We start from the raw sequence: 63,448 nt of genomic DNA on the forward strand, positions 1-63,448 counted from the left end.
TAAAATATGTAGAAAAGTCTTTCTCATCACAGCATCACTTTCTGTAAGAATTTTCAGTCATTAGTTATGTCTTTTTTCATTACTGCTGTGACTCAAACCCTAACCCTAATCCACTGGGCACTCCAGTTATCAGTTATCAATGATCAAAACTGCTGGCTGCTGCAGTTTCTCGTGACACATGGTTAGTGCTCTGTATTTCTAGCAAAGAATCAGACAGATGGGAGGTGGGAGCACTGGTCTTAACTGCTCCCCTCCACAATATCACCTTAGGTCAAGAACGTATGACTGGTAAACCAGGAAGAATTCTGGAGTCCTTACATTGGCAGTAGAGTTGCCTCGCATGTTGGATCATTGTATGGAGAAAGTCTAAAGACATAGTTCCTAGTTGTGGTCTGGGGGTTGCACAGATATATCTGCTGAGCAGAATATGTGACCCAGTCGAGCCACTTCCTGTTCCTGTCAACAAACCCTGTTTCAACAGGTCCTTCACGTCCTGACTGTTGCATTTCTGTTCCAAAAAGCAAAAGTGATATGCTATGACAGGATGCTTAATGTCAATCTCGAGTTCAATATGTTGGAATACATCAAAATGTACTTCTGAGCACTGGTCACTCCCCAGGTCACTCTACTCCCCAGCTTCATCTCCAGCGATGAAGAGTAGGCAGCAATTCCCATTTCTTGCTCAAAGTCCAGTGCACTCACCTAATTCAGCTGGGTGTGGTTGGTTTCTTCACTGGTTTGAGACAAGCGGTTCCATCCCTCTTGAGAGACGACAGGCTCAATTCGTGGCAGCAGGAGCAAATAGTGGAATCTGCACCTGCAGGTGCCACTGCTGATGCCAGGCATTTAAAGAGGTGCCACGGGTTGGTGCACCTGTTGGTCTTTGGAGAGTCATGGGGGAATCTCAAAACAGTGAAAGAGTAAAATGGTACATTATAAACATAAGGAACAGAAGTGATACAGAGGTCAGAGGGGGCCTTGACACGCACAAGACTTGAACCTGCAAAAACAAGTACCTGCAATGTAAAAAAAAAAAAAGTAATTTATTCGATCAGGAGATAAAAAGGGGTTGGGGAGGTGCCTGAGCTGACAATAGTTTAAATGTTTGTATGTCTGTGTGTCAGCTCTGATGCCACTCCATTTGTCTGTACATAACACTAAAAGAGCTACTGCTGTAATTATGGTCCCAGCCCAGTAGACATGTATGTGGCCATTGAGCTGCCACTGAAGCTGCCTGTATATTGTCTTTACAGCACCAACAGCTTCACTGGTGTGGTGGGTTCAGCATTGGGAAACTTTCATGCTTGCATGAATTTGACTAGGAACACGGCGCATCACTGATCTTCATGGGATTGCATTTGACCGGTAAAAGCTTGTCTGAATGACTTAAGTCACTGTCACGCACATCTAACTCTTAAGTCCATTCAGAAAAACTGAACCCAATGAAAGAGGATTTTTTAAAAGTGCCCTTTTCTGCCCAGACATGCAAATTGAGTGTTTTTTGTTTTTGTTTTTTTGTTACTTGTAAAGTCAGGGTTTTCCAAAGTGGGGTGAGGTTAGACGGTATGGAATTTGTGATTTAGTGATATTTTCACCAGGCTGTCAAAACTGCATTAATAGTGATGGATTTCCTGAGAAATGGGAGGTCCAAATGTATAGGTCTTTACAGAGTGCTCACCTCACTCAGACATCATACAGTTAGATAACTGAGTGTGGTGAATCTATTTGCATATGTATTGAAGTTTGTCTGCCAGTGAGTAACGGTAGAAATGTGGGGCTTCTAATCCTCCTAGAGATTTGGGTTTGTGTAAAGTGGCCAAATATATCCTTGGTGCTTTTTTCCAGTAGAATGGTGACGATTGAGTCTAAAAATGTAAAAGAGGCAAGAGTGGGATAGGTTGGAATCATTGAAAATAAGTAGTTTATTTAGGTAGAACTGTTATTTGATTATTGCTATTCTGCCCTGGATGGAGTGGTAAGTTGAGCCACCGGTCTATATTTTTTCAGTAAAGGAGTGAAGTTAAGTCCAGTCAGCTCAGACAGCCTAGGGGAAACCTTAATACCTACAGTGCCCTCCACAATTATTGGCACCCCTGATTATGATTGGATTTGAACCTTCTAATAAATTCATTTTCTTTTTAAAAATAGAACCAAAATTCAAAAAAAGGAGAGAAAAATCCAACCTTTAATTGAAGTACAATTATTCAGCAACAAACAAAAATAACATTAACAAATAATTGACTTTATATGAAATCATGTGTGCCACAATTATCGGCTCCCTTGATCTTAATACTTCGTACAACCCCCTTTTGCCAACAAGACAGCACTTAATCTGTTCTAACATCTCAGGTTGGAGAATACAGAGAGAGGGATCTTTAACCATTCCTCTTTGCACAATCTTTCCAGATCATTCAAGGTCCGGGGTCCTCTCTTATGCACTCTCCTTTTCAGTTCACCCCATAGATTTTCAATCAGGTTGAGGTCTGGGGACTGAGATAGCCATTGGAGGAGCTTGATTTTGTGTCTGCTGAACCATTTTTTTAGTAGATTTTGACATATGTTTTGGGTCATTATCCTGCTGAAAGACCCAATAACAACCAATTTTACCACATCTTAATCAGGGGTGCCAATAATGGTGGAGGGCACTGTAGAAGGTATATAAGTGATGTGACTTGTACTAGAAACCTTAATACCTAAATTAGTGATGTGACTTGTAAAAATAAAGATGGGTGGTGGTTTTGTTAGAGTTTTTGAAATTTTAGAGTCTGATTCATTTGATTTCATAATTTCTTGTAGAGATGATTGAGGGGTTTGTAGAGAGCTGCATCATATGTAAACTAATCTTGTGCTGCGTTTGAATCCCGTTCATGAGTGGATTCTGGTGTTGGTGGTGTTGGCTGCTGCTAAGTGTTCGATGAAAATGAGCCCATGCTGAACTACATATGCTCCACAGAAAAATAGAGAAGTCATTTGGAGGATAAACAGATTGTTTACAGTCTTAGTTTAGATTGATGAACTATGAAGTGAGTAATGTTCCTTCTACCATTAGTCACCTACCTCCTGACACCAGATCTACCAGTGGTTTACAGATGCACAGCTCAACCAACCAGCACATGGTATGACTGACAAACAACTTACTGATTGTGTGAGACTGTGGTGCAAGACTGTAAGATTATGTGGCGTCTTCAACTATAAACCTAACTACAGTGTATTAATGGATAGATGGATAGGCTGAAAAAAAATATATGTGTAGGCATGAACTAGTGACAGCAGGCAAAACGTGACAATACATATTTTTCAAAAGGCAATCTTCTTCTTCTTTTCCTTTGGGCTGCTCCCTTCAGGGGTCTCCACAGCGAATCATCTGCCTCCATTTAACCCTATCCTCTGTATCCTCCTCACCCACACCAACTATCCTCATGGCCTCCTTCACTACATCCAAGAACCTCCTCTTTGGTCTTCCTCTAGGCCTCCTTCCTGGCAGCTCTAACCTCAGCATCCTTTTACCAATGTATTCACTGTCCCTCCTCTGAACATGTCCAAACCATCTCAATCTGGCTTCTTCTCCAAAACATCTAACATGAGCTGTCACTCTGATGTCCTCATTCCTGATCCTATCCATCCTCGTCACTCCCAGAGAGAACCTCAACATCTTCAGCTCTGCTACCTCCAGCTCTGCTTCCTGTCTTTTTCTCAGTGCCACTGTCTCTAAACCAGACAACATTGCTGGTCTCACCACTGTCTTGTCCACCTTTCCTTTCATGCCCCCTTGTGGTTGCATTTTGCAACAATTGCATTTTTAAAAAAGCAATCAAAATGATAAAAACTAAATGACAAGAACAACCATCAATCATGCACTGATCATGCAGTCACTCCCACAATGTTTGTCTATTCAGAGATGAATTGTTTTTCAATGTTTTGGTATGTCATTCTTTCTCCCCTTTTTCAATACTGTGGGCTATATTTGTACAGCAGCTGTGGTCCAAATGTTTTGCTGGTAAGAAGGTAAAGCATTCTTCCACAATTGATCTATGAAAACATGATTTTCACTCTTCTCTGATTCAGACATTTTTATCAGATGTTCAGCAGATAATTCTGCTTAATTCTGAGAATCCATTTTGCCCTAAAGTTAAATTGAAATTACACCACCTTTAGATGGCCAGTCACTGCATGTTTAGCTTGATGAGAGTTTCAGAGTTGTGTCACTGGAAAAAAAGTTCAACAGTTGCAAATCAAGTTAAAATAATTGGATTGTATTTTAAAATGATGAGATGAGATGTAAAAAAAAAACATTAAAAAGATTTAATTGCAGCAGAGCTGCAGTACATTCAGGACGGGTCCTGACTAGAACTAGGAAGTACAACCACATTACTCCTGTTCTCAGATCTCTGCACTGGCTTCCTGTCGTTCAGAGAATAGACTTTAAAACAGCACTGCTTGTGTATAGGTCTCTTCATGGCTCAGCACCACATTACATCTCTGACATGCTGATGCCATATGAACCATCTCGAACTCTGAGAACATAAGGGACAGGCCTTCTGCTCGTGCCCAGAGTCAGGACTAAACAGGGAGAAGTAGCGTTTCAGTTTTATGCAGCTAAAACCTGGAATAGTCTTCCTGATGATGTTAGACAATGTTTAAGTCCAAGCTGAAAACCTTTCTTTTTAGCGTGGCATATGACAACTGACAGTGTTTTATCCAATGTGATTTATCTGCACTCAGTCTCCTTTAATTTTATTTTAAGTTCATCTCCCTCTATTTGCTGTTTCTTATTTAGATTCTTGCCTATGTATTTTTAACCTGTCTTTTATTTCTGTGAAGCACTTTGAATTACTCTGTGTATAAATTGTGCTATACAAATAAACTTGCCTTGCCTTAACAAGGTAGTGTTTTAAGGAAATCATTTCAATTAGAGCTACCCTGAGATAGACACCAACTCAAGGACTGTGGTGTGTGTGTGTGATTGTGTGTGCACGCAGGAAGCAGTAATCAGGGTTGCTTAAACTCCCCAGATGTCTTTTCTGGGTGAGTTAGGTAACACTGCTGCTGCTGCCCCATTTCTGATCACACACACGCAGCTTCAAACTGGACCAGCCAAGATGTACGAGATGTAAGCGTCCACGGCAAGTATCCACAGCAAGGACTGCTGACCTTCTCATTTACACATTATATAACCAATCAAGTTGGCAGGAGTCCGAATGTAGAAGCGAGGGGGAGCATGGGGGTATTAATGTCAACCTAGAGCTCCACAAAGATTACACATTTGAAGACAGATCTGCATAAACAAAAAATGCTAATAAACCTGCTCCAAAAAATAATATTGTCAGCAGCATTTGCAGTTGTCATAATTCTATGTTGAAAATTATTGAACTACTCTCATATTTTGTAATGTTTTGTATTGGACATTCAGCATAATTTACTAATTTTCTAAAGCTCAACCATTTTCCAACACATAAATGTCGATAGACACAGTGGAATCAATTTACACATTTATTTTTTGGTAAAGCTCAACAGAGTAATTGTTAAATAACAATTTACCAATTATGAGTGACAGCATCAATGTCCCATAAAAATGTCGGGATTCAAATAACAGTAATTTAGGATGTCTGTCAAACTGCAGGTTTCTCTGCCAAAGACTTATAGTGTCAACATAATGTTTTTGCCAGAGGGAAAAAGGTATATGCTCTGTGTCTGTGTCTTAGATCTAAAAGTCATATAATACATTGTTCACCTGTAGGAGACGCTAACATTTCTGTTATTCTAATAAAAGTATGTGAAATGTTAGCATTAAAGATCCTACCCTTTTTTCTTTTCCTAAAAATTGTATACCTAGTAAATCTGAATGTTACCTTGTCCTAAAAAGAACTGGTTAAATTAACTTTGGTGTAAGAAAAGGAAGGACCTGAGGACCTTAGAGTGAAGTACTGAGGATACAGGTAACCATTTTCACTACTGCTTTGTTTGGCAGAGCTGCCTCACATTACTGACCTCCATATACAAACTAGAGCAGCATGAGACTGGGTGAGGCTGGATTCTCACACCGTCATAGTTTATAGCTGATCATCACTATGACGAGTATTTAATTAGCACAACAATGACATTGGCTGGTATCTTTCCACTTGATTACCAGTCCTCACCAAATTCAGTCTTTATGAGTGTTTTTTTCTCCTCCTTTTATCACACACACAAGACTAGCAGCTTCCCTGTCACATCACCATTTTGAACAGACTTTATAAATTGTCCTGTCCTGTATAAGATATATCTCTGTCAGCTATTCAGCTCAACATTTACATGTGTGCAGCTCAAACACATTAGATATATTTGTGTGAAAATAAACTTGTTTAAAATCCAAAAGCTTGAACCTCACTCTTGTTCTCTTCACATCTTACTGTATTGCAAACTTGTTTTCTTCACCAGTCTTTTCTTGGCTACATCACACTTGTTTATTTTGCTGTGTCTGTCACCACGGATCCACACTCAAACCACAATCCTCCACCCTACCCGCCCCTTTGGCCTCAGGCTTCTTTGACTTGAATCTGTGTCTACCTCCAGGGAGAGGAGTCTTGACCCAGTTTAGTTTCATGTGCATCAACTGATGGTTTAGGCTGTTAACTATACTTTGTTTGATTTAGCAAACCTTAGTCTGTTAACGTAATGTACTACACACTGTTGGGGGGAAAAAAAACTCCCTTCAAAACTACTTTATCTGAAGTAACTGAAAAAGGTCTTACTTATCCAAGAACTCTGGCCACTTTGCCAAAATGAGTGAGCCAATTTTGCTGTCAGTCAGCCTCGTTTAACCCCTGCTTTCATTCCTTTAATTACAATTTCACAGCAAGCAGAGAGAAACTCACCTGAAGATTAGGTTACTTCTGAGTAAAACTAAGCCACCCTACATTGACCAGAATTATCAAATACAATGTGAAAAAATCTGATGTTCATATTCAATTAACTAGCCACATTAAGAAAAGTATGACGTTATGAGAAATCTTCCTTTTCATTTAAGTAAGCTTAAGCTTTGTCTCATTGACTAAACAAAATGTTAAATTAAAAATGATGACTCGTCTCACGCCACACACATCATACTAATGACATGCGGTAACGGAGCTGATTCATATTCTGACTCATTGATCTATAACATAAACAACGGAGGTCCTCCAGTCCAGTGTGTTTGAGGTCCCATGCAGGATCAAGAACACAGCCTTTTTTGGTTTATTCGTAAGCAGTAACTTTAGACTGTACTTTGCAAACATAATCCATACTAAAGTTTTACTATCAAAAACAGATATGTACAGAAAACATCAGCGATATCAAGAGATACATACATTCATCTTGGATGAATTTACCCTGACACAGTCAGCGGAATCATATTCTAAAGGAGCTTAACAACCTTTTAAGATGGACCAGGTGATGTAGAAACTAAAGTCAGTGCAAATATTTGAAAATACCAGAACCCAGTGTTTTTTTTTAACATTTTTAGAGGCTCAACATGTCAACACAGATGAAACAAAAGCAGTACAACAAGAAAAATTAGGAAGCATTGTTTCCTTTCAACCTTTGTTGAAGTGCTGAAGAGGAAGATACCAGAGGTAGTTACACATATTCAAAAGGTCAAAGGTTGAATTCTAAAGGATCAAGATGTCAGTGGTTAACAGAGACTAACCCTAATACTGTTGCATATCTGGATGAAAATGATAAAACTTATACATGCTACTATAACGTGAAGTCACACAACAAACTGGAAGACATTCCCCACAGCGTAAAGGAAGTGTTCTTGTGGACAAATGTGGTACGTGTCCATCACAAAAGGGCACAGAGGAAGTGACTATGTCGGTGCCGGTTTGTTACCATGCCAGCACAGTTTTCAAGAGGCTGAACATCAGAATTATGCTGTCAGCTGTAAAACCACCTTAAACTCATCTTGACCTTTAAGGATTTAGCAGCTGACACAAAAGCAAACAGTACGACTGGGTCGTCACTTCTAACCTTCTGAAATAATCTGTGATCATCCAAGCTGTGGACACTCCCTGATGATAAAAAGGCTCTACTACTTCTTTACGCTTAAAAAGCCCCAAAATTAGCAGTCCTTAGAGTTGCTGTAGGAAACGTTAATACTGCAGGTCAACCAGGAGTGCAGAAGCACTCTGTATGCCAGTGTTTATTAAATTTCAATGTAGGCCTACTTTTAAGAAATCTATGGTGAGAGCATTTTAGCTTAGAGATCAGCAATACGACAAGCACAATACTATTTAATCCTACACATCCAATATTAGAACAGATAGTAGCACTTATTTGTCTTCTTACAGGGAGAATATTGATACCACTCTCTCTTCTGTATGCTAAATATGAAGCTATAGACACGTTAGTTAGCATAAAGAATGGAGGCAGGGATAAGATCACAAGGTTAAAAAAATTGACTTAATTTGTTAAAAGTGAAATAGTAAGTGTGAAAACACCAAATTGTTGTTTCAAGGACATTTAAAAGAAAGAAACTTAGCAAATCAGTTGCTGGTTCTAACGCTGTATTTAGTTTATATAGTCTTTAACTCTGCAAAAAAGTTGATCAACTGAATGATTTTAACCCTTGTGCACTGTTCGAAAACACTACCCTTTTGTTATTTTCGGGATGATAACATCCACTAAAATAAATTTCTATATAAATATTCTTTTCAACTTTTTTTGCATAAATCTGTTAATCAACTTCAGTTCTGGTCAAAACTACTACTCACTGAGAAAGTATTACTACAACACACAGTATATTACTGACCTATGGAAAATTTCTAAATCATATTTCCAAAATTTATGTCAAATTAAGGTTTGTCACAGAAAATCATTCCATTTGGGTCATTACACATTACACTTTATACAGTATTGCTATATTGTATCCAGCATCATACTACAAATGTGATGGTGGTGAAAAAAAAATTCCTTATTACATGGCTTTGGCCCTTTTAATACAAAATAAATGTAATGATTTGACATTACACTCCACGTACTATCACACATAAAATAAGGACAAATACACAATTAAGTGAATAAACTTATAAAATACAAAGAACCTGTTTGACATAGAAACATGTAAAATCAAACACATAATGATAAAATGAAAAGATTTTGAAGGCAAACCTAAACTGTTTCTTGTGCTTTTCAGAGATGAGCTTTTGCCATGTCACAGACATCAGCAAGGCCTCAATAGTTTTGAAACAACATATTTTCTAAAAAATATGCTTATGGGTATTCTCAACTTTCCATGTAAAGACTAAAATGAACCTCCTGTTTATATAATTTAGTTCCACACACTATGTTTTCAGTGGATTGAAGGCACTGGCCTTTACTATGAGCATGGCATCAGTCAGTCAAGTGAATGGAGATCTTTAGCAGATGGCTAACAAGTAGGGACTGTTTACCAATTTAAGACCCAAAAGATCTCCATGGTAAATAAGCTATTCCTGCCATGGTGGAAATAAATACACTGAGGCCTGTCTGCATGTTTTTTCCCTTACTTAAAGAGGAAGTGCAAAATAAATCTGAATAAATACTAGGAGCTAGGAGATGACGCTATTAGAAATCCAGATGTTGGTTAAGATGAGTCCACCTCTTGTGAGTATTACAAGTGTCTCAGCTGCTGACAGCAAGGGAATCCAAGTATGATTTAAGTCAACATAGATCAGATTATAACAGGTCAATAAAAATACGGGTGGCCCAGGACAGAATTGTTTCCAGCGTTTGTCCTGTGCAGTTTTTCGTAGCAGCCACATCGGCTGCACTCCTCTTGATATAGATGGTGTTTTGTGAATGAACTTTAAACTTTAGCGGATAATTATTGCTGAAGTTGGGGTCCAAGGATAAGCTTAAAAAAAAAAACCTTTGGAAACTAAGCAGCTCAGCATCTCTTTCTGTGAAATGTAAACAATGTCACCGCATGCATAAATAATGAAAAAAATAAATAATAGAAATGGAAAAAAAAAATCATAAAAAATGATAAATAAAACACAAGAACAAGAGCCCTAAATCATGCCAATGCAAAGGGTCAGTCCATTGTTATTCAGTTGGATGAGAGAGAGAGACAGAGACACACACAAATGGAGGCAAGGAAGGAAACAGTCAAAAACTGATAACTATTTAAATTACAGTAAAGGTGGCAAAATGTTAAACACAGGCTTATTTGTAAATGTCTACACTTTATACTGGACACACCACTTTCAGAGATGTCAGTCAGTGAATGAGTGATTTTTCCAGATGATCAATCATATGCAATAATTATTAAATTTATCCACTTAACTGTAGTGAGTGTATTTACAGAGAAAGTCAATTTTTTAGTTTGGTGTCTTTCAGAAATAATATGTACATTTAAAGTCATAAAGTATGAGGACAGTGATTCATTGAATTAAAAGGTAGTTGCAGCTGATTTGTTTGATTCTGGACTGGAGAATTTGCATAAAGCGTGTTTGGACAGACAGCTCAATTATTTGGAAAACTATTTTTTTGAAAACGCACCAAGATCTGATGATATTTTCGTTTGCAAGCAGAGGAGCAGTGAACTACAAACATGGAGCAGGTCTAAAAGGCAACAGTGGAACATTGACAAATGAAGACATTTCAGCACAACAGCTTATTGCTGCACACTAGGAGATAGACAAAAACACCTTAGTTTGTGTTGTTAAAAATTATATAATGGAAGGTGGTTATCCTGTTTAAACCCAAGTCTAGCTACTTTTCAGATTTCCTCCTGCCTGAATGCGGGGTAACAACCCTGCAGACTTACATTTTTAAGTTTGCCGGGTTCTGTTGTTGGTTTTATCTACACTGTGCAGAGAATATTGAAGACATCTAGATATCTATCCATTGAAAATACGTAGTTATTCAGATCTATATTATCTTCGCATGCTGTTGAGGTGTAGATGAAATCCAGAGCTGCTTTCTGTAAGATTCAGAACCCCAAACAGGTAAGGGGCAAAAACATCAATCAATGTGCATCAAAAGGAAGAACAACAGGTCAACTGCTGCTCTGAGGCAGGGTATGTGTGGGGCAGGCAGTTACTGCGCTTCCAGACAGGTGAATTGTTTGTGGAGAGCATGTCACCGGTGCCTAGTCTGGGCCATAAAGAGCAGCACTTTGCGGATGCCACTGAGACGATCTTTCAGGGAAGTGAGGGCCAGGAACGGCAGCTGGGCTCGACCCTCTAATGGAAGAACAGCTAGTAACCACCAACACCAGGACGGACCGTTGGGATTGGCCTACATGGTGTAAAATTTAAAAGACAAACCAGCTCTGGCATAATAGCAAAAATGCAAATTTCAAAGAAATCCTACTTGAAAGAAGGATAAATAATTACAGCAAAGTGTGTTATTTTGCTTTGTATGTATGTGTTGTACCTGAAGTTCAGAGTTTTTCTCAGGCATGGGCCCAAAGTGACCTTCAATGCGTTCTTTCTGCTCAGCCTTCAGGGAGTTGACCCACACTAGGGCCTGGTCATATACTGCATCATGCAGAGACTGCAGCTCACGCTCTGCCACACCTTCCACCTATACAAACACACAAACCTTTGAGTTATAATGTCCTCTAGTAATTCTCCTTGAATTACATTTTTTCCATTACATCCTCCTCTGACTAACTCTGTCTCCCAGGTATTCGTCCTGACTTTTGCTGCTTCTGTCCAGTCTTCCCTCCACCCACACCCTACACTCCATCATACCCTAACATCCTCCAGGTACTCTATGTCAGCTGTATTGTAGCCATCCCTCTCGCTGTGCTGAATGACTTTAAACCTCCGTCTACCAATGGTGTCCACCACTGAGCGGCCGTCGGAAAAGAACTTCACATCACGGATCTCCAACAGGCAGCCATAGTCAACAAACCTGGAGGCAGTAGACACGACAGTCATTAGAGAGCTAACACAGAATTAGGGGCACACAGTGACCATCCTAGCACTGACCCTTTGAGGTTGTCTCCCAGACACATGCCAAAGGAGTTGGTTCCTGTCTCCATGCAACGGCGGATCATCAGTCTGTAGCAGGGCTCGAAGATATGGAGGGGACACGGCACAGTGGGGAAGGCCATGGTGCACACAAATATAGGCACATTCTTGTTAAGACTGAAGAGAGAATGAGAGAAAAGAATACTTTTAATGTAGCAAACATTTCTCTTATCTTGGCAAAGAATGAACTTTCAATCTCAACTTTTAGGCCAACATAGAATTGAAGGCTACAAAATGATCAGGAAAAATTAATGAAGTTTGTATATCTACAAATCAATTACGGCTGAGGAAAAAAAAAACATGAATCAGAACTAACTACTGTTAGGCTCAGTCAATGTTTTTCTATTTTAAGAGTAGTTATTTTTTATAGACATACATTCGCGTCAGCTCCCAGGAAAGTGATACTTGATGCCTGATATGACGTACGCAAGAAGAGGTCAGTGTGTCAGAAATGTGTGCTATCTACTGTAGGTTAGTAGGTCATAAAGAGAGAAAGATATTCACTTAGAGAGTGTTATGTTGGTCACAAGCCATAATTTATGACAAGGTTTAAAAAAAAAAAAAACTGACAAATAGTGCATAAAGAAGTAAGACCTGAAGTGGGAACATGGAGGTAGTGGAACAGTAGAAGGGGACAGAAACTTACTTGGAGAGCTCAGCCATCTCCTCTTGATGGATTTTCTGTCTTTCCATGAGCTCATAGGGAAGATACTTAGATATCAGGTTCTCCATTAATACTGTCTTGCAGTACTGCCTCTGGACGAGGTACTGGAGAGGAGAGAGATTGAAAGAAATATGTTAATAGGAGCAGAATCACAGAGACGCTGTGCTTGGGTCACACAGTTTTCAGCAACAGTCATGTAAAGGCCTGCTCTATATTTGTCCCATGGCACCACCCTATTTTATGGGTGATTCTGATCTGGATCTGAATTAGCTCCAACAGTGACCTCATTAAGCAATCAGGTATTAACATAACTGATCTAAATTAAACAGTTCCTGTATTAGTGTCAGTGTTAATTCAGTATTTCCCAGTTATATTGATTCAGTCATGGTGAGCCACTGAAAGTTTCAGTTCCATCGAAATCACTAGAGATTTAAGAGAGCACAGACATGATATATTATAAAACTATAGCCCGTGTTACATCATGTACCTCGGATAGCTCTTCTTTACAGAGTGGACACTTTGGGTTATGGTCCAGACATCGCTCCAGACACTGAAGACAGAAGGTGTGACCACACTGCGTTGTCACTGGCTCATAGAACAGTCTGGGTGAGAACACGCAAACACACACTAAACCAACGACGCAAGAATGCAAGGATACACACAATGTTGCTGCCAATAAAACTTTGCTCTTTACATAATAAAGTACATCTGTAGCTATACTGGCAAAAAGTCTTAACTCAGGGTCCACTTACTAGTTTTTTTCCAGTGCCAATACCATCTTTAAGCAGTCTCACTCTTGCCCCACACTCCCATACATCATCCCTTGTTATCATGTGATAGGTTTCCTGGTAAGTCATAAGATGATAATGCTACACTAAAAATTGCACATTATCTTTAAGACTATGAATCTACATTATTGCTACCAAACAGTGTGTTGTGTTACAATTAATCACATATTGACAATATTTTTTTACAACAAATTACTCACTATATCTCTGTACTGGTCAATGTACTGTCCTTAATCGTCTTTGTCTTGTAAACTATCTAATGTACTGTCTGCACTGCTTGTAGTGTGCACTTGTCTATGCTGTGGTATACACAAATACTTGCTGTAGAATTTGTATCACATTATGTAGCGCCGTGGTTCCTGGAGGAACATTGTTTCACTATGCACTATATTCAAAGTATATGGTTGAAAAGACAATAAAAAGCTGTTGAACCTCGAAACTCAACCAGCTAAAGACGACTTTGATATGTGGTGGGAAGCTATGGAAAAAAAAAAAAAAATTATAACTGGACCTTTAATTTGTTTTGTCAAAGACCAGTCTGTTTGTTGTTGTAATCTGGTCACATAAAGGCTGCCAGCCAAAAACAAACTATTTTTTATTCCATCCTTACATGCTATATTTCTCCATTTGGATGTCCTTAAAGCTACTATAAATAGCACAATTTCCTTACAGGCTGTATAACTGTCAGAACAAGTTATGCAACTGCTAATTACTTTATCATCCTATGTATAACTGTGAGCTCTGAATCAAACTGTAAAGTAATTCTCACCTCATACAAAGTGAACACTCCAGATCTGATGGGTCCAAGACGTCACCAATCACAGAATTCAAGGAATCAGTCAACTCTGATTGCTCTAAATGACAAATGATCAGGCAATAAATATGACACAAATGCTGCTAAGACATAGTGTATATGTGTGTACTGTTATGGAAAGCTCACCAGATTTGGATCTCTTGTGATCCTTGCTCATCTCCTGTTCAGACTCCACCACCTCCTCCTCTGTGCTCCTTCGTTTCCGTTTGAGAAGAAAACAGTATTCCAGCCTTCTGACCTTGGGCTTTCCCTGACCTTTGACCTCACTGCTACCTGACCTCTCAGGTGCAGGAGGAGTAGAGTTAAGACAAGACTTTGAAGACAACAGGCTGGGACTAACAGTCTGAGAGAAGGACAGGTATGGAAGGAGAGGATAAGAAAGCCTCATGTTTACTCATTATCATGCTTTATGTGGAGCAAAGAGATTACCAGGGGTGAGGACATCTCTTACCTGGAAGGGAGCACTGATGTTTTTGATGTGTGCTCTGGAAGACAGTATATTGGAGTAGTCTGAGATGTGTTCAGGGACCTGATCTGTGACTGGAGCCAGAAGCTCACTGAGGAGCTGAGAGGAAACACAAAACAACTACGTGATTATTCTGTACATCCACAACTGCGCATGGATTTATAATAATACAACAATTGCCAATACAAGTGCATTGTTTCATGTTTTTAGTAGACAGAACTGGATGAAACAGAAATTACAAATTGATAAATAGGTGATGTGATTAGCTTTTCCTCCTTGTATTTACTTAACTACAATAATAACCCCAGTAAAGATATGACTTAGTTTGTGCACTAAAACCTGTAAATAACAACAGAGGTCTTTTAAGAGGAATATGACTTGATAAATATGTTCAAAATGTGGAGAATTACCTTGTGGGCCTCAGTCTTAGCCAGTCTACAGTCAGGCTCTATGGACAGACAGACCAGGTACTCTCTCAGAGCCTCCTCTGTTCTACCCAGTGACACCAGGGCCTGGGCCTTTCGAACATGACCCTGAACGCAGAGGGAAGATATGTTACTATTCAGACTAGATGGGAGCTTTTTACATCTATTTACTCTTTTTCATATACGTGTTCATTAGTTATTATAAAGCCACATTTTTTGCTATTTTTTGCTATACCTTGGTCCAGTGAGGCATGAGTCTGCACGCCATCTCAGCGTCTCTCAGGGCCTTTTCATAGTGTTTCAAACTGGAGTGGATCTGGGAGCGATTACTGAACAGTATGTGGTCCATGGGCGCTGAGGACAACAGAAAGAACAGTTAGTAAGACAGTTGGAATCTCAAATTTATTGTTTTGTTTTGTTTGCAAAGATGTTTTCATTAATTATTAGTTAGTTTATAAAACTGAAAACTGAAACTGAAAAATGCCCAGGATGATAAAGCGGAAAGACAATGTAAGCCAAAGCAGAATATGAATATAATGCAGCAGGAAAGGCTGCAACAAAAGATTGTTTTCAGTTGTGATTAATGTGAATATATTTGTTTTTGATTGATCATTAATCTATAAAACCCATCTTTCTGGGTTGTTTTGTCTGACAGCAGTCTATACCCAAATATATTACATTTATGATCATGCAACTAAGAAAAATAAAATAACAGATTCTCACATTTGAAGCAACTTATCATCGATCCATTATCTACACCTGATTATTCCTATTTAGCTGCTGGAACAGACAGGATCTTATCATTTTTATTTAATACATTTCTTAATAAATCTTGCAATTATTTATTTTCTATCAATCAGCTATTTAATTATTTAACAAATTGCTATCATCAAAAATTTTTATATACTTGGACTTATGATCCCTATACCGAGGCAGCTTTTTAACAACCTACTGCTGAATTTAAAGAAAATCCATGGCTACCACAGTTTTCTTTCTTAGGTCTTAAAAGGCTGACTTTACTGGTAATATAAAGTTCTGAATTATGTGACTAGGAATGTTTATAATGGATCAGATCCACGTTATAAAACATGTTATGAAAGAACCTTACAAAACAATGAAGCGCTATGAAGCCACCTACATTCTAAGTTTCGTAACTGTAGAAACTGTCACATTCAGTCGTATGGGAATCAGAAGGAAATACTTTATTGGCTTTTGCACAGACATATGTAGTAAATCATTCATTGAAATAAAAACAGCAATGGCAAAAGCAGGATACGCCCCTGGATAAAAGGGATTATGTTACATGATAATTTGAGGTATCAGGTCACCCAGAGGTTATAATGTCAACGCACATACCTGGAAGAATATCTATAAAAGCAGGACAGAAGAACCACTGTTTAACACAGGACCTACTGCACAGTACTTTATTGGAGCAAAGCAGCTTTGTTATAAATGCGTACACTCAAAAACACACAGATCTGTGCAAATTACAGCTCTGTGGACATTGGAATGACTTGTATTAAATCCATGGAGGCTTACCACAGCATTAACCACTAACGGTGCATGCCTAAACACAACCCTCAGTCTAATCTTAACCCATATTCAGCTCTGACATTACCTCTAAAACTATGGCTTTCCTCTAAAATAAGAGTTTAACAACATCATCTAAAGGCCAGTTGTCGTGAAAGTCATAAGAGTTTGAAGCAAGTCCTTTCAAAAATACAACACTTAGGTCATCATTTGTTACTCATTATTTATCTTTACATAAAACTTGTAGTTAACATGCAGAATCACTCTGAATAATATCTTGGCACTCACTCAGACCTGGAAACAACCCAGGACAATCCCTATTTCTGTGGGAGCAACCAAGCACAACAACAGTCAGTTGCTGGTGTCTGAGCAACACCACTGCAGCAACTGGGAGATCAACACTGTGCAGAGCTGTCAGTGTGGCTGATAAATCCACACACAACACAAACTGGTGCCTCTATCAGCTGTTTACCTGATCGACCAGGGAAACTATGGTGCATTTTTCAGAGAATTCAACCATCAATGACACAAGCAACTCTCTACTTACATAACGAGCCAGTAAAATGAAGGAGCTGCTCCAGCACAGCACATTAAAGTCAAATGAGGTCAGTTCTAGTAACCCAGTCCTAAAAGACTTACTGCCTGTGCTAGAGAAGACTTTCCATTTCAGCAGTGCCACACACTGTTAAACACCAGTGCTGAACACAACTCACTTGGATGAACTTTGCATCCAGCACTAAAATAAAACAGCATAGAAATGTATCTTTTAAAAGGTCAACTTTACCCTAGGTAAGTGGGGGATCATAACTGTACGCATATTAGAAGTTTTTCCACTACTGATAATTCGTCTGTCTATATAAAACCTCTGCTACCTGTGGGCATTAGATTACCTAGTGGCGACCTGCAATAATACCCTTGACCCACATTTTCTTAAATTATTGTTCGACGTTACACAATGAGTGAGCTGAGGGAGGCGGGTTACGAGCTTATGCAATGTTTGGTCCACTAGCCCAGCCTACATAACCCTATTATCCAACACATGGCGACAGGGCTCTGAGATGCCAGCAGAGAGGCGGCGAGCTGCTGTCACATCCAGCATGTGGCACACTTCCTAAACTCACTCGTATGTTAGAACTGTGTCTTATCGTTTCATTGTTACTCCTCGACAAGTTATCATGTAGCAAAAACCCTCGCTACACTAGACGACCAGAGAAAACACCAGGTTAAAATGGCAAAGCATGGTTGCCCTGTCACACACACACACTTCATCTTTACAGTAAAATCACCTCTGTGGACCCACTGTGTTAAAGTTTCAAAAATAAATATAGTAAACACTTCAGTGTCCTACCTATCAGTATGGCTTGGTTGTATTTCTCCAGCGCAGCTTCCATCTTTTTCTCCGCGTACAGCCCGTTGCCCTCCCGCCTCAGCCAGCCGGCCTGGTGCAAGGCCGGGAACCACTTGGCCAGCAGGTTGCTCAGGACCACGTTGACCCTGTAACTGTGGATGTCAGCCACCCTGGAGCTGTCCCTGCACTCCCTGCACGTCACCGGCCGCTCCTTCTCCTTCCTCTCCCGCTCCAGACACTTTTTGCAGAAACAGTGTCCGCACGGCAGAGTCACGGGCTCGAACAGAAAGCTCAGGCATATCCGGCAGGACAAGTCTTCATAACCGCAACCTGTAGCACCTACACCGGAACATCCCATCACCACCGCCGCCCCAGCCTCGTCTTGCCTCCTGATACTATCCGACAGGTACTCTACGAGGTTGGCCAGGTGGACAAGTCTCAGTTTCTCTATCTCCGAGGCTTGGCGGTACACATCGAAAGCCTCCGCGAATTTACCCCCGAAGGCGAGCGCGTCAGCCCGCTTTACCATCAGGTCCTGTCGGCTCTCTGGATCTCCGACACCCGCTAGCTGGCACTCGTAGATATCCGCCGCCAGGTCGAAGTTTTTCGAGTGGAAAGCCTCCGCTGCGAGCTGCAGCATACTCTCACTCTCTGTCCCCATGGCCCGCAGGTTGTCTGCAGCCTGTCTCCTCAGCTATCAGGTGCATATCTGGCCAGGATCCTCGCTGCCACTCATGTTTGTGTCCTCCGCTGGGAAGTACTGACTACACTGCACGTTCATGGTCTAGCCCAGGAAGTACTCCCATTATTCTCAATGGAACGGGACAGGAAAAAAAAACAGTTATGTAAAAGTTGCATCATGTGACGCCGGCCAGCTGTTCTCATTGGGTGAGTGTGGAAATGGTTACAAAACAATCTGCCATGTAACAGTTTCAGTGTCGGGCCGGAGGTCAGGAGCCTGTCTGACCTGCATGCAGTTCTGCCGTAAACAGTGACGGTCTGTGGGTGATCATCAGAAGTCACTGGAGGGCGACCTATCACATTATGGATTTTATTGGTGTGACCATTCTAGAGGTTATTAATCTCTATTTATTACTGTTTGTAGTCAAGGTCCCCACTGTTTTCACTCTGGACTGTGACCCCATCATTTGCAGTGGTTACAGATCAGTACAGCACCGTTCAGCCTATGTAACCAATTATATGTAACAACAAAATTATTCTGAAATGAGGCTTCTTACAGTGTGGTGGTCTTATTGTTAACACAGTTCACACTTAATATTAAAACTACTACTACCATAAAGAACACCTGAACACTTCTACAACATCAGATTTAAGGTAGATTTTAAGGCATGGATAATTATTAATTAGGTTATAAATTTGACCTGGGGCAGCTGTTAAAACAAATGTTATAATAATTAACCCATAGGCTATTCAAGCATTCCTTTCTTGTACAGCTCTTTAAATTACACTAGAACAACAACAAATTACATTTCACTTTTTAACACACAGGAGGATGATGCCTCTACGTACTGCCCCTGACATGGAAGTCAGACAAGGCGACATACAGCAATAAAACCTGGCCACATGTCAGGTTATCAAACTGTCACACTGCCACAGAACACAGTGTGTTTGATACAGACAGACACGAATCATTTACCAGAACACTAAAATTCAGTCAGGCGTTGTTGTATAAGTGTTTGCATAATGATAAAAAAAAAAAAAATCAAGAAAATCATGCTAATGATATCAAAAGAGATGGTGTTTTAATATCTTCTATTCACTGTCAGCTACATTTGTAGTCTCACTAATGACAACACTACATTTCTAGTAATGATTTAGTAAAAAAAAAAAAAAGTATTACTTCTTGTGATGCTATATTTTGCTTTTATGTGTATATATTTTTTAGGAGCTTGTGGTGAGTCCAAGGGCATGTCTTGGTACTTGCAGCGTTATTTAAGTTCCACTAGTGGCTGGTGTTCAGAAAAGGCCCTACTGAGTTGCTGTAAGGCTATAATTGGAAGTAGGTTATTGTTAAACCCAGAGGTTAAAGACTGTTTAAGTGATTGTCTTCCAAATAGTTTTGATACGAGACTGTATAGTATCCTTAGCATTACCTGAAGCCTATCAGTAGTATTTCCTACAGTCTCTAAATAGGAAGTTTGCTGAAAGGGTTTGTTGTGTGTGAATGGGGATTATAGGCTACTCAGTCCATCAGTATCCATGTCAGTAGTAATGGTGCTGGTAATATAGGTCGGCTGGTCTAGCCTGTGAACTCAATCCCGCACACAGACAAACGCTGACAGACATATACGCTGTTGCAGACAAGAGACAGACTAGCACACATGTAAGAACAGGCAGATATATGCAAATGAGGACACTTCCAGAGTATTATACAAGCACATAAACACACACAGACAAAACGTTTAGAGATCGTCTTGTCCCTTCACACCTTGAAACTTTGTTTTGCATGTTTTTAACTAGGCCAACAATGCAGTCTAGCCAGCTCTTCTAGCACAGAGTGTCTGGACATTAAATACTGGGTTGGTACCAGCAGTTATCCTCAGGTCACCTCAGAGACTATTATAAAACATGGCCCTGCTTGTCTGGGAAGAAAGCTGGATATTCATGATAGAGTCCAATGCTTGTAGTGTGTGTGTTTTTACAATACCACGCATATTTTAAATCAATGTGTAAATTTCATATTGCAGTGCATTCATTCAGGAAAAACCACACACAATAAGCAACAAAGAATCAAGATTACATGAGTGGAAAAAAAAACAAAACGTTTGTTTCAGAGGCCTCTGACACAATGTTCCGTCTCAAACAGATCAGATCACATGACACTAATCCAAGTGACCACTTAGGAAAAGAGAGTCCAGCAGATCACTTGACTGTATTTGTATTTTGGCACAATAGAGGCTGTGCAGCACAGGAAGACATTATAGATCTGTTTTTAAAGAATTCCTATATTTAAAAGAGAGACAGTCTTCAGACCTGTAGTGCATCCTGCCTTTTCTGAGAATTTTACACTCTGTCAACAGTCAAGTGTGTTTGATGCCAACACCATCAAAGCATAACGTCATGACAGATTGATTAATATGGCTACTGGGTGAGCAATAAATTTACAAAATTCTACTACATTGCAAGGACTAAAGTCCAAGTAGAAATGAGATTTTCATTTATTAGCATTCCTACATCGTACATTAATCTTGAATTTTAAGAATGCTCCTCTTCTCCAGATCATTCATCTCTTTGAGAATCAAAGCCACATTGTAACGAAGTTCCTGGAACTTAGACACTGGCACCTAAGTAGGAGAACAGCAAGACAAATTCTCTGGCAATGTACCATGAACAGGATATTCAGTCTCATGACAGCTATATAGGCACAGTGGAGCTAAAATCTTGATATGGTATAGTATCAGCATAAAGACATACAGAATAGTAACTCAATAGGGTTACGGCAAAACTGAATGTGAAGATTATGTGGTTAAAATTGCAATTAAAACTCCCATTTGGAAAACTCTCCGTACTTCGTTTGGTCTGGTATGTTGCATTTTCAATACACTTCAGTGTGTATAAAATTTAAATTAAAAACTTAATGTACTTAATATTAAATTATCTGACTTGCCCGTCTTCTTGTTGTGCATCTCAGTTGAAAAATGCACAAAATTTAAAAAAAAAAAAAAAGTAAAATCAGTAAAAGAGTTTTTGATAAGGTCCATCAATAGAATCTGCACATTGGACACAGTTGCTACTAATCTTCTAATTCTACTGTAATCTTATTACATAACTGTTGCACTAGGTGAACAGCAGTCCTCGTTCAAGTCCTCCCTTCTGCTTTGTCCACATTAGTAGCCTAGTTTGAAGGTGTAGGTGCCCCTTTTGAGTCAATATCTTATTAATTTGCAGAAAGATTAATTAAATTTTTAGTTATAATAAGTATTTTCTTATACATGTTTTTAAAGTAACATGCAGATAAAGTGTAAATAAAGAAATGACAGAATCAAAACACTTGATCAATATAATAATAAAGGTTACTTCAATTATGCTGCTGTGATCCTATTATGTAACAGCTGAAACAGAGCTACATTAGTTCACTGGCTAATGTCCAACTTCCCTCTACCAGCAGGCTGAAAATAAATGTGGAATACAAACATTAGCTATGTGGAGAAAATGACCATCCATATGTATGGATTTCTGAAGACCAATTTAAACAGGACCAAACTGCTGAGGGGCTAATGTGAACTATTACATTCACCAGCGTCCTTTCCATATGTTGCTATATCCGTTCACAACTGGTGTCAAGATGTCAAGATGGAAGGATTCAACTTATTGGATTTGAATTTATGTACTGGGTGAATAACTTACAATATAAAGAACTGCTTAAGTACCTCAAAGCGGTGAAAACTCCCATTTGATAATTTCATTTGCATCAGCACAGAAGGCTGCAGGGCTCTGGCCAAAGAGCTACAGGGAGAGAGAAACAAGGGAATAGACACCATTATGTTAGTAACTGTTGAACATTTTTCATATTTGTCAACATACAGTATTCTTTATCTGCCTCAGTATAGTACCTTGTAGAAATGGCAACATCCACTCTCCATTTAAAGTCTTCTATTGTTGGCAGGTGAGGATCATTCTGCGAGGTTGCTGACTCAAGCGCTGCACGACTGAACATACAAGAAGTGTGACACAGTAACAAGTTTAGGTTACACTGAAAATAAAGAAGTAAACCTCTGTCTTCTTTATTGGACTAATAGAGCGACGGGAGGTCTGTGTTTCTTTCTAGGCTGTATAAGGCTGTAAATTTAACATACCGATATCCAAATACCACACTGGAGAAATCTGTGATGAACTCTTCAGGTATCCTATTTGAAATAAGAACAAAACTCAAATTCAGCATGCATAAGCAAAATCAATAATGAACCAAAACTGTGACGAAATGAGACTTGCCGTAATTCTCTGAGATCTTCTTTGAAGGCCTACAAATGGACACAAACAAAACATTACATTTTTTTATTGTACAAGATTAGAAATGTTTACAACGTTTAAAATGTGCCTCTGAAAAGAAAATGGTACAGGTGTGGATATCTGAGAATATCTGAGAAGATATTGTGCCCTCTTCTGGTTAAGCAGATAAAGGGGAAACATCATGTGGATGACACACATCTTTATTAGGCTTTTAACTAAACCACTTTACAGCAGCCCTACACTGCCCCAATTCCATATTACATACTAGACCAGACCTTTGACTTGTCATAAGAGGAAAGCACAGGTGTTGCTAACAACATTAACAATGGCTCTGATTTCTTCATGTGTCAAAGTTAAGGTGTGACGCTAAGTCAGCATAGATGGCACAAGGACTCTGAAACTGACAAAACGAAATGGAATTCCGCCAGCTTTTCGTTTCATACCTGTACTATTCTTACAACAACACATCAAATTGTCTGTTACTTCTATCTGTACTCTCCAGCAGGGCTCCAGATTTGGACAAATCAGCTTCCAAGACTGATATGTAAAAGTAATCTGAAAAATGTAATCTGCGTCAGCTTGTTCTGGTATACAATTCTCAGTGTTTACCACCAACACACCTCATGTTTAAGTGATGATGTGGGAATGCGGATGGCCTCAGACAACAGTCTGTACATCCCAGCTATAATGTGGCTAAGCCTCTCCTGTGGGATGCCACTGCCGTCTGCTGTGGACCTCATCACCTCCCTGCAGTCCTTCCCCTCCAGGGCACTGACCACAGCTAGACAACAACAACAGTCAACAACAACAACAGCTTACAAAGGCAGACACACTAAGGTCAACAGTCTCCAGCATATCCCACTATATTTATTTACCTTTCAGTATTTTTCTGAACGTCTCTTGGTCCACATCGTTCAGGTTTTTTGACATTGACTCAATTTCCGGTGGTATCCTAACTCCCAGAAAGCTGAGGTCCTTTACATGGCTAGATGACATGACTAACTGTATATTAACATATAATATGCAGAGATAAAAAACAATAAAGTTATAATAAATTTAAGCGCAGACGTCTCTGCTGTTCTATGCTTGCTCTGTTTATGTGACAACTTCCGCCTTCAGGTCACATGACTCTAGTTTCTGGGAGTCTCGCGATGACGGCTTAGGTTCTTGCTAGAAAAGAAAGGATTTGCAAATGGAGATGGAAGAAGTGGCCAGTTCTTGAACGATAAGAGGTTGGTGTTTTGGTGTAGATAGCATCTTACTAACAACTGTTCTGCCCTATGTACTGCGGGCCAAAAAGATTAGTGTCGTTTTGTTTCTTGGTAGACGCTACGTGGATATATCCACGTAGGTTAGCTAGGCCTGTAAATATATTTCCAGCAATAATAACCAGCTGACCATTTTAGCTTGAACATTAATATTTAAAGTGAAGAGCACTCAAACCTATGAATGTTAGCTGGCCTTCAGTGTTGGATTCTCGTTTTCTCTTTTCGTACGGGACTATATTTAACGCAGCTGTAACGTTATAATGTTAGCATTTCACCTATTTTTGAGAAAAACAGGCAGTTTAATGCGTACGTTGTCGACAGTCAACAGTAAACATCAGCGATAGCAGCTTAACATCATTAACCAGTGGATAAAATAAAACCTGATCAGGATATAGTTTCACTAACTTTGCTCACTGGTGTCACTAATGGTAGGAGCAAAGAGCAAAGGCCGTGATTTGCCTTAAATGTGAATTAGCTCGGCTGTTGTTACCTATTGCTAATATGTGGATGAAAGTTGCTTTGGTGAGTGACTGTGTGAGATTTTTGTGGTATTTTTCTACCTACGTGAGTCCTTACTGCAGAAATAGTACGATAGTAGTAGTTTTTTCAACTGTGTATCACCATAGAGGACTAGTTGTAGAAGACTACTAAGGTTTTGAGTGGTATTGAGGTTAAAAAGTGGCAGACGGTTTGTTTCAGTAGCATATATTACACCGTCTCCTAACACATGAGCCCACTTAGAACTGGTACTCCTGTGCTTCAACAGTAAACAACATTAGTAACTAATATATCTTCGTCCTAGTAACACATGGCTCTCCATGATACAATAAAAAACACTAGTGAATATAGTAACCTTAATAGGGCACAATACCTTTGGAGCTGATACATACCACTTCTGACGCCTTTCTTAAACATGTGTTCATCAGTGGTAATTATGGAAGCTATAGCTGTATTGAAAGGTGCCATATTATTTGTCATATGTTTGCGTTCTGTGTCAGGTATATCGAGCCATGTCTGAATCGCTGTATGAGAAGTTTTTGGCCCCAGAAGAGCCGTTCCCTCTCCTTTCCCAACGAGCCAACCTCAGTGATGTGGGAACCCTGGATGTCAGTGACTTTGGCTGTCAGCTCTCATCTTGTCACAGAACAGATCCTTTACACCGCTTCCACAGTAACAGGCAAGTTCACGCATGTCTCCTGTGTGTGTGAGGTACGGTGGCCGACAAGGGCAAACATGCCGCAACGGCCAAAACACACGCAACGGAGAAAACACATGCAAGAGAGAAAACACAACGGAAGTGCACCAGGCCTGTAGGAGGACCCCGAACTGAGGGATGCTATGAACAAAGTTTGGCTAACTTTTACAGAGGCGACATAAAAAAGATTTATTTGTTTAATACTTTTTAAACACTTGACCATCACCTTTTACAATATTATTAAAGTACAGTATTGTAAAAAATGACGGCCAAGTGTTTAAAAAGTAATAAATGGAAAACCTACCTTCAGATGTCCCACCCTGCAAAAACACCCCCCCCCCCCTGTCTCCCAACGTTGTATGACACTGTTGATCAAGTAAACAAATGTAATAGAACATTGTTAGCACATATTAGCACATGAGAACAATCATCAGAGGACGCTCATTCTGTTACAATTCAAAACTATAAGCTGCGTCTCATTGCACAGCCTCCGAAATGAGACGCGGCTTCTATCACTACGTGTGTTTCTCTTGCCTCTGTAAAACTTATCCAATCTTTGTTCATAACATCCCTCAGTTCGGGTTCCCCCTACAGGCCTGGCACACTTTCGTTGTGGTTTCTCTCTTGCATGTGTTTTCTTTCTTGCGTGTGTTTTCGCTGTTGCGCCGTTTCTCTCTTGCTTTCAGAAGGCATTTTCAAAGCTTATTTGCACTTCTTTTGGAAATTAACTTAAGATTGACACTTTTATGGTAAAGTATCCTATTACACAAAACCTTAAAGGACTGATTGGGTGGTGAAAGCTACAGATTGCAACCTGAAACTTTGAATAACAGAATCTAGATCTAAATGTTATCCTGCATTATTGCATTTTGTATATATTTATTAAGATAAAGTTTGTTGACATTTGTGAGGTTTTGACACAATTGTGTTTGAAAAGCATGCATATCATTGCAATGTGTACCTTTATCTTGTATGTACAGCACTTACTCTTAAGAAAATGTTTGTCAGGAAAATTCAAGAAATTAATCATTGTTTACATTGAAACCCACTCACTGTGTTACCCAGGTGGAACCTTACTTCCTGTGGGACCAGTGTTGCCAGCTCAGAGTGCAGTGAGGAGCTCTTCTCCTCAGTGTCTGTGGGCGACCAGGATGACTGTTACTCCCTTCTGGATGACCAAGAACTAACATCATTGGACTTGTTTCCAGAGGGCAGTGTTTGCAGCGATGTCTCATCTTCTATTAGTACCTATTGGGACTGGTCTGACAGCGAGTTTGAGTGGCAGGTTGGTGTCCATCTTCTCTGTTAGCCAAATTACAAAAAAGGATCAAAGAAAAAGACCAAAGATTTTAACTGCAGATTGAAATATACAGCTGGTCCTTAAAGTGTTACAGGTTAAAGTCATTAGACCATGATTGCGTTGTTTATTTGGGTGAGGATATTAAAGTAATTATTTGATGAAATCAAACGGTATCTGGCAAGCTGTTGTAAACCATCTGTCTATCCTGTCATTGTTGATCTATCTTACTGCTGTCCTCCCAGTTGCCAGGAAGTGACATTGCCAGTGGCAGCGATGTCCTCTCTGATATCATCCCAAGCGTGCCAAGTTCACCGTGTTTGTTTTCTAAGCGGAAGCCAAAGTCCCACCCTCATCGTAACCTGGATGAACTACCTTGGAGTGCCATGACCAATGATGAACAAGTAAACCAAATCCACACAGTTTTCTCTGTTATTACAGAGTTCTCAGAATGAACAGCAATCTCATTTTTTTTGCAGGATACAGCATGAAATTATCTGTGATACAACATAATATGCAGACACTGATGTTTGGACAAAAGAAGCAAAAGTCAAAACTCTTGTGTGCTGCCACTTCCAGGTGGAGTACATTGAGTACCTGAGTCGGAAGGTCAGCACAGAGATGGGCCTGAGAGAGCAGCTGGACATCATCAAAATCATCGACCCGTGTGCTCAGATTTCTCCCACAGATAGCGAGTTCATCATTGAGCTCAACTGTCTCACTGATGAGAAACTCAAACAGGTGAGTAGTAACTCTGAAGCACAGTTATGGGGCTGTTGGATTCAGATTTTGGAGCTTTCCTTGTCATCATTATGATACCATCAGGTGCGCAGCTACATCAGAGAGCACAGTCTTAGGCAACGAGCCAGTAGCACCAGAGAGGGTTGGAAGAGAAGCAGCCACAGCAGTGCTAGCACCGGTGGCATCAGTGGAGCCAGCAGCAGTAACGCCAGCATGGTCAGCTCCGCTAGCTCTTCCACTGGTTCCACAGCCTCCAACTCTGTAGCAGGTAAGATGCAACCAGCCAGCACTGATTTAACAGTGGCAAAACGCGCTTTCATTGTTAAATATGTTATAACAGTGTGAATTATCTTGCATTTCAGGTGGTACAGCCTCAGCCTGTAGTGGCAGCAGTGTTGCCAACATTAGCAGGGCTCATAGTGATGGAAACCTTTCCAGTGCTGCAGAACGTATACGAGATTCTAAAGTAAGACACATATGGAAATGGAGATACATTAGCATGTTAATGAAGGACCACTAATTTCCCAGCAATTGCTGTAAGGCCTTAACAATTAAAGTCTATTTTGATAGTGGGTATGCAGCATGCAAAAACAATTATGTTGGTATAAAAACTTTTTGCTAAGTAATGAGTTAACTCATCTGAGTACCAGCACTAATCAATCTCTCTTGTCCCTTTGTCCTAAGAAACGTTCAAAGCAGCGCAAGCTTCAGCAGAAAGCGCTTCGTAAACGGCAGCTAAAAGAGCAGCGTCAGGCCCGCAAAGAGCGTTTGAGTGGGCTGTTTCTGAACGAGGAGGTACTGTCTCTGCGCGTGACGGAGGAGGACGACCATGGCGACGACCTGGACATACTGATGTGACACCAGTGAATCAATCAGTGCTCCCTCTAGGCCTGCTCTCTCACCACCCGGCTGCTGCCATAGAGCTTAAAGAGCAGATCACTACACGCAATAGCTTTGAACAGGCTAACATATTCATAATGCAGTTTGTATGTGTAATGTCTGGCAGTAATAGCTTTGTGTTGCCTCTAACATAGTTTGATGTATTGCTTGCTAATACTTGTGTAGTACTGCTAGTACTAAAACTGCTGGCTGCTGCAGTTGCTACTCAGCAAGCTATAGTAACATTGCTTAAGTACCGCTAATGCTTTCATTAGATACTGACATCAGTTTAGCCTGGCAATCGTAGGTGCTAGTGCTGCAACAGCTTAGAGGCCTGCAGATACACACATATATCTATATGCGCTGCTAATGACAGTTGTTTTAGCTTATAAATGCTATAATAGTGTACATCCACTGCTACTACTACAAACACTACTGGCAGAAGTACAGATCAGGCAAGACAAGCAGAGTTTGGCCATATTATGTAGATTCTGCTCTGTGATAGCAAGGTGAGGGCAGCAATTTTAGTTTTTCATAACATTAAAGTGTCTGGCTGTGTTCTAGCTAATCTTGTAGTAGTTCACCCACCTGCTGACAAATGTGCCCATATTCTACAGGACTATTACTTGTTCACTGGCCAAACTCTGTTGAAGGTCAAGGAGTAGCAGCAAATATCTTCAGTTATACAGTGAGTATGACATGAGTGTAAAGTAGCTGCATCATCAGTTGTATCATGACAGTAGGTTTGCTGTAAATATGAGGACAGTCACTGATTTCTCCAAATGGGGAAGTTTAGAGTTGAAAACTAACTTCAACGAAATATAATCAGTACTCGTAACAAATGATTCGAAATGATGGGGTTCCTGCACGGAAGCGAGCTGGTCTGTCTTTCTGTGTTGTGATGCCATTTCACTCTTAAGGCTTAGAGGGAGCACTGAAACACTGCATGTTTAAATTGTCCCTGCATTGCTCAGTAACAACTTGCATCATTATTTGCATACACCTGTTAAAAGTGGCTTGTGTGTTGCAAATGAAAGATAAATAACAGCATTACTTAGTACATATTGCTTTCAGGTTTTTCTTTGTGATAAGGGTTTCATTTAATGTTTCTTTTCCTTGTGTCAGTGTATATATATGTCATGTTATGACAAAGCAGTGAACTAATTGGTTAACATAGCTTTGATGCTGTAAATCTCCACTGGTTCTTTGCAACTGAGTCTTATTTTGATGCATTAGTTTTGTTTTGTCATATTTTGTCTTTTTTTTTTCTATTAGCACTCCTACTGTTTTTCGTCTGGGGAAAAATGACTGACTCTCCATTATTTGCTTCTGTGCATGTTTTTGAATGAGGTAATCGCGATGATAAGTTTCAAGTTCAAGCTTTTACAGATAACTGTCTGTATGGTCTGTCCTGTATGGCTGGTTTCTTAAGTATATGCATCCAGTATTTATCCATTTTCTCAGCTTTCAAAAGTGTTTGTTTTGCTCTGTTAAAAGTACAGCAAAGTAATGATGGAGCTGTAACAAAAAAAAAAAAAATCTGTTTCCCTGTTTGTATTTGCTAGAACTAGCAAACTATTAGTTATTTGGGGGTGCTACCAAGAAAATGACATTTTCCCAGCCTGTGTGTCAGCTGTAACATGACAAACCACTGCACTTACTGGCCTAACAGTCTACTGTGCTTTCTAATACTTTGTACTGAGCTTTGGCTCTTCAGTCTCATGTATGAATTTATTAACTACGGCGAGTATGTTAAAAGCAGCTTTGTGTATTATGTAGTAATGAAAAACTCTATTTTGAAAAATAAGATAATTTTGAAAAATATCAACACAAGCCACAGTGTGATGCAGCAAACTTTTGTGTATATAAAGTGCCATGTTACTGCTGAAAATTGTTTTGAACTGATTAAACATGGTTTGAAAGATTTTTGTGTAAATGAAAGATTCTTTTACACTGCACACATGTTGAATTGAAAACATTTTAACTATCTCATACAACAACCAAAAGTGTTTTTACTGACATTAGTTCTTCATTTAAGAAAAAAAGAAACCTGCAGTTGTTTCTTGTTATACCACAGCAGTGTTGCAGGGGAATTCAGTCAAAATAAATAGACGTAATTGTTTTTCTATAACGCATTTCTCTCTCACAGAAAAGATACAACCACAAAATTAATAAAATATAGTGCAGTTTTAGGGGGCATTTGCCTGTTTTACCTGGTTTGTAATCAGACCAGAGATACAATTGTTTGACATATATTTAATAAGTCTTTTAATGATTTTAAATGCACTCTACACTCTCCAAGTGTCTGGAAAACCCTGAGAGAACTTTCTGTTTATTTATGATGACCTCAGTGATGCACATGGGATCGATAAAATATATATGCAGTGCAGTTCAACACCCTTTAAATCCAAATCTACAATCTACATAAAGCCTGCAAGAGTTACTTGGGCCGCGTTGAAGAACTGTGGGCGGCAGCAACTCGCACTTCCGCTAACAGAAAAAGGAAGAGAAGAAGAAGAAGAAGAAGAAGAAGAAGAAGAAGCCCGCGGACGTGACGTCGTTGTGTTTACAATACGCAGTAGACGCTAACGGGTAGGAAAAGCTGAGCTAACGAAGAGGATTTAATATATTTTCTTTTTGTTCACATATTCACCGGTGCCGTTTGGTCGTAGTTGCCATATTACGATGGGTGCTCACGGGGTTTTGGGCAACGAGCCCGAGTCTATCGACTACTCGGTGCACGAAGCCTGGAATGAGGCCACCAATGTGTACCTGCTGGTTATCCTGGTCAGCTTCGGCCTGCTCATGTACGCCAGAAAGTAAGGACAGCTCACATTTACCATCCAGCTCTTGTCTCTGTCACTGGACCCTCCTGTTGTCTTCGGGTCAGTTTGACCTGGGAGGACAAAAGGTGTGTAGTAAATCTGAAGACAATACTACACACCTTTTGTCCTCCCAGGTCAAATCGACCCGTTCTGTTTTGACTGTTTATAAAGCATGAGGTATAAAATGATCACCAATGTTTTAGTTTCACCTTTTTAGTGAACTTGTTCCCAACATATTAACATATATTTTACACTTATAGTAGGGAACCATCCATGTCATGTTTAGTTCATTATAGTTATCACATATTAACTTTTAGAAATGGGTCAAATTGACCCAGAGACAACAGGAGGGTTAACTTGTATAATAGGTAGAGGTGCAGCACGGGCACCTGGTTCAGTGTAGCCGCTTCGCACTCACAGTCTCATCGTACTCCACTGTATCGTTTAGAAACAAGAGGAAGATCTTGCGCATCTTCACTCTGCCTCCCACCGTCGGCAGCAGCCCCGAGCCAAACTTCTACGACAGCTTGCAGAAGGTCCGCCTGCGACAGCAGCTTGAGATGTACTCTCTGGGTGAGTGTCAGTGCATCTCTGCCCATGAACACAGACCGTGTGGCACCAAAGTGCAGACTCTTATCTGTATACGTTTTTATTATCACCACAGTTTTGTTTCAACTAATCAAAACGTATTTTTCATATGTTCCTACTCTAAAGAAAAGGGACATATTAACTCACATTGCAAAATGTTTCCTGCACAGTATATTTTTTTGTTATGTTAGTCATTACTGTCCTATAAATAAGTCTCTGTTAATTTGGTGACCCATGCCTTGTTCACTCTAAATGCAATACCTCTGTTATGTCTTTCAGCCAGGAAATTTGAGCAGCAGCAGCAAGGCCAGACAGACAGTGTGCAGCTCTCCATGGAGTGAAAACTGTCCCGTTCTGTTAGAGAAACACCAATGTGACTTTGGGCCATGTCTGTATATGCTTAGGAAAGGACTTTGATGGGCACTGTGATCAGCACTCATGAAGAGGCCACTTCTGTCCTGACTGTCTCTATTTGGCTCTCTGAATGAAATTTGTCTTCAGTCATTTCCATTGTCTCTTCTTCACCTGTACAGGTGGGACAGATTTGAGCTGAACATATGGATAAGAACCACAAAGACCTTAAAGAGTTTAGACTCTTGCAGGTCTGCTGAATCACATAGATCAGTGACACCAACTTGCTGTCAGGAATGAGTCACCTGTAACAGCAACAGATGTCACAGCTTTCTTTCAGTAGAGCATGGGAAAAATGTACCATGAAGAATTTCTTGCACATCAAATGAGATCCTTCCAGTTTAACAGGATCAGAATCCTTTGCAATTGTTTAAGATGTTTGTGATATGTTTTGTGGTAAATGGTTAGTGAAATTTAAAATTCCTAAATGAAAATAAAGGCACAAGGACCTAAAGTGGTTTACTCTGGAGATTTGTTTCTTTGAGATGAGGTCATAAACATTTTTCCTGAAGTAAAATATAGCCATGTATACACTTTGACTTTTATTTACCCAGATTTGATTGCAAATTCTGCTGCCAACAAAAAGGTTTCTGGATTGTTGACACGTTTTCTCAAAAAAAGGAGCCGCTGTTGAGTTACTAGCAATGGGATGACAATAACTTAAGTCCAAATATTTCATTAACTATCTAATGGATTGCCATGGAATTGAAGGCTACATACCAGGTGACTGGTGACCTGTCTAGGGTGTATCACTGCCTTTCACCCAAAGAGAGCTGGGATAGGCTCCAGCAGATCCCTGTGGCTGCAATTAAGGATAAGCGGGTATAGAAAATGGATGGATAGATACCAGTTAAGTTAAAAAAAAAAAAAAAAAAAGGTAAACAGTTTGATCATTTTGAAGAACTGATCTTTTAAAAAAAATCTGAATCACTACTATTCTTTCCTGAATAAATCAAGTGTTTCAAAAACGTCAAAGATCACAAACAAGCATGTTTTATTTATATTGAAACATCCACTAAACCTCAGTTTTTTCAGAGATCAACAGAAATTCTTTGAGGTGAGTTACTTTCTATGGTGGTGAACATTCAAATTATATTCCTTTCTAAGCCAGCGATTAGTTAAACCATGGAAGTTTGACAATATTTACAAGAATCTAGTAGTGAGAGACTGACTGCCATCAGGTGGGTTCACAACACAAACATGAATAGGCATCAGCAGTGTAAACATAACTGTGTGCACCTCTTTAGAAATGTTTTATCTCCTGTGTTAAGACTGTTGAAGCGTGGCTACACAACTACATTTTTAGGGAAAATACACAAATTGCTCCAAGCATAAAATAAATTGTCCAAACTGTATTCCCACATGCCCTAAATTACTTAAGAAAATAGTCAGAACATCCAGAACAGAGTATAAAAATAAAAAGTTCTGAAATCAAATATAAAAATGCAATTATATACAGAAAAGGCAACTGGGCATGTAACAGCAATAAAATAAACTGTTCATTCACACAGTACGGCAAGCTGATAAGGTTCAAGTGGCAGGAGCAGGCAAGGCACTCATATGCAAAGCAATGTGCTTCATTGAGCAATGACCTCTCAGTGTTAAATGTGAGGACAGACCTGCACACTGTCAAGGGAGACCTCACTAGCATACTGGGACCTCCAGTCTCTGAGGAAGAGCTCCTCTGCTTCACTCTGCAGAGTCTGCTGACCTTTTCCAACTTCTGAGCCTGTCTGGTTTACAACCAAACTCACACCAGCAGTGTGAGTGAAGTAGTTCTCTGACCAGTTGGACGTTCCTGTGGGTACAACACTTAGTTAAACTAAAGGTCCATTGCACAAACTGATGACTAACACCTATCATTGTGGTGCTCTCTTCACGACAAGTTACATTTAGGAAATTATCTCTAAATGCTAAATAGCTGGTTGAAGTCACATTGAGCTGCATGTAACAACAGTTACTGTGAATTTTAAATTATAAAATGGGTAACTTATTTTTGAAACTTTGGTTAAAGTAGCCACACAACATTGTGTAAATACTCAATTACATCACAAAATTCAGGTAGTGAAGTATCAGCAACAAAATGGATGTAAAATGACTCCTGATGCCAGACAACTAACAGAAAAGGCAGCTGGTCAGGAAACAGTAAGCTGATAAATTAATCCTCCGTTATAGTGCTAAGGATTTTTACCTCTGCAGTCTTCTGTCGTTAAATGAGGTGGGGCTGATATCACTAAAATGTCAAGTGTGAATTAAAAAAAAAAAAATACTGAAAACAAGTTGATTTACAATGAATAGGTATAGATTCTTGCTATACCTTTACTACTTTTTTAGTAGTAAAATCTAAGGACTAATGTCAAGATGAAGTGACTTGATTGGAAGGAGAGCTTGTTCTATAAGTTGAATATATGTTTTTACGTTATCAGCCTCTCATAGAACATATTAATGTCTGAAAGGTCTAAGCAGTTCTAAACACACAAGCAGTAATAGCATACCTATATAGACCACCCTGTCTGTAACCATGAATTTGGCGTGATTGACTCGTGCAAAGGGGATCTCCAGCTGCTCTGCTGATGAAGGCACTGTAAATATTTTCTGGACAAAAAACAAAAAACCAACAGGAGTACAGGACACAAGAGCATTCACATGACTACTGCACATTCATAAATACTTGAAATTATTCAACATACCACATTAATATCACATTGCAGTGGAGGCCTGTTGAGAACCAGCAGTGACTGCAGGAAGATGAACATGGGGGCAGGCGAGTGCTTCCAGCAGCTCACCATCAGTCTGACCTGCACCCCTCTGGTGCATGCTGCAGCACGCAGGGCTGTGTCGATGGTAGACCAGAACCTGAGAACAGAACACCAGAACTCAGCAGGGGAAGCTTTCCAGAGGACACATTCAATTGTAAATTTCATAATGTCTGTGGTGCTTGTGGAAGGATTAAGGAAATGCAGCCAAGTAGAAAAAGAAGTGTGGGTACTGTTGCTTTGCTCCCTTTCAGTTTGGCAGGTTTGTAGCACTTTAATTGAAAAGCCTCCGGTCAGCACATATTGATTGGTGACTGTTGATTCAGTAAATGCCCTTTTACTAGTCTACATTATGTTAGTTTTTACTGTAACACGGTAGCAGCTAATCAAGTTACCTGAATATTATTTGTCTGGAAAACCTAATTGTGTCTTGCAGCAAATGTGCTGCACTGAGGTAAATACTAGTAATCTTTCTGAATCATGTGTACCTGAGTGGCTCCTGGAACTCAGACAGAGGAAGGTAGTCCATGACAGAGATGTAAACAAATTTCTGGGCATCGCCGATGACAGACAAGATGGTGGAGAGATCGTCAGAGCGCCCGCGGGCTGAGATTTGTGGAGGGGCACTCTGCAGGACACAAATATATAACAAGTGCTGGGGATCATGGTAACAAGGAAGAGAAATCATTTAGAGCCCTTGTTGAAGTGTGAAAACGATCCACTGATCAGTATGTCTATAATACTCAAAATGCTAAGATGCACAGTTTTACTTAGAGGTTAGAGGACATTTGATAAATTAATGGATAGTTTGCCTTTGGGATAACTACCACTGAGATGTTTTAGGGCATCAGATATTATTAAACACATTAAGGCAGAAAACCCAATCATCGAATATTTTGAGTAGAAACTACCAAAGGCTTTGGCTTCTAATGTGCCTTCACTGCATGGAAAGGAGGTGGTGGTAAAAACCTTCTGAAAACAGGGATGTGGTACTGCACTTTGAAAGGAGCTTTTAGAGCTGTGCTGAACTTACAGACAGGTAGACTTGAGCAGGTACACCGTTGAACTTCACATGTAAGGGATTCTGAGAACTTGACAGGGCAGAGAGGCGAGCAGGCCAGTATGGGGGAAGGGAACCATTGGTCCCACCACCAATGCTCCAATAAACCTCAAAGATACGATAGGCATCCTGAGCCAGGCAGCTGCAGTCCTCCACCAACAGACCCACCTCCTTCACCTGGGTTCAGAAAAACCACGGGATGTGTTAGTTCTATGTCTGTCTACTCCCAATTCAACTCCTGCTTAGATACAACCCACAGTTAGAGTCTGTATGGTAAACTGTTATCATTGTATTTTATATTTTACTTTCATTTTTAACTTTACCTTTGTTCTAGTATTTTTTATTTCTTATTTCTCTTACATCTTTGCTACTTCTGGCACTCTGCTGTGTACTTGTACTTTGCTGTTGCCACAGTGCAATTTCCCCATCATGGGACAAATAAAGGTTTCTTATCTTATATCTTATCTTCATTTTGTAACTTTTATGGTGTAGTATGGAACACAGGAACAAAACAATTTCCAGCAAAGGATTAATAAAATATTTCTGATTCTGAAACCTGCTATGTAAGACTTTTATTGTGTCTATTTATTCACCTTTTGGAACAACAGTGTTTTGAATGCAACCCCCACCTTCCTTTGACAATTACCCCTAACAATAAGCACCTTCATATGCAATTAATCTTCAGTATAAATATAACTCACTTCCAATGTGCACATCTGCAATAATCAAGCAGTCCAAAGTCTAAGGAATCAAATTGACATCAGATAAAGGGTAATCTATGAATAATTGTGCAGGCCTCATTGAAAATTTCCTTTAAAAGCCTGTTACATTGAGTAGACCCCATTAGTCTGAGAATAATCAAGGGTCATTTTAAATCACCAGACAGTAATGTGGCTCTTCCTCCTATTAAGGTCTTGAAGATCATCACTGTACACAGTCCTAAGTTGTGCCCCCTGTAATGCAGCTACATTTGCAAATGAACATTGTCCTTCCTGCTCTACCTGACTTAGAGATCGCCAGTCCATGTTGGCACTACCCAAGTAGAAATGCTTTTGATCGACCACCCACAGCTTGGTGTGGACAATGCCTCCAGTTATAGCGTTGAGGTCTACCTCTCTGACTTTTGCACCTGAAAAACATGTTATGAGAGATTAATCCAAAGAGATTCAGCGTTCCCACACAGAATTTCCAATTCTTCTTCATGGTTTGAATATCAAAATTAACAAATAAATAAATCCCAGAATTATATCCTACTAGCAAAAGCATTGGCTGCATCTGATAGAGACGCTCTTTGCAATAAACAGTTCCCAACAGAAACAGTTGTATTATGGTCTTACATCTTAACGTAACTGTTATAAACAATGAGTGGTTACCCATAAACTGCAACCTGCAGATCAAACTAAAGATTTAAGAAAATTGCACATTCATCTTTCTCTGAATAGAGCAGCCATATGTTTCTGTCTGGGAGTCCAGTTTGTATTCTCTACTACATTGTAAATTCCTGTGGGCAGAAATGCATAACTTCCTGACACCTGGACCGCAGGTGTAAATGTATTTCCATAGTTTCCAAATTGTCAAAAGATGTTGCACCTGCTGCAGCCAGTTCGACCGTATCTTGGGTTGAGCTTTGGGGGCCATTGACAGCAATCTGGAGATTCACACCTTTAGATTCAAGTTGCTTCAGGTGCTCAAAGACATTTCTCCCCTACAAAACAAACGCAACACGGGTTTAAAACAGACCCAGTATGACCACAACACATACAATGCTGCATTGCGATGTTGTGGGTGTGCCACTGAGCTGACCTGAGAGTCATCAGCATCAAGAAATTCCGAATCACTGCTTCTCAGTGTAAAGTAGAAAGCTGCAATGTTAACGGAGCTGTTGGCTTTGTCCAGCAGATGCAGCCAGCTGTCTGCAATACTCTGTTTGGACCAGAGAGAAGACTGGTAGAGGCCCACGGGGATGCTCTCTATCAGATGCACTCTGAACAAGGAGAAGGATATTCAAGCTGTAGCAACCACTTATACACTACATTCAATCAGAAGACTGTTCCACTTTCAAATTTGGCAGTTTCCGAAAGGCTACAGCAAAATGAAAGCTTTGCTTGTTGATTACTGTTTCAATGCTTTCGAAATCTGTGTCACTAAAGGTGATTATATTTACAATCAAAGCAGTTGTGCCATTGTTTTGTGTATTGAGGTATCTGAATTAATGTCAAACCCTAAGATTGGGAATAGTTGGGAATGCCTGGCATATGATTGCAAAGAGATGGTGTAACTTATTTTGTGTATTTTTAAATCATGCTGTCAGAGTGTTTTGTTATGGGCCTTGATAAGGTTAATATATATTTCTTACCGACAATCAGTGCTACAAGGCTGTGGCACTAAAGCAAAGCCCTCGAGCCAGTGTAGCTCCAGTTGAGTTGTGAGCTGAGCTACAGACATGGGAAGCCCGTAGTGCCAAACATGCTGGCCAATCCCTCCAAGAAGCAGCAAGGTTGTGGGCAGTAGGCAGAAGACGATAAAACTGGATCTGCGGTCTCCTGAGCTCTGCACAAAGACAGAAATAGTATAATAAATTATAGATCAATGGATAAAGTTATGAGCATGACACTGATACAAGGCTTAGCTTAGGGGTCTAATGCATCCCAAAGCTGTTACTGCAGGCTGTGTAGAAACCACAAGTAAACCATCAAGTAAACTTTATGACTTGATATAAGTGGCAAAACAACTCACCTTAGCTGACTTGGTTGCTCCCCCTATAATGGGCTTCTGTGTTGCTACTGATGAGGTGGCTTTATCCATACTGGATATTTTCTCTTCAACATCTGGGATATCTGACTTGCTTACATGGGACTTCTGTTGTTCCTTCACCTGCTTCAAATCATGACTTTCAGACTTTTCATCTGATACATCCTTCTCACATTCAACATCTGATGATGATCTACTATCCTTTAATTCAAGTGTTTTCATAGGCTCTGTCTTCCATGGTGGTTCTTCATCCATAATAGCATCCACTTGGCTGGCCCATGCTGTGTTGGTGATCTCTTCAGCTCCTGGTATTTCACCATCTTCAGAGGCACTGAGGGAAATGCTGCTTTCAGTGTTTACTTCATACATGTCAGTTGTGTCTTCCTTTGTCTTCTGGCTGAGAGATCCATGATGTGGAAGGTGACTTACAGGGGCGTCTGGGACAATATCGGCTTCTGTTTCTGTGGTTTTGCTATTTACCAGCTGTGGTAAATTTTGCTGTGATCCTTGCTCTGCTCTGAGAGCAGGTCTGGGGCTTGCAGTCATGACAGGGTGCTGCACAGACTCAGATATGCTAAAACTCTTGGGTGCAGTAGTTGGGGAGATATGGGCTGTTGCAACAATTTCCTCTGTGCTTCTGAGCGGAGAGGGGGCTTCAGAGCTGATTTTGTGCACTCGGGCAGATGGCAGGTGGAGTGCTGTCTCTCTGACATCAGGAGGCTTGGGCTTAACAGCCTCCACAAATCCACTTGCAGCTTTCTCAAGAGGCTCAACCCCAGGGACAGGAGCATCTTTTCTGAGAACTGGCAGCTCTGTGTTCTGGTTGGCACTGGCTGGTCGCTTATGGAATGTAGGGATCCGGGAGACAGGTTTCCCGCCTTTGCGATTCATGTCTTCTTTTTCCTCAAGCTCTTTCTTTGTAGCTCCGAGATGTTGCAGCACAACACTACAATGCTTCAGTTCCTGAGGAAGACAGAATGACATTAAAACAAACAAAAAACACACACACACCTTTTGTGTGACTAAAACATGTCTATAGCATCGCTCTCTCACAGCTTACATTTTAAAACAGTGACTCTCAACAGTCACATGACAATAGCCTGGGTTGTTGGTAACACCTAAAAACTACAGGTAAACAACAACACTAAATCACTGCATACTGAGAGATTTCAGCCACACCTATTCAAATTAGCTCTTCTGACCTCACCTCAGCACAGCTACCACAGACTTAACATATGGATATCAATATTTGTTTGAGTGTCACCATGGCTACAGCATCATGCACCTTTCCATTCTGATGCCAGTCAAAGCTGAACATTCAACATGCTTTAAGCAAAATGTACAATTTTCATTTAAATACACTGATAATCCATGGCAACCTTATATTGCAAAACAGATATGAAGGATGAAGGATCAGGGCATTGACAGAGTACTGGAATATTTTAAATGACCACAAAATATATTGTTATCTTGCCACAAATGTCCTTCTAGATATTGAAGGCTGATGTATTTGGTGCTTGGTTTATGTCTCACTGTCTCACTACAGGTCTTTCAAGGGACATTTTGACCTGTCAAGGAAAGGACACAGTCACGGTTCACCAAAACACTTGCATAGAATGAAGCCATCGTTAATGTTAATGTGCTTTCCTGCTACTGTATGACAAGTCTAATTGCAGCTGACAGGATTTTCAAGGCAAATACAGATGTCAACATTTTGTCAAAATCCATTATCTTTTATTTAGAACTGCACAACATAAACTTATTATAATGATCTTTTAAATTTTATTTACTGTTTTCATAAGTAGGGCATTCTGCCATTAGAAAACTGACTTTAAAACTTTATCTGAACATGGTTACTTAAAGGTGCAACTGTCTGCTCCTAATCCCTAATATACTAATGAATGCTATATTACATTTATGCCAATAGATCGCTCTTTATATTACACTTTGAACCTTCAAGTTACTTAAATCATATTATGGCATTTAAATACTGTAATTTAGCTAGTACTGAACTACTGTCTGTCTACATTTCAGATTCATTGTGTAGCATGACAACATGCCTGAATATATAACCAGAGTCACAAAGAAGAAGTCCTGCAATAAACGCTATGACCTCTCTTAGCCTTGGGTGCTGTTCTATGTGGATGACTGAATTATCCAGATTAGACTGATGACAATTTAACATGAGAATTTTTCAGAGCCAGTTTAAAATGTATCTGGAGTTATCGTCAGAGCACTTATGCTCCAACCTGCAAAGATGCAGGTATACAGACAGGTGAATAAAAACCAAGCTGTTTTAGAGTGAATCCCATACATGGTACCACTTTTCAGATACTGATGCAATTGTGATTTTAAATAAAAGTATGCAGACTACTGAAACATTGTTATGACCTGTTGCTTTAATTATTACAATTTAATCACCTATATTTTAATTAAAGATATCAATCCAGATTTTGAGAAATTGTGAACAAAAAGATATACTGTATATTCAATTTAAGATTCAGTTTGTTAAAAAGACCAATAAAGTCAAAAGTTATGACATTTATTGCAACATTGCTCAAGGCGAGGGTCGTTCATCACCGCTTGCGGCTATATTTTCCATTAGGGCTGTGCAATTAATCAAATTTTGTATGTAATCGTAATCGTATGTAATGTAATCAAGAAAAAAAACGATTATTCCGTTTTTCAAGTTATTTTGACCTGCGTTCTTAATGCACTTGTCACCCGAACTCTCTCAGCCCATACTGTTGGCGAAACAAGTCGCGTATGTGGTATCTTGTGGCAACAGTTGGACACAGTTTGGATTCAAAGAAGCGGACAGGGATCAAAAACATATGTGCAAGATTTGCTATGTGATGGTGTTGGTGTTGCTATTTATACATTTCAATGTATTGTGGCGCGTAGCAGTCTAAAACTGATCACTAGGAGGCACTGGGGAAATTTTCCTTTTACAGACATCCAGGGAGGTTGGCTACAGTCCTTAAATACACTGGACTTCTTAAACCTCTGAATAATATGTGCAACTGTAATCAAAGGAACATCAAGCTGCTTGGAGATGGTCTTACAGCCTTTATGTTTAACATGCTTGTCTAATTTTCTTTCTAATCTTCTGAGTCAACTTTCTCCTTAGCCTTCTGTGGTCCACGTTTATTGTGGTACACACCATGATACCAAACAGCACAGTGACAACACACCTGGCTCATGTTACTTCAATCACATGATCTGCCAATATGAACAAAGATCATCAACACCAAAACACCAATTTAGTTAGATGAGAATGAACAGGATTATTTTACCTGATAACAGCATGTCAGCCTGATTTAATTCACCACATCTGTAGAGTAGGGTCCTGATCTCCACATAGAATCAGTCTGGGATTTCATGATGAGATCAAAGACACTAAGGCATCTCAAATCCATAGAAGAACAGTGACTACTTCACCCAACAAGCTTCCAACAACCTCCCTGCCAAAGATCCTCCAAAACTATCTACAAGTCTGCTGAGAATAATTAATGCTTTTTTTAAAATCAAAGGGTTTTCACAGCAGAAGGTGGATTTTTTTTTTTGTTACTGCACTTTAACTTATAGACAAAAACTATTCATTTAATTTTAGTGCTTAAAGATTCTGTACTGATCTTGTACAGAACTGTATTTTTGCTTAATCCATATTCTTTAAAATAAATGCATTTAAAATTCAATTTGCTTGAAATGGCGTCTAATTTTTTTGCTACTATCATCTTTGATAGATATTGTTTAACTGCAGAATATTATGCAAAATAAAGAGAAAATGTACAAACAGCAAAGGAGATCAGGACACTTCCGCACTAGAGACTCAATATTTCCTGGTGATGATTACATGCTGCACACACACACAGCATTATTTCCCTAACCACAAAGCTGTCTAAATAAAAGCTGTACACCCAAGCATCTAGTTTCCTTTGCCTGCAGAGCTATACAAATCAGAAAGAGGTGTGTTTGTTTAGCTTTACCACAAGGTGATGTATTACCGTTGTATCTATCTCCTCGGCAGCTTCCTCCTCCAGCTCGATCAGGGGATTCTGCTGTGTCTCCATCACTTGGCTCTGGACAAGCTCCGGGTCTGACTCATCAGATTCCTGTCAAGACCACATCGGTTTCTACTTAGTTAATGAGAAAATAAAAACCCTGGCTGTGTATTAAAATAAGACTACTGTTAACAACAGTAGCTGGCGGTTGTACTCATCTAAACTATGCTACTACAGAGGGAGAACAAAAGGAAAATAAAAGACGAATGACTCAACACCGCGCAGTGAAAGCAGACTTACCATGCTGCAGCAACGCGCTGGGTAATAAGTTTTGTCTGGGCGCAGGGGTTCACACTTTCAGCGTAAGTGTTAGCTCTTAACACGCACACTAACCAGCTAAGTGAATATGAGACAAATATGTCGCCGTATTATCGCTATGCGTCCATGAGTATTGTTCTCGGGTTAAGTTAGCCAGTTAACGTCGCTGCCGTTAGCGAGCTAGCTACGTGGCTGACTGAAAGCCCGAGCAGCGGAGGAAGAGGAGGCGGAAAGACTGAGGAATAAAAATACCCACCTCGTACGTAACTCTCCCGTGCGGGCGGGTCGACCTTCTTCTTGTTACCGGTGCTATATCCCCTAACTTGACCTCTGTCTCACTCGCCTGACTGTAGATGACGGATTTTCTGGACCGGAGTATCATCGGCATCTTGAGCCACTTTAATAATGCAGCACCTTAGGAACAGGAGATAAACGGACGCAGCGGAGCAACCAGACACGTTTGTCTGCAGCTGTAATGAGACTCCGCTGTAGAAGACGGCTAATACGAGCGGTGGTGAACAAAACATGCATTAAATATATATAGTTTAGAAACAAACACAACAACGAGATGTGTAGTCTGAATTACCTAAACGCGCTTGTCGAGAGTAACGTAGTAAACAACGAATTGAAGAAACCGCGATTTCCTGCCATCGCTGATTGGCGGTTGGAATCAAAACTGTGGCTCCGCCCACCAAACTCTACGCAGGTCGCACAACACGGAAGCAGGAGATCACCGTCGGTTACTGCTTATCCTGGATCACTCTCCTTGCCAGGTCTGTTATTGTTAAATTACTACTGACAGATTCTATGAGTAATCTAAGTGCAGCTGGGCGACGGCAATAGTTGTCATCCATGTTAGTTAACAAAATTAACTTGAGTTTATGTAACGTTAGCCTGAACGCAACACGGACCGTTGTTTATGTTCCACAGACCAAAGTCGAGAAAATTAGCTTAGTGGGTTTCAAAGGTCACTGAAATACCAAGGGCCATGGACACCAGCACAGTCTAACAACATTCAATTTAAAACAGTAGTCCTAATATTATATTGATGACTTTTTGAAATGTTCTTGTAGCCGAAAGTGACAGGTTTTGTGTTCTGTACTGATAAGTCGTCACTCAATTAAGTGGTGTGACAGCTAGTTTCCACACGGTGACTGTGATTATTATATGATTATGGCACTTTTTTTGCTTTTTCAGATATCTATTTTTGTCAGATATCTCTTAAGTGTTTTTATTTTTTTAATTTAACCTTTAACTAGGAAGTCTAAACAGAGAGATAAAAAATGTGTGTAAATGGGATACTTCAATGCCTGATACAAAGCCAGTGAGCACAAAAGTGAAAATAATAATACTAAAGTTTTAACGTTATAGTCTGGAATGTCAGTTGCCAAACTTTATTTTTGAAATAACTAAATAATATATAATCTTGTTTAAATCAGCAAATGAAATGCCTGACAAATCAAGGTATTTCACTGAGGTGTGCTGACCCTTTTTTGTGTCTTCAGGTAGACCCTGCAAACTGGGAGGAGCATTTGCTCTGTAATGATGGAAAGTTAGATCTAACAGTACTACAATGGAAACTCTAGTCACAGCTGCCCCTCCTCTTAACTCCACCACCATGCCTCTCCCAGTCCCACTCCACCCAGCTGTCGCCCCCTCAGTCGAGCTTGGCTTCACCATCCTCTACACCACTCTGTATGCTGGACTTTTCTTGGTGGTCTACATCCAACTCTGGCTTCTCTTCCTCTACAAACATAAAAGATGGAGCTACCAAAGTGTCTTCCTCTTCCTGTGTCTGCTCTGGGCTGCCCTCCGCACCACCCTGTTCTCCTTTTACTTCTGTAATGCTCTGCAAGCCAATCATCTACCAGTTGCAGTCTATTGGCTGCTCTACTGCTTCCCCGTGTGTCTGCAGTTCTTCACTCTCAGCCTTATTAACCTGTATTTTACTCAGGTAAGACAGTGTCACATGGGAGGGAGATAGTGATATATATAGATGTTATGTCAGTTGTTTAGAAAGTGAAACATTAAAGTTTCCTTAAACGTTTTGAATTACATAGCCTTTAAGGAGGGGATTTCCTTTCAATAGCTGCCCGCCAAACGGTAAAATGAAAACTTAGTTATTGCTTCTGAGAGACTAAAAGCAAAGGGCAAGTGTACAATTCTTTTTGCTTTCAGTTTTATTCCTAATGATTGTTTCTGTTTTCTCCATTGCTTGTTTCTCATATACCACAGGTGTTACTAAAGGTGAGAGGGACTTCCAGCTCAAAAGGGGACAGAAGACTGTAAGTTTCACTGTAAACTAAAATACAGAACAGATCCCCTCTTGCATGTGGTGCAATAGTATGTCTGTTTTGAACCCTGATTATCTCTACCGAGCCTCTGTAACGCCATAACACTGCAAATTCACTCATCACTCTGGCTTTCATGCCTCCCTCAGGTGGTTGTCACGGTGCATGTATGCTGCACTGAACACCGTCTTCCTCAGTGTCAACATTGTGTGTGCAGCTCTTGGGGACCGAGGTCGCGGTGGGTCAGGGGATCGGACTTGGAATCTGGTCCTGGTTCGGGTTCTAGTCAATGACTCGCTCTTCATCTTGGATGCGGTGTTGCTAGCTGCTTTGCTGTTGCTCCTGACACGATACTCACAGTCCACCAGCCCCTACCTGATGAGCAAGGTGCGCTAAGCTGCAGTCCAGGGAATGACAAAATATGAAAATGCAGCAATAGGCAAAGAGGCACCCATTAGGATTTGGAAAATGTCCCCAATGAGTGCAATGTGCCATCATCAGTGTTATTACCTTGGCCTTGGGGACCACATATTTACAATAGATCTGTGTAATGAAAACTGGAATTTGACTGTTTACCAGAGATGGACAGTCTAATAAAAACAGTATTGAGTTATATAACAGGAATTGTAGATCCAGCATAGATCCAGTACGTTTATCTATACTAGTCTAAAATTCATGACATTGCTGCATGTACCGTGTGTATTTATTTTTTTATAAATGTGACTCTTGTGAGTCTCTTGCCTTTGGAGCACTCCTTAAAGATAAACAACTTTCTCCCTTTGTAATTCTGATGGTAGTCCAGACTAACTGTGCCTTTTCTTCCTGACCAGGGGACCACAGTGTGTCGTACAGCAGCACTGGGAGCAGCAGTGATCTTGTTGTTTACCAGCCGAGCCTGCTACAACCTGACAGTCCTCTTTCTGTCCCAGAACCACCGGGTGGAGTCTTTTAACTTTGACTGGTACAACGTCTCTGACCAGGTAATCTTCTGAAGTTTAGTTTGATGCACTCATTTATTGGCTAATATAAAAACTGTTGAGCCTGAATCAAGTAGGCAGTAGCGGTTGCCACTATTCTTATCTCAGAACATCCAGTAAAATCACTTAACACAGCACAGATAACCCCACGTGTGTGTTTTAGGCGGACCTGCGTTATGAACTGGGTGACATGGGCTACCTGGTCTTTGGAGCCATCCTCTTTATATGGGAGCTGCTCCCAACAGGTCTGCTTATCCTCATCCTCAGGGTTCGCCAGCCAGCTCAGGAGGTACAGTCATTAGTCACCTGACACAAACTGGATTAATGTTTAAATAAATGAAACATGATACAGAACATTTGTTGGTGAAGCAGCATACGGAATTCCAGCCTGTCTTTTGTGGTATTTTCACAGACGAGCAGCATGGCCATTAGCAACAGGGCGCTACCTCGTCCATATTTCTTCGATGACCCTCAAGGCAGCAATGAGGACACGTCGGTTCCATGGGAACGCGTCTCCTATCCACACTCAAGGTACTTTCATTACAAACACATTAGACTCACAAGTAGAGCTGAAATGACTGCTTGAATAACCTATTAGTCAAGCAAGAGCAATCAAGTATTGATATACATTTACAGTCACAGATTTTAAATTGTATTTTTTACTGTTGTTGTTTATTTTATAAAGGCTTGCATCTACCAGTTGTCTTTACACTTTACAGTCACAATCATTTAGTTGATAAAATGTCAGAAAGTCGTGAAGAATGGCTGCCATTCTGTCTTAGAGCTGGAACTTATCAATTTTATCTAAATATTCAAAGGACATTGATTTTTACCATGATGGAAAAGTAAGAAAAGTAACGTTCACATCTTCAAGTCATGTAAGTTTTAAAATATAAATTATTTCCAGACCTTAATAAGTAGTGGACAAAGTAAACAGTTCTTTAAAAAGTGTCAGACTTTATACTGTAAATGTGCTTACTGGTGCATAATCTTTTGCTCTTCTCTCTGTTGCAGCTGGTATGGAGCAGCAACCACTCCTCTCCTGTTTGCTGTCAACCCTCCAGACCATAATCACCAGCACCACTCATTCTACTCCACCCCCCAGAATTGACCCTGGGTTGTAGTATTCATCTCACACAGCCACCAGCCAGTAGTATCTCCCTGTACGAGCAGCTTTTGCACTGAAAATCTCAGGAAATCCTCATCAAACATGACTATGCACCTTGTAGGTTTTGAAGCCAGAATATATTTTAAGTCTTTTTTTTTAGTTCAAAGGGAACAGGCTCACTGTGCTCAGTGAGCTCCTTATAAAGGTTAAGCTAAGATTTCGCCACAACTTGTTTGAATTTAGTTTTAAATAAGTCATTGTATACACAATGTAAACTAGCTTTTACCATTCCTGAAAATTGCACATTTACCTTTCTTAGCATTACTTATCAAATAATACAGAATTCATTGTATTTCATAGGTCACAGCATGTGATAACCCTGGGAAGAGGCACTGATTATACTAATTTGCTGTTTTATGTTTAGACAATGGGTAATTATTCTTACTCTTTTTCAAATGTATAGGAAACAGACTGAAATGCAAGTTACCAGCTGTTTTATGGCATTTTTATTTACTTAAAGTAGTAAAGTGTTTTTTCTTAAAGACTACCAATGTCTTTTAACATATTGAGCAATAATTTCAGGTCAGCTCTGCAGGATGTCTATTTTCTAATCTCAGTTCTATACGTCTCTGCAGATATTACTGTTTTTGTCTAATTTTTGTATGTTTCCTTAAGAGTCAGTTGTCTTCTGATTTGATTTGTATGTCACATTTGTAAATAGTTTTCTCATTTTAAATGTCTAAAATTGATCTTGAATCGTATTATCTTACTGTGTTATTGTATTTATTTTCCTAACTACAGTTCTACCTTTAATTGTAGCTAAGAATCAGTATGTTACTCATTTTTATGGCTTTTATTTGAATGAGCATTCCTCATAGTGAGTCACTCGCCTGTGGCTTACACTTCACCATTTACCGACAGAAACAACAAACCAATAAAAAGATAAAAATGAACTTGTTCAGCCTGTTGCTAAGCAAGAAAGCCATGTGGGAAATGTACCGTGTCCACATCTGTGGCTTTGTCAAAGATATGTGTATTTAACTACCTCACACTAGTTGTGATGCTACAGTTGCATCACTTTAGTGCAGGATCTTTTGATTCTGTTTACTCTTTCTTACAGAAGTAGTGCTTATGCCTTATGTTATGGCTCTGTAATTTAAAATGATTTCATTGGAAGTGTCCTAGAAGCAGCTGTGTAATTTTGTACTAATTATATGGAAAATAGAGAAAGTGTTTAGCTGGTATACACAGGTCAGCTGAACATGCTCAAGAAAGTCTGAGAAACGTGTAAAAACAAAGCATGTAATTAAACTTGTGGAGAATTAAGTTAATAATAAACAAATATGAAATCTGTATCTATAATATCTGTAATTAGAACCTAAACACCTTCACCTTGGCACACTCCACCATTTGTTACAGTAATAGGAGTGAGGCTGTAATTACAAAGATTGTGCTGTGGGAAGGCAGCTGGCCCTGATGGCGTATATCCTAGGCTGCATAAGGAATACACACAGTGCTGCCCAAATGTGTGAGCCTCTACAGAAGATCTTCAACTTGAGTCTACAGTTAGGGAGGGTCTCGGCTCTGTGGAAAACATCTTGTATTGTTCCAGTACCTAAAGTAAAGTGTAAAGCTAATCTACATGTCTACTGGCCGGTGGCTCTCACATTCCATATTACGAAGGTCCTGGACAGGATGATTCTCTACCTACTGAGACTTAAGGTTAAACACACAAGAGATCCCCTGCAGTTTGCTTACAGAGAACACATTGGTGTGAATGATGCTGTCCTCTACATGCTTCACTTGTGTTCTGTCTCATCTGAAAGAACCTGCAAATTATGTGAGGATTATGTTCTTTGATTTTCAAATGCTTTAAATAACATCCGACCAATCATCCTCAGAGACAAACAAAGGCCTGATAAAATCCTTCCGTGACTGGAGTCACAAAAACTGCCTCCTACTACACACCTCTATAACCAAAGAAATGCTAGTGCATTTTTGAAGTTCTAAACCCTGTCCTTATCCAGTCAACATCTGAGGTGTGGACACTGAAGTGGTGCCAGCTGACAAATATCTAGATGTACATCTAGACCATACATTGGACTGGTCACTGAACACAGATGTTTTGTATAAAAAGGACAGAGACGACTTTTCTTCCTAAGGCAACTTAGGTCCTCAGACATCTGCAGGAAGATGCTGCACGTTTTACCAAACTATAGCAGCTAGTGTGCTGCTTTATGCTGCAGTCTGTTGTGGGGCAGCATAAAGCAGAAGGATGCAAGGCAGCTGGACAAACTGGTGCAAAAAGCTGGTTCAGTGCCTGGAATGAGGCTGGACTCACTGGATGCTCTGGTGGAGAGATGCAGACAGAAAAAGGTAGAGACTATTCTCGAATACACTGATCATCCCCTTCACAACATCCTGATGGAGCAGACAAAGCAACTGCAGAACAATATAGGAAATCCTTCATTCCCACTGCCATCAGGCTCTAAAACACCTTAGCAAATGGTAGATAACTAACCAACATGAACTAGACTGTTATTGACTACTTTCACTGCTTACTTAAGACTAGACTGCTTAAAGACACCCTGCCATTAATCAACTCATCTTTATTGGACTTGGTAAATTTATCTCTAGTATCAGGCTACGTACCACAGGCCTTTAAGACTGCAGTAATCAAACCTTTACTCAAAAAGCCTAGTCTTGATCCAGGAGTCTTGGCTAATTATAGACCAATATCCAACCTGCCATTTATTTCTAAAATCCTAGAAAAACATGTTGCTAAGCAGCTATCAGACCACTTACACAGGAATGAACTATTTGAAGATTTCCAATCAGGATTTAGAGCACATCATAGTACAGAAACAGCACTGTTGAAAGTTACCAACAATCTTCTCTTAGCCTCAGATAATGGACTTGTTTCAATACTTGTCCTCCTAGACCTTAGTGCAGCATTCGACACCATTGACCACAACATCTTATTACAGAGACTGGAGCATGTGATTGGTATCAGAGGAACAGCGTTAAAGTGGTTCCAATCCTATTTAGCGGACAGATTCCAGTTTGTTCATGTCCATGATGAACCTTCCACACGAACAAGTTAGTTATGGAGTTCCACAAGGCTCCGTTCTAGGACCGATTCTGTTCACCCTGTACATGCTTCCTTTAGGATATGTCATTAGGAAGCACTCTATTAATTACCACTGCTATGCAGATGACACTCAGTTATATCTATCTATTAAACCTGTTAACACAAACCAGTTAACCAGACTTCAAGCCTGTCTAACTGACATAAAGGCCTGGATGACCAGTAACTTTTTACTTTTAAACTCGGAGAAAACAGAAGTCATTATATTTGGGCCAAAAAATCTCAGAAATAACTTTTCTCAAATAATAGCTACTCTAGATGGCATAGCCCTGGCCTCCAGCACTACTGTAAAAAACCTTGGAGTTATTTTTGACCAGGACATGTCCTTTAACTCACACATAAAACAAATCTCTAGAACTGCATTCTTTCACCTGCGCAACATTTCCAAAATTAGGAACATCCTGTCTCAAAATGATGCAGAAAAACTAGTCCATGCATTTGTTACCTCAAGGCTAGATTACTGTAACTCATTACTATCTGGATGTCCCAATATCTCCATAAAAAGCGTCCAATTAACCCAGAATGCCGCAGCCAGAGTCCTGACAGGAACTAGCAGGAGAGATCATATTTCTCCTATATTGGCTTCTCTTCATTGGCTCCCTGTAAAATATAGAATAGAATTTAAAATCCTTCTTCTCACATACAAATCCCTTCATAATCAAGCTCCTTCATACCTTAAAGACCTCATAGTACCATATTATCCCAATAGACCACTTCGCTCTCAGAGTGCAGGTCTACTTGTGGTTCCCAGAGTTTCCAAAAGCAGAATTGGAGGCAGAGCCTTTAGTTATCAAGCTCCTCTCCTATGGAACCAGCTCCCAGTCTGGGTTCAGGAGGCAGACACTCTCTATACTTTTAAGGCTAGACTTAAAACCTTCCTCTTTGACAAAGCATATAGTTAGGGCTGGCTTCAGGTAACCCTGAACCATCCCTTAGTTATGCTGCTATAGGCCTAGACTGCCCGAGGACCATCGGTGCACTGAGCTCCCCTACCCTAACCCCCCCCTTTCCCTTCCCCTCCCCTCTCTTCCTCTCCTCCCACCTCATGTATATTCCACCATTGAATGTTACTAACCTTGTGCTCTCTCTCTCCCCTAGTTTGTGCTCTCTCCCTCTCTCTCTGTTCTCTCTGTACCTTCTGCAGGTGTCCCTGGTCCTGGAGCTGTATATCGCTGATGTGCAGTTACTGGTCCCACCAACCTGCAGTGTCTATCTGTTGTTTATTGTTGCTGTTCTTTTCTCTCTGCTCTATCCACTCACCCCAACCGGTCGAGGCAGATGGCCGTCCAAACTGAGCCCGGTTCTGCTGGAGGTTTTTTCTTCCGTTAAAGGGAGTTTTTTCCTCTCCACTGTCGCCAAGTGCTTGCTCATAAGGGAATTGTTGGGTTTTTAGTTTTAGTTTTTGTAAAGTGCCTTGAGATGATTTGTATTGTGATTTGGCGCTATACAAATAAAATTGAATTGAATTGAATTGAATTGAATTGAATTAAATATGAGGGAACTTCCTTTAATTGATCTTCTTCCTCTGTTGTTAGAGTGAACACTTCTACTCATTCTTTACACTTAGATGTTTAGCTTTTGTTGTGATTGTACACCAGTTCAACTTTTTGCTATATGTGTCTACAGTGCGGTTGTAGAAAACATGAGGGTCACCTGGGACTGGCTCCCAGGCCGTCCCCACCTCTTCAGCCCTGGTTACAAATGCTCCTAAATCTTTCCACTCAGATGTTGAAGGTTTAGCAAGTGAAATGTGTGGGCTCACCCACAATTTGAACAGTCTCTCTTCCTCAGGTTGTAGTCTGCATGCTGCTGCTACATGTTTTACTAAAATGTGTTCTTTTGTGGTCAGTCTGAGTTTGTCTGGTGGATTACTAAGAACTGACCTACAAGCTCCTGTGTCACACAGGAATTTTATTTTAACTCATTGCACCAACAATGTCACTTTTGGTTTTCCTTCATACAGCATGAGTTCAGTTACTCCTTCTAGGCTCAAATGTTAGCTTCAGTCAGATGTGTGTCTCGTATCTCTTTATTCTGTTCAGTGTGTGTATTTTGCATCTGACCTTTTTTTGCTGTCTAGTCATGCAGAGTATCCTGCTCCTCCCTCCTGGTGCTCAGGGCGTGTCTTTCTCTGTGGGCAGCTCTTGGCCCAGTGTCCTGCTTTTCCACAGATGTAGCAGTAGTCATGATCAACTATCTGCCGTCTGCCAGGTCTCCGGCCACGACCTCGTCCCCGCCCCCTGCCCCGGCCATCAAGCCATAGCTTGTCCCCCTGAAAATAACACTCAGAAACCATTTCATTATCATAGTCAGTGAAAAACTTCTGCTCTTTGTTGGAGAACAGTGGTCACATGCACAGCATAATTCTTCGTCTCTGTTAGGACACAAGTCTGCCAACCAGTCTGATGCTTTCGAATAAATCCTGAAATTTCAGGTTTGAGGCCATTAAAGAAGGCTTTTTTTTTTTGTTAACTGCTGTGCATAAGGCCCATCCCCATTCTGTGCAGCACCTTCAGGTACTGATATTCCACTGTGAGTGTTAAACATCTTTCAGTCTGTTAAAATAATCCAGCAGTCCCTCACTATCTTCAGCATAAGGAGGTTGAGGCCGAGGCACAGGATCAGAAGGAGCTGTGGGAGGAAATATAATAATATCCACCGACAGCACCCTCTTCTCCCTGGGCGTACGGAGGAAGCTGAGCCGGGGTGGATTATTAGGATGAGGAGGTGGTCTACAGGATGACATTGTTTGATCTTCTGCAAATTCAACAGTTTGCCCTAATTACAATGTTGGTGAAGAGGCTTTTAACTGTTTTTCTATTTGCTTCTGTCTCTTTTCTCCTTCCTTTCTCTCTCTCTCTGCCTCCTTTAACCATTCTCTGATCCTTCTGATTTCCCTTAGTCTTACTCTTTATGTCCTTTACTAAGTTTCTACAGTCCTCACAGTTTCACTTCCCCAAATTATTTTTTAATGATTAATAATAATTAATAATTAATTTAAAAACAGAAACACACGCACTTTAATTTTCCAAAACATTGCGATTTTTGAATTATCAGGACCCAACAAGTAAGTTTAGCTCAGCTCAGCTCTTCCTGCTCTCAGTTTGTCAACTTATCTTGAAGTTACACGATAAAAATGAGTTGACGTCTTGTCCACAACATTTGCATCCACAGCAGTTTTTAGCTTTCAGTCGTCTTTTCAGTGCAAAAGGGAGAATGAAAATACATTTATTATCTCAGTATTCAATTTTCTGCAAGAACATTTTCAGATAACCATTTTAGCAGCAGCTGCTGATGAACCAGAAAACCAACACACCTCTGCAGAAAGTAGGACCAGTGTTGAACAGTGCAGGAAGAGCCTGCTGGGCTCAACAACTGGGTGTGTCTACTGTAACTGCAGGACATGTAACAACCCTGCCCCTGTGGGCTCTGTGGATTCTGCAGCCTCATTACTAAATGCAGCTGTATCTCACATTTTCCACAGAAAGTTAATGAGAATAAAAAAGAGTGCTTTCTTCATTTCTGAATTATTGTACTTTTATTATGGGCATTAAAAAATGAGGAATGAAAATTTAAAGAACTAATTTAAAGAACTAAAACATGACGTCTACAAGATGAGATTTCTATTGAGCCTGCCGTTGTTCTCTTGAAAATATGACAATTTTAAAAATGATATTTTAATGATAAATGGCCTGTTTTCCTTGTAACATACAAGCGACAGACCTCTGTGTCTGTAATTAAGACATCCATTCAATGAAGGCGGCGTCTGTAACAGCTGACCAGTATGAAGTGTGAAAACCAGTTGTGGTCCAGTCAGCAGCGTGATGTGGAAACTTGAAACCTACAGGACACTTACGTTTAAAACACACAGACAGATGTGGACAGATGCTCCACAACATAACTAATCTGACCTTATAACCACAGGAGCAAAAAAACATGCACAAGCACTTTATTAACATCATATTTAATTACATCAGAATGAAAAACACATTTATGGTTTTTGATTTTACATCTGGAAAAAAAAAAAACCCAACAACTGAGAAACAGTTTGCAATTTAGTTCTGATCACCATCATCCTAGGAACACACTGCTTTAATTTGAACATCCCGGTGCCAAAGGGATGTAGTGGCTGAGTAATCAAGGCAGAGTCTGAATTTACCAAACACCAGTTTGGTTTATAGGCACTGAAAAAACACTGCGTCATGTGTTGATAGGAATGTGCATACATCAATAGCTTAGGAAACTCATTTGTTATTCATTCATTATTACATTTGTTAGGGAACAGACATTAATGGGGGATTTGTTGTTACAGCTTCAACCATGAAGAAAGTTTTGTTAAATGATTTTCTTCCTGCTCAATATGAAGCAGCAGATTGTTTGATCCCTGCTGGAGGGGTGAAATGTTGCAGGGGCACATCATGAGAGCGGATGGAGGCAGATTTTCAACATTACATTTGGACCAACATTCATGTACATGTGGCAACTAAAGTGGGAAGGAACTAAAACAAGTGAAGGTGGAGCACGTCAGATAGCAAATGTTTAGTATGACTCAGGTTTGTATTTCTAAACTTCATCAAAAGTTGCAAAGATCCCAAACACTGTGGAGAGATTGTTCCACCATCAAGGTTTCTTTCCCTCTGATAAAATTCACAAACATGTGTCCGGGACAAATATTGTAGGCCCAAAGAGACGATGGACTCCTGCTGAAGCCTTAAAAACAAGATTCTAACCCGAGCCCAGTCACTGTGTTGTCAGATCTGTGAAGACCGGGTTCTCCCTGTAGGGTGTTGGTGTGTGTGTGTGTGTGTGTGTCACTGCTCGTTCTGCTGTGTGTCGGTGATGGTGGACACGGCGCCCTGACCCTTGCTGACGTCACTGATACACGCCCACTGACCATCCATCGACTCCTTCCACAGCGTCACCTACCAAATGAACACACACACACAAGGAACAGACAAGAGTGTGTTAATGTGGAACAGTTAGTGGTATCACTGCACAGCTGCTGCAGTAATGACCTGTAATCTGACAGGTTCTTCTCGATCTTTGGTTTAGTTTATCTAATGTTTAAAACAGTTCTATTAACAAAACCTCAAGGGATAAGATTTCAAATAGTTTGTCCCTGTGGGTTAGGCCTAAATTAAAGGGGGACCAGTGAGTTTGATGTTTAAATAAACAAAGCTGTAATGAAAAAGAAATGACAGAGCTCTGGGTGTGAGTACATTTGCAGTGAGCTACTTAGGAAAGAAATAAATTAAGACAATAAAACAAGAGAAACAACTTTGACTGTTTCTATCTTGAGAAATGCAACATGAAAACCTTAAGAAACAGTCAGACAAAAATACGTGTCACATCATTGATTCAAATCAGGAAATTGTGAGTCATAAAACATCACACAGCAAACACTGCACAGCTCCAGGATGTGCGCCTGTATTACTGTTCATACTCTACCTTGTTGTCTCCTCCAGAAACAGCGAGAATATTTCCAGTGATGGACCAGCTGACATGCCAGACCACATCATTGAACTTATGGAGCAGTTTGGCCATCCAGGTGTTGCCTGCAGGGTCGTCACACGTCCAGATAAACACACGTCCGTCCTGGAATCAGGTGCACAGGATCAGTTCCCCACAATTATTATTGGTTTTATTCAAGGATTTGATGCAGCTGGAAATGATTAGTTATTTATTTATTCATGTTTTTACTGTGACTGAAAACCATTAGCTGCTTTATAAATAGAACCAATAAAGCTTAATGCAGCCTGTTTGAAATTAGATTTAAACACTGAACTGCATGTTTCCTCTGGCTCCACCCAGTGGTCCAGCTAAACACCTGCAAGAGTCAGGAACTTATTTTGTTCTTCCAAAATAAAGTGTATAAACACTGTGGTTATTAGGAATTGATTCGCTGAAACATTCTGAGTCACTCTGGAGAACATAGTTGCATAAACATGAGCACTGCTGGAGAGTAGGTGCATGATTTGACATGGATTACTTATTTATCTCTGCACATATCAGTAAATGTGGTTTGTACTAATGTATCTTAAGTGTTACAACAAACACTAGATGTTAAAGTCCCTGTGAGTTGTGTAGTTATTTATTGCTGTATTTTCTCTGGAGGATATTTAATGGTAAGTGACATACTTGGTTTAAATACTTAAAAAATAATACAAAAAGTTGATTCCATCGTCTGGCCGTCTCCAGTGGGTGCTGGAAGAACACGTTGACCATCATTAAACTGTTGTTACTATCACTGTTAAATGCTGTAAATTATTGCCAATGCACATCCAAGTAGAAAAACAGATGTCTCACCTGAGAGCAGCTGGCAATGGTGCTGGTGGGAAGACCAATGGAAGGAGCCCGGCCGACAGCTCTCACCCAATCACTGTGAGCCTGCAGCTTCTGATCCTCCTTCCACTGACCATCCTCCTCTCTGCAGCAGGAACACATAAACTTTAAAAACTTCCTGAAATACATTTTTGGTCACTGGTTTTTTACCCATGTGGGTTACTACTCATTTCAAGTAACATAAATAATAACATAAATGACATGTAATCACAAGGCCACTGCCAGCATGACGAATGGACAGCACTGCCCTCCGAACAGCATGGTGGGAAAAATGCCACAGTGTTTAAAGGTATGGTAGGAGCAACAAACACAAGTCAGCAAAAGCCACCAAAACATGCACAATACAGTAACATGCGTGAGTCAAACTCACAGTGTGAGCGTTACTCATCTTCTTGATGTCCCACTGCTGATCTCCAGTTAATGTGAGGAGGGAAACGGCTCCGTCTGAGCTGCCACAGGCCAGAATGGGACCAAATTCATATGGACCCCAGCACACAGAGTTCACTGTAGACACCAGAGAGGAGGTTTATAGACACCACACCACTCAGCTATGTTGCAGCTGTAACCACAACACTGCACATTTCAGTCATTTTACAAAAAACCCATTCGAGTTTATGGAGAACTATTTACAGAGGCAAGAAGAACCAGGAGTCCTGCAGCAGATGCTCTGACCCCCCACAGAGCCCTGATCTGGGCAGTGTGGAGTCAGTCTGGGATCACATGAAGAGACAGAAACCCTGGGACAGCCTGAACCTACAGAAGAACTGCAGCACCTTCTCTAAGGTTCTGCAAAGTACCAGCAGAAAACTGTGTCAGGTCCAACCACAGAGAACTGCTGCTGGTTTAGGGGCAAAGGGGAGAGCTGCACATACTGATTAGATTTAGGTTTGGTTCCCTTTACTGCACTCTGTATGTAGTTCATTGATAAATGAAAACATATAATTCATATTAAAAGCATCCCCCTGTGTGTTATTACTGCCTTAAACCTTTGCCTTACCTTAAATATGTAATTGATTGATACATTTTCATCACTGCTGTTTTCTGAGAATTGAATTCACTTATTCCAATAATTATGTCTATTTATTTAACTGATCCTCCTGCACAGCTGTGGCATGTGCTGCTTGATGTGATCAAAGGTCTAAAAACCAAAGATGTTGTTTAATGATTAGTGAAACATTTTGATTCAACAGCTAAAGTCAAGCTGTCATGACTCAGACTCGTACAACTTCACAGCCCAGATGGGACTCAAACCCACAATCCCTGGCTTAGGAGGCCAGTGTCTTATCCAATAGACCACTGGGGATGGAACAACAACAGGCAGACAAGGATCTTTTGGTTTATAGGTCATAAGCAAAGCTGACCATTAAGCTGCCAGATTCAGAAGCTCTGTTTTGGCCTCAGCCACTGAAACCCAGGTTCCACCAACAGCCTCTAGTTTGAGAGATGCTGTCAGATGAGGTGCTGTCAAACTGCACTTACACATGTGGGATCCTTAAAACCTGTATCTGATTTCATCACTCGCAGCAGCATTTACATATGTAATCATTCAAATTAAATCACACACATGTGATAAGACATCAGTGTCTTCATGTGCATGTTACACGAGACAGACTTAAAGCTGCTCTGCCTACTTTCTTTTTCAGCTGCTATGTAAAAACCTGAAAACTAGAGCTTGTTTTCTTCACAGAGATCTATAAAGTATATAAAGTGTCCTGTCAGCCAAACCTGCCTGGAAAAAATCACACGCTCAAATTTTTCTCAGCATTTTTTTTTTTTAAGGAATTTTTATTGGGAGGAAACCAGAGCACCTGGAGAAAACCCATGTCACTCTGTGGTGACAATAAGAGTTCCAGTCCTGCCCCAGACTCGGAGGCCAGGAGGCCAAACGGACGTGGAGAAGGACTGGAACTCTATATTCGATTCACACATTCACCTAAATCGGAAACAACCTTGTTTCTGCTTTTGAAGATGTTAGTGAGGGCTCTGCCCACAGATGAGAAGAAGCAGCAGATTGTGCTGGACTTTTTTGGTTTCTTCAGGTGACGTGTCAGAGAGGAGACGATGCAGTTTTCAACTTGTGGTTCCTTCAGATCCATGGCAATCACCAACCTCTCTGCACAGCCCCACTTCTTATGAAGGTCTTTGTAAATGGCCTTGTGGAGGTTTTTACACTTTTCCGGGGTGATGTCTAAGTCACTCTCAACTTCAGCCCATGCTCTTTCAGTCAGATGGTTGATGATGGCGTCTGTATCTAAAACACATGTGTTTACCTTCACTTTACGGAATATTTTTGAGACAAGCCTTTTCATGACCTCCCTGATGAACACCCTTCTGTTTTCAGGTTCTTCTGCAGCCTGCACAGGTTCAGCAGGAGTGTCCTCATTAGCAGAAACTGCACCTGGTGCCACAGCTGGACTTTTGTCCACAGTGACAACCTCCGGCTGCTGTGAGTCTTGCTGTGTCTCCATGGTGACGACCTCTGGCTGCTGTGAGTCTTGCTGTGTCTCCATGGTGACGACCTCCGGCTGCTGTGAGTCTTCCTGTGTCTCCATGGTGACGACCTCTCCATAGCAATGAACTCCGGCGGCTGTGACGCTGTTTGCCTGTGGCACCATCAACTCTTGCAGCTGTGACTGTGCCTCTGCGTCAACATACCGTAGAGTTAAAGCCAGTGCTGCCCTCTCACTGTGTCTGGTAGCCTGTACGTTCAGCCACCAGCTCGTCAGTGCCATGCAGTTCTGCACCTCGTTATGTATGTCGGCATACATGGGGGCATGTGCCTGTGGAACAGGCATTGTACTGCAGGTTTCGCTGCTTTTGACTGGGACTTGGGCAGTCTCAGCTTCCCTCCTGGAGGTGATGTGTCTGTAGAGGAGATCACTGACTTCATTTGTGAACGTCACTGCTTTTCCATGGAACATCTTCTTGAATTTCCAGAATACACAAAACTGACGGGCGTCGTATTTACGAGCTACATCCAGGAGCAGACTGTCAACACTTTCAATCAGCTTCTCCCCCGACTCAGTGCTGGAGTCATGAGGGAATTTTGCTTTGATGTGTGCAGCTATCCGATGTAAATAAACTTTGGTGAACTGTCTGGTAAAAAATATCTTTATCATCCCCACAAGTTCTTCCAAAAAGCTACACCAACTGGATGGTGGCAAACCCATCTCTACCAAATACTTATCATCATCATTCATGAACTGAATTATGGTGTCTGTAATTATTTCTATCTCCAAAGTCATATGGCGTTCCAGCAGGTCGTAGTCAGTATCTGGCAAATCCTCTAAAAGGGGCTGTGTGATTTGAACCAGTTTTTTGCTAATTATTTCCTTGAAATCCATCAACAGCGACATTTTTGAGGCCTGTTGCTGCGGCAAAGTAACAGAGGACTGATCCTGGTCAACTACGCTCTCTGTGGAAGAGGTCTGGCTTGTTTTCTTCCTGCGTGATGTGCAGGAAGACTTGCTTTTTAATCGGAGCACCTGAAAAATCCTGAAAATAGGGCAAAGTATATCCTGAAGTCTGCAGTAGGGGGTCACATGGTTTATGACAGGCTCCTCAATGCAGTCGTGAATGGAGATGGACTTCATACGTTCTGTGACCTCTGTAACAATTAAATTTGCCAGGTGCTCCAAGATGGCACACTGGTCCTCAGGGCTGACAAGGTCAGAGAAACTCTGGCAGAGTGTAGCAGCCAGATTGGAGGATGGACCTTCCTCTGACGCGACTTCTCCTTCTTCATCTAAACAAACTTCCTGAGTCTCCTCTGACTGTGGTGTTTCTGATCTTTTCATGGTTCTCTCTGTGTTATGTTCCATTATCTTCGATACTTTGCCTTTTCCTCCAACAATGTCTTTCACACACGGTCGTGTAGTTTAGCACCTGCAGAAGTGACGTCTGTCTGAACTGTGGACTGGTCCTGCACCTCTATTAACAGCAACTTCCATCAAAGGCGTTTTACAACACGATGACGTCAGAGACCAAGCCTTGACTGCTCTCCCTTAGCAACTGTTGCTGCGCAGCCTTCTTCACTTTCATACGTCATCGAGGTCGTGGACCCACACGTGTGACGTCACCCACCGCGTTACGCACCGCGAGAATGAAGCCAATTCAGTCGCCATGTTGCTTTTTTGGAGCCTGAAGTACCATATTTGGACAATAAGGCAGTGCCAGAGAACGTTTCCATGGCGACCAATGAGCCAATCAGCAGCGAGCTTGTGGAACGTGCACGCTAAAAAGAGCTGCTAAAGCTACGATGCTACAGTCTGATCTGGTCTTAGTCATAGGGCTTAGCTTGAGGCCAAATATCAATATCTGTTATGTACAATTAATTCTACCTATAAAATGGGATTTGTAGTTACACTTTGTCTAGTCATACTTGTTTTATGTCTTTTGTCTTGAAGCTCTTTTATCGAGCCATCGTGGACTGGCGACTCCTGATGGGAACAGCCCACATGCAAAAGTTTCCACAAGGAAATAAAAGAACACACCCTGTGAGTCAGTGAGAGCAGGGGGAGATGACTATCAGGGAGGACATCCGGTTAGTGAGTTTGGAACAAATTTGACAATGAGCGGGAAAAGGATTCAAGTGAAAACAACAGTTACTAAGGTAGAAGAAAGATGTTTGGGGGTATACCACCGTGGCACCGAGTACTTTTACTAGTTTTGTCTTTGTAGTCGTTTTATCGACGATATATTAAAAGTCATTTCATGCAGAGGTTCCCCAGGGCACCCCTGTCCCTTTGGGCCCCTGGCCAGTGCCCACTGTTCAGTAATCCGTCCATGATGAAGAGTCACTGAGCCTAAACTTTGACCCCACACAGGCATGAGCGAACTGTTACTGAGATATTTGGCTTTGCAGAAAACTTCCCCAGTGTTGTTGAGCTCTTGAAGCAACTTCTCCATGGCTTTACCAGTCTTATCCACCACCTCCAGTATCACCACCACAGTGTGCTGGGACATGATCTGGAATAAACACCATGTTGTTCAACACAGTAGTTGCTGCACTTTATTTTACTGTTTGCTAACTTGGACATTCGGTTATTATCCAGGAGTTACCTTGGTCAGGTGGCGCATGACAGTTTTCTTTTGGACTCTTTCCATTCCCAGCTTCTTGACGTTGAAAGCTGCTATCTTCATTTTGACTTTGTTATGAAAGAAAAGTCATTAACAGCAGTTTAGTGAAAGGATATTGTTTGTTTACACTGTGGGAAAAACAGAATAGATGAAGAGAGAGTAAAAGGGGAACAGAAACAGAAAAGGAAACTCATTTCATGTGTTCATACATACTCAACTTATATTGAGAGGAAGTATTATGACATGAAAGTTCCTTGTCCTACTTTCAGCTTCATTCAAAATGTCAAAGTTTTCTCTCACACAGAACAAGATCACTGTGTATGTGTAGTTAAAATACTTCTATGAAACATGTTAACACTGGTATGAATGCCACAGTCCTTTAGTTCCTAAGTAACAATAGGACTATAGGTAATTTCCTACGTTCAAGATGTGCTTAAAGTAACATCAAAGTGCTTAGTAACCCATAGATATACTGTTCGGTAAATTCTTTAAATAGACTCAGAGGACGAACTTCGGTAAGATTATATAGAAGTTTTACTTGCAAGGAGTAACAGTCACACAGCACCTTGGTACAGCATGAGGATCACTGGCTGCTTGCAGCCTAACACATCAGTTTTCATGGAAATACAAATGGGAGGGGATTTCTCACAGAAAGACATCTGGGCCCTTATCAAATAGTCAAGGTTAGAGCAAACTGTGCTCACTGAGAGCAACAATTATATTTCTACAATGCACAATAGGCCCTATTCAGAAGTGTTTCAGTTCTACTAAAGTAAGGTGGATCAGGTCACTGTCATGAACTAGATCGTGGTCAGGAGTAGACTTCATCCACACGACACAGGAGTGAAGGAAAAAGGGGCTTTATTGAATGAAAACTTGGGCCGGGGACATGAGGAAAACAAGGTACTCAGGACTACATGAAAACAGGGACGTGGGGCAAGAACATAAACATTAAGGGAAGCAAGGCATGAGGGTCTGGGTTACACACACACACACACACAGGACACACCGACCATGGGGAAAACAGGAACATGACACAGAGGGACAAGGCAAGCACAAAGGGGCTACACACTCAGGGTTACAAGACTAAATCTGAACACAAGAGGAACTAGACATACACGCAGGACATGGTGGGGACACACACAAAAGAAAACCAGAACAACTTAACTGAGTGCAAAAACCGAAAACATTCGGGGATCACCAAAGTCCAAAAAAGAAACCAGGAAAACAAACGGCGTGGAGCGTGGCAAAGAAGACAGGCAGGCGAGGCATGGAACACAGGAATAACTACTGACGAGGAGAAGACAACAGACATGGGAAGACCACAGACAACCTGGCGAGGACACAGTGACTGAACCAAGGTATTTAAAGTGAGGGACAAAACAAGGCACAGGTGAAAACAATGAACTAATTAAGACAAGGTAAC

The 63,448-nt window shown here is 40.5% G+C and overlaps 6 protein-coding genes across 10 annotated transcripts; 3 read left to right on the plus strand and 3 right to left on the minus strand.

The window, feature by feature from the left end:
- Positions 1 to 7,156: 7,156 nt before the first annotated feature.
- On the minus strand, positions 7,157 to 18,831 carry LOC113144954 (LON peptidase N-terminal domain and RING finger protein 3). Its single transcript, XM_026331286.2, has 12 exons — positions 18,014 to 18,831; positions 15,371 to 15,489; positions 15,121 to 15,243; positions 14,696 to 14,809; positions 14,371 to 14,587; positions 14,200 to 14,284; positions 13,130 to 13,244; positions 12,625 to 12,746; positions 11,937 to 12,095; positions 11,697 to 11,859; positions 11,377 to 11,526; positions 7,157 to 11,238 (listed from the first exon to the last, which is right to left on the minus strand). Exons 1-12 carry the CDS (start codon positions 18,672 to 18,674, stop codon positions 11,080 to 11,082), a joined length of 2,187 nt encoding a protein of 728 aa, XP_026187071.1. The 5' UTR covers positions 18,675 to 18,831; the 3' UTR covers positions 7,157 to 11,079.
- Positions 18,832 to 19,050: 219 nt separating this feature from the next.
- commd5 (COMM domain containing 5) lies at positions 19,051 to 24,102 on the minus strand. Its single transcript, XM_026331289.2, has 7 exons — positions 23,860 to 24,102; positions 23,605 to 23,765; positions 22,967 to 22,995; positions 22,831 to 22,881; positions 22,588 to 22,683; positions 22,405 to 22,480; positions 19,051 to 21,318 (listed from the first exon to the last, which is right to left on the minus strand). Exons 1-7 carry the CDS (start codon positions 23,978 to 23,980, stop codon positions 21,217 to 21,219), a joined length of 636 nt encoding a protein of 211 aa, XP_026187074.1. The 5' UTR covers positions 23,981 to 24,102; the 3' UTR covers positions 19,051 to 21,216.
- A 5-nt stretch (positions 24,103 to 24,107) lies between these two features.
- Positions 24,108 to 30,288, plus strand: fam199x (family with sequence similarity 199, X-linked). The gene is made up of 8 exons (XM_026331288.1): positions 24,108 to 24,216; positions 25,251 to 25,429; positions 26,513 to 26,732; positions 26,990 to 27,148; positions 27,324 to 27,485; positions 27,570 to 27,753; positions 27,848 to 27,951; positions 28,170 to 30,288. Exons 2-8 carry the CDS (start codon positions 25,263 to 25,265, stop codon positions 28,341 to 28,343), a joined length of 1,170 nt encoding a protein of 389 aa, XP_026187073.1. The 5' UTR covers positions 24,108 to 24,216; positions 25,251 to 25,262; the 3' UTR covers positions 28,344 to 30,288.
- Positions 30,289 to 30,902: 614 nt separating this feature from the next.
- On the plus strand, positions 30,903 to 32,642 carry smim19 (small integral membrane protein 19). The gene is made up of 3 exons (XM_026330518.1): positions 30,903 to 31,183; positions 31,638 to 31,762; positions 32,057 to 32,642. The coding sequence occupies exons 1-3, from the start codon at positions 31,050 to 31,052 to the stop codon at positions 32,116 to 32,118; spliced, it is 321 nt and encodes a 106-aa protein (XP_026186303.1). The 5' UTR covers positions 30,903 to 31,049; the 3' UTR covers positions 32,119 to 32,642.
- A 516-nt stretch (positions 32,643 to 33,158) lies between these two features.
- Positions 33,159 to 43,716, minus strand: pld7 (phospholipase D family, member 7). Of its 5 annotated transcripts, none has more exons than XM_026330271.2 (12): positions 43,664 to 43,716; positions 42,763 to 42,870; positions 38,741 to 39,718; positions 38,361 to 38,554; positions 37,808 to 37,988; positions 37,595 to 37,709; positions 37,006 to 37,133; positions 35,978 to 36,181; positions 35,433 to 35,572; positions 34,879 to 35,044; positions 34,684 to 34,783; positions 33,159 to 33,986 (listed from the first exon to the last, which is right to left on the minus strand). In XM_026330271.2, exons 2-12 carry the CDS (start codon positions 42,826 to 42,828, stop codon positions 33,790 to 33,792), a joined length of 2,469 nt encoding a protein of 822 aa, XP_026186056.1. In that variant the 5' UTR covers positions 42,829 to 42,870; positions 43,664 to 43,716; the 3' UTR covers positions 33,159 to 33,789. The 5 variants fall into 5 exon arrangements, with proteins under 5 accessions (XP_026186056.1, XP_026186052.1, XP_026186054.1 ...); XM_026330267.2 differs by having other exon boundaries at positions 43,334 to 43,689; XM_026330269.2 differs by lacking the exon at positions 43,664 to 43,716 and adding an exon at positions 43,060 to 43,302.
- Positions 43,717 to 43,719: 3 nt separating this feature from the next.
- Positions 43,720 to 48,802, plus strand: gpr137 (G protein-coupled receptor 137). The gene is made up of 8 exons (XM_026330273.2): positions 43,720 to 43,850; positions 44,583 to 45,031; positions 45,313 to 45,362; positions 45,518 to 45,755; positions 46,199 to 46,348; positions 46,509 to 46,634; positions 46,758 to 46,876; positions 47,360 to 48,802. The coding sequence occupies exons 2-8, from the start codon at positions 44,651 to 44,653 to the stop codon at positions 47,454 to 47,456; spliced, it is 1,161 nt and encodes a 386-aa protein (XP_026186058.1). The 5' UTR covers positions 43,720 to 43,850; positions 44,583 to 44,650; the 3' UTR covers positions 47,457 to 48,802.
- Positions 48,803 to 63,448: the final 14,646 nt, after the last annotated feature.

Source organism: Mastacembelus armatus, chromosome 10 (genome assembly GCF_900324485.2).
Source record: "Mastacembelus armatus chromosome 10, fMasArm1.2, whole genome shotgun sequence".
Lineage (NCBI taxonomy): Eukaryota > Metazoa > Chordata > Actinopteri > Synbranchiformes > Mastacembelidae > Mastacembelus > Mastacembelus armatus.

What these genes read in the sequence shown, in the direction of transcription:
- LOC113144954 (XM_026331286.2), bottom strand. Translation starts at nt 18,674, where the DNA reads ATGGGGACAGAGAGTGAGAGTATGCTGCAGCTCGCAGCGGAGGCTTTC. An exon ending in GTAAAGAAGAGCTATCCGAG is followed by an intron (nt 12,747 to 13,129) that starts GTACATGATGTA and finishes TCTCCTCTCCAG; the next exon opens with TACCTCGTCCAGAGGCAGTA. An exon ending in GAGATGGCTGAGCTCTCCAA is followed by an intron (nt 12,096 to 12,624) that starts GTAAGTTTCTGT and finishes TTCTCTCTTCAG; the next exon opens with TCTTAACAAGAATGTGCCTA.
- commd5 (XM_026331289.2), bottom strand. Translation starts at nt 23,980, where the DNA reads ATGTCATCTAGCCATGTAAAGGACCTCAGCTTTCTGGGAGTTAGGATA. An exon ending in GAAGATCTCAGAGAATTACG is followed by an intron (nt 22,882 to 22,966) that starts GCAAGTCTCATT and finishes TATTTCAAATAG; the next exon opens with GATACCTGAAGAGTTCATCA. An exon ending in GATGTTGCCATTTCTACAAG is followed by an intron (nt 22,481 to 22,587) that starts GTACTATACTGA and finishes CTCTCCCTGTAG; the next exon opens with CTCTTTGGCCAGAGCCCTGC.
- fam199x (XM_026331288.1), top strand. Translation starts at nt 25,263, where the DNA reads ATGTCTGAATCGCTGTATGAGAAGTTTTTGGCCCCAGAAGAGCCGTTC. An exon ending in ACAGCGAGTTTGAGTGGCAG is followed by an intron (nt 26,733 to 26,989) that starts GTTGGTGTCCAT and finishes CTGTCCTCCCAG; the next exon opens with TTGCCAGGAAGTGACATTGC. An exon ending in AACGTATACGAGATTCTAAA is followed by an intron (nt 27,952 to 28,169) that starts GTAAGACACATA and finishes CTTTGTCCTAAG; the next exon opens with AAACGTTCAAAGCAGCGCAA.
- smim19 (XM_026330518.1), top strand. Translation starts at nt 31,050, where the DNA reads ATGGGTGCTCACGGGGTTTTGGGCAACGAGCCCGAGTCTATCGACTAC. An exon ending in CTGCTCATGTACGCCAGAAA is followed by an intron (nt 31,184 to 31,637) that starts GTAAGGACAGCT and finishes TGTATCGTTTAG; the next exon opens with AAACAAGAGGAAGATCTTGC. An exon ending in GCTTGAGATGTACTCTCTGG is followed by an intron (nt 31,763 to 32,056) that starts GTGAGTGTCAGT and finishes TATGTCTTTCAG; the next exon opens with CCAGGAAATTTGAGCAGCAG.
- pld7 (XM_026330267.2), bottom strand. Translation starts at nt 43,465, where the DNA reads ATGCCGATGATACTCCGGTCCAGAAAATCCGTCATCTACAGTCAGGCG. An exon ending in ACGGGAGAGTTACGTACGAG is followed by an intron (nt 42,871 to 43,333) that starts GTGGGTATTTTT and finishes TGGTCTTGACAG; the next exon opens with GAATCTGATGAGTCAGACCC. An exon ending in CCTTGTAGCACTGATTGTCG is followed by an intron (nt 37,989 to 38,360) that starts GTAAGAAATATA and finishes CTCCTTGTTCAG; the next exon opens with AGTGCATCTGATAGAGAGCA.
- gpr137 (XM_026330273.2), top strand. Translation starts at nt 44,651, where the DNA reads ATGGAAACTCTAGTCACAGCTGCCCCTCCTCTTAACTCCACCACCATG. An exon ending in TCAAAAGGGGACAGAAGACT is followed by an intron (nt 45,363 to 45,517) that starts GTAAGTTTCACT and finishes TGCCTCCCTCAG; the next exon opens with GTGGTTGTCACGGTGCATGT. An exon ending in TTCGCCAGCCAGCTCAGGAG is followed by an intron (nt 46,635 to 46,757) that starts GTACAGTCATTA and finishes GTATTTTCACAG; the next exon opens with ACGAGCAGCATGGCCATTAG.